The sequence below is a fragment of the Talpa occidentalis genome, unplaced genomic scaffold (genome assembly GCF_014898055.3).
Source record: "Talpa occidentalis isolate TD23 unplaced genomic scaffold, MPIMG_talOcc4v2.1 talOcc4.9, whole genome shotgun sequence".
In the NCBI taxonomy this organism is placed as follows: domain Eukaryota; kingdom Metazoa; phylum Chordata; class Mammalia; order Eulipotyphla; family Talpidae; genus Talpa; species Talpa occidentalis.
This window is the reverse complement of record NW_023605305.1, coordinates 99921238-99993326: the sequence shown is the minus strand read 5'-3', so window position 1 is coordinate 99993326 and position 72089 is coordinate 99921238. Positions and strand designations below refer to the sequence as shown.

The 72089-nt window shown below is 37.2% G+C and overlaps 1 protein-coding gene across 1 annotated transcript; it reads right to left on the bottom strand.

The window, feature by feature from the left end:
• Positions 1-16520: 16520 nt before the first annotated feature.
• On the bottom strand, positions 16521-56973 carry PLPPR4 (phospholipid phosphatase related 4). The gene is made up of 7 exons (XM_037500174.2): positions 56603-56973; positions 35627-35812; positions 29073-29202; positions 26684-26879; positions 25007-25064; positions 24111-24284; positions 16521-20406 (listed from the first exon to the last, which is right to left on the bottom strand). Exons 1-7 carry the CDS (start codon positions 56678-56680, stop codon positions 19081-19083), a joined length of 2148 nt encoding a protein of 715 aa, XP_037356071.2. The 5' UTR covers positions 56681-56973; the 3' UTR covers positions 16521-19080.
• Between the last annotated feature and the right edge of the window lie 15116 nt (positions 56974-72089).

Genomic DNA, 72089 nt, shown 5'->3' with positions numbered 1-72089 from the left:
AAGGGACAATACCAAACACGTTTTATGAAGCCAACATTACACTAATACCAAAACCGAACAAGGACAACACAAAAAAGGAAAACTACAGGCCAATCTCCCTAATGAACACTGATGCAAAAATCCTCAATAAAATTTTAGCTATCAGAATCCAACAATGTATCCATAAGATAATTCACCACGACCAAGTTGGATTCATTCCAGGGGCACAAGGATGGTTTAACATCCGAAAATCAATCAACGTTATCCAACACATCAACAAAAAGAAATATAAAAACCATATGATAATATCAATAGATGCTGAGAAAGCTTTCGACAAAGTGCAACACCCATTCATGATAAAAGCCCTTGAAATTCTGGGGATACAAGGAACATACCTCAACATCATAAAGGCCATCTATGACAAGCCAACAGCCAGTATCATTCTCAATGGTGAAAAGCTGAAAGCAATTCCATTAAGATCTGGAACAAGACAAGGATGTCCACTCTCACCATTGCTTTTCAATATAATACTGGAAGTCCTAGCCAGGGCAATAAGACAAGAGAAAGACATCCAAGGAATCCAAATAGGAAAAGAAGAAGTCAAACTATCACTATTTGCAGACGATATGATATTATACATAGAGAACCCCAAAAACTCCACAGAAAAGCTAATTCAACTCATCAATCAGTTCAGTAAAGTGGCAGGATACAAAATCAACACGCAAAAGTCAGTAGTCTTCCTATACACAAACAATAAATCTGAAGAAGAAGAAATCAAAAAGACCATCCCTTTTGTTATTGAAACAAAAAAAATCAAATATTTGGGAATAAATCTAACAAAAGAGGTAAAGGACCTATACAAAGAAAACTATAAAACACTGGTAAAAGAAATAGAAGAAGACACAAAGAAATGGAGAGACATCCCCTGCTCATGGATTGGAAGAATAAACATTATTAAAATGGCCATCCTACCAAAAGCAATATACAGATTCAATGCTATTCCAATCAAAATTTCAATGTCATTCTTCAAAGAAATAGAACAATTATTGATGAAATTCATATGGAATCACCAAAAACCCGAATAGCCAAAGCTCTCCTGAAAAAAAAAGAAGGGAATGGAGGCATCAGACTCCCAGACTTCAAACTATACTACAAAGCCATAATCATCAAAACTGCATGGTATTGGAACAAGAACAGACATACAGACCAATGGAATCGAATAGAAAATCCAGAAATAAACCCACAGATTTATGGTCAACTAATCTTTGACAAAGGAGCAAAGAATATGCATTGGAGCAAAGAAAGTTTGTTCAATAAATGGTGCTGGGAAAACTGGGTCGCTACATGCAAAAGAATGAAGCTTGACCACCACCTCACACCATACACAAAAATCAACTCAAAATGGATTAAAGAACTAGACATAAGACCTGAAACCATAAAATATATAGAAGGAAATATAGGCGAAACACTACGTGATTTGCACATCAAAGACATCTTTACAGACACATCACCCAAAGCAGTGATAGTGAAGGCAAACATAAACAGCTGGGACTACATCAAATTAAAGAGCTTTTGCACAGCAAAAGAGACAATAACAAAAACAAAGAGAAACCCCACCAACTGGGAGAACATTTTTGCACCCAACACTAATGATAAAGGACTGATCACAAAAATATGCAAAGAGCTGATGAGACTCAACAACAACAAAGAAAATAATCCAGTCAAAAAATGGGCAGAAGAGCTTAAAAGAAACTTCTCTGAAGAGGAAATGCAAATGGCCAACAGGCATATGAAAAAATGTTCAACATCACTTGTCATCAGGGAAATGCAAATCAAAACTACCATGAGATACCATCTTACACCAGTGAGAATGGCACATATTAAAAAAACTAGCAACAACAAATGTTGGCGAGGGTGTGGAGAAAAAGGAACTCTTCTGCACTGTTGGTGGGAGTGCAAACTGGTCCAACCACTGTGGAAAGCTGTATGGAGATTTCTGGACCTACTAAACATAGAGCTTCCATATGATCCAGCAATTCCACTCCTAGGTATTTACCCAAGGACACAGAAACATCAATTCCAAAGAACACCTGCACCCCTATGTTTATAGCAGCACTGTTTACAATAGCTAAGCTTTGGAAACAACCCAAATGCCCAAAAATAGATGACTGGATCAAGAAGATGTGGTACATATATACCATGGAATATTACTCAGCATTCAAAAAAGATAAACACATGCAATTTGCAGCAACATGGATGGCGCTGGAAGGGATCATGCTCAGCGAAATAAGCCAAAAAGAAAAAGAAAAATACCGGATGGTCTCACTCATAGCAGGAATCTAGAAAACTTAAATAAGGGACCAGGAAAATGAATAACTATAAGAAAGTGAAAATCAAAATCAACAAAAAACTATGAACCAGAGACACTTTTAAGGGGTTGGGAGGGGAGGGATTGGGGTCAGAATGGGGGTGCTGCAATTGTATGGGGAATATAACAATAAAATTTATTAAAAAAAAAAAAAAGAAATTTCATGAGGTTTCAAACCTTTTTTTTTTTTTAAGATTTATTTATGCAAGCACTGGGTACAGTCAGATGCGCGGGAGGGTGTGAGAATTCACCAGAGACAGAGTGGGGAACAGAACAGGCAGAAGGACTGAAATACACTGCTGAGGGGAGCAGCGGGCAGCAGGAGAGGTCTGCAGCGCCAATGTGGGTCCCTCCCCGGTGGCCGGGGATCAAACCAGCACTGCAGAGGCTGCGGGCAGCTTCGCAGCCCATGACTCAACCACTGTGCCACCAGGGGAGGCCCAGGTTTCAAAACTTTTAACACTTACTGGGGGTAAATAGTATAACATTAAATAAAATAGTACATATATTGTTTTAAAAATTTCTTACAAATTATATACTTTTGTGTGAATGAGAATGCTCTTATTTTTATTGAGAATTTAATATTCATATTTTAAAGCTTTCAAAAAGATTAAAGATTGGACCATATTTAAAGGAGAGTGTGTTTACTTTTAAAAGAAGTACAAGCAATTCACAATGTTGTGGGGAAAACTATTTTTTTAAGGAGACAAGGTAAAAATTTAATCACAAATGTATAGAGAATGTACATGACTGTAAATTCTAAAGTAAGATGGAGCAGATCAGGGATATATAACCTGTGTTTAAAGAACTGGAGAATTAGGCCCCCTGGTGGTGCAAGGGGTTAAGTCTCAGCACAGTGAAGCAGTCTGCAGCCACTGCAGCATGAATTCAATCCCTGGCTAGGGAGGTGACCCACATGACGCAGCAGACCTCTTCTGTCTTGCCTGCTGTTCCCCTCAGCAGTGTATTTCAGTGGATCCATCTGTTCTGCTTCGCACTCTGTCTCTGGTGAATCTTTTCACCCCTGCACCTCTGGCCTGTATCCCAGTTCTTATATGCATAAAATAAATAAATATTTAAAAAATAAAAAAAGAACTGGAGAATCAAAGAAAAAGAAACATTGAAATTTCATGTGACAATGAAAAGATGACTTCATCTTTTTGCGCTTAGAGTGATATGATGAGGGGAAAACTATCCTTACTAGCATTGCATATATATGGAGTGGGGCACAGCCAATCAGAAAGTGAACAGGAGAAATAAAATGGGAGACTTTTGATCTACATAGAACATGACAATATTGCAAATATAGCATCAGAAATAATATTTACATAAATGCAGGGACTAACAATAGTCTAATTTACAATGGTGATGTGATTTAATGATTTCTAGTTTCTAGACCTAGCCATTTCCTTTAGATGTTAAAGTCTGCTTTTCAGCATAGCAACACATTCTTTCAATCATTGTTTTTCCAACAATTTATTCAAAAGAAATGCTATTTACATGGGTTAAATGGAATAAGCTCTGTTCTAGATACACACCATTTATCTGAACCAAGATCAACAAATGGAAGGCATTGCTGTTATTTGATATTTTAAACTGTTTTCTTTCTCAAAAAACAATTATTACAGTCATATTTGAAAAGTTTTGTTTGTGTAGTTGTACCAAATGTAACTGTTTGAAGAAATAATTGGGTTTGTTTAGCACCAAAAATATGTATTTAATCATAAGCTAGTTATTGAACATTAGAAATAATAGCTTCATGATGTAACCGGATTTAATTTTTGTTATAATAAAAGCTATTCCGATTAGTAAAAGATACCATTACTTCACTTATTAGACATTTGATAAGGTCAACTTATGCTTCTAAATACAAAGCAGCATAAATGTCTATCATACATTTAATTACATAGTCTCCCCTGAAATTAAAGCAAAAATGCCTTCATTAAAAGAACATTTTATTGAATGCAATAAAATCAAGTTGTTTTCTTGCATCATCTTTATGCTATTATAATCATTCTCTGAAGAAACCTCAAAAGGGGTGATTAATGTGAATCTGACGTGTTGGGAGTAATTTATATTTGACTATGCCAACACATTGTAAAGAATACATAAGTTGGGCCTCCCTGATGGCGCAGGGGGTTGAATGCAGCACTGTGAGGCTGTCTGTGGCCTTTGTAACATAAGTTACATTCCTTATAGTAAAAGGCATTGGGAATATAATTTATTTGTTTGTGTCATGAATCTACCCAGAAAATATAATGCTAATAACAGTTAAAGTCAAATTTCAAAGGAAAATAAAAACTTGGGGGCCTTCCTGGTGGCTCAGTGGATTAAGTCTTAGCACAGCACTATAAAGCTATCAGCAGCTACTGCAGCAGAATTCAATCCCCAGCCAGGTTGCTGACCAACATGGCGCAGCAGATCTCACTGTCTTGCCTGCTACTTCCCTCAGCAGTGTATTTTAGTAGATCTGCCTGTTCTGCTCCCCACTCTGTCTCTGGTGAATCCTCTAACTCTATCCCCACCTCTGGCCTGTACCCCAGCTCTCATATGCATAAGTAAATAAAATAAATCTTTAAAAAAAGGAAAGGAAAACTCGGCTTGATGTTTACATTTTGTTTCATATTTATTTTCTAGAAAAACCTCATTTTTTTTACCAGTCATTGTTGGTCTTCTGTTCCCTTATGTATGAGATCCCTATAGGCCACCCTCTGATTAGAGTGAAAAACCCCATCATCATTTGAAAGCACAATCTTCTTGTATCTGAAAAACACTTTAGAAATAAGATCAAATGTGGCATAGAAAGGCAATTTTTTCAAAGCAGTAAAATTTCATAGGCTTCCATCAAACTGCAGGTTTTCTTTGCTAATTGAAGGTAATTAGTGTGGTAAGGGTTAATTGATTTTTCCAACACTCGAAGAATTCACCACATGGGTGACCCAATGATGGATCCAATGATGGAATAAGATGGATCCATGGACTTTAAAGAATATACAATTCAGTTGTGATTATATTATATGAAACTTGTGATACATAATAACAATAGGGAAAATTTGAAGCCAATAATTTTTATAAAAATAGCAATATAACTCATTTGGTAGAATTGAAGTCCTGACTTTGTCTTAGATATTTAAGTGTTAATTAGGACCAATCATATAGACTCATACACTTTGTACATGTGCTTTTATTTTCCCCCAATATTTTGGTACATATTAGATTATTATCAAAAGTTTACAAAAAACTTTCAGTACTCTGGGGGGAAAAAGCTGTATATTATTTATAAGAATATATATATTTTTTTTTTTAAAGATTTATTTATTTATTTATACAAGCACTGGGTACAGTCAGAAGCGCGGGAGGGTGAGAGAATTCACCAGAGCCAGAGCGGGGAGCAGAACAGGCAGACTGACGAAGTACACTGCTGAGGGGAGCAGCGGGCGGCAGGAGAGGTCTGCGTGCCATGTGGGACCCTCGCTCGGCGGCCGGGGATCGAACCGGTGCTGCAGAGGCTGCGGGCAGCTTCGCAGCCCAGCGCTCAACCACTGCACCACCAGGGAGGCCCAAGAATATATTTTTAAAAGTGAAAAGTCAATAGGCTCATAAGAGGGTGCAGCTAGGTGGTAAAATAGAAGATAAACATACTACAATTAGTAACAGTAAGCAAATAGAAAAATAACTGGAACATATTCTGTGTATAATAAGCAGGGAATAAAATGTTATTTTACTGCTGTATGTAAAACTGAACAGGATACATGGAGATACTACCCATATTTCTGAATGGGAATTCTCAGTATTATGTAGATGTAAATTGTTTCTCAATAAACAATAAACTAAATTCAAACAGTAAGTGCAATTTAGTGGAATGTTAAGTTGATTCTACAGTTCATATAAAAGAGTGTATAAATAGGTTATCAACAAATATTTAAAATACTGCCTTTATTAACATATGCCAGTTAATAGATATCAGTGTAGAAATAGAAAAATAAGTGAAGGTACCATAACAAAGTGTCCAAAAATAGATCAGTAAACATTTGAAATTTAATATATGCTAAATAGGGCATTTAAAATTATTAGGGAAAGGACAAATGATTATAATCCATCTGACTTTAAAAAATAAGGTTCCTACCTTAAAGGAAACAGAAAAATATATTTCAGATAGATTAGCACCATAATATAATTTGATGATTGTTTTAAAATGAAAAAAGAGGGCCTCCTCTGTTGGTGCAGCTGTTGAGCGTTGGGCTGCAAAGCTGCCCACAACCTCTGCTGTCCTAGTTCGATCCCCAGCTGCTGGCGAGGGTCCCACATGGCACACAGACCTCTCCTGCCATGCCCACTGCTCCCCTCAGCAGTGTATTTCGCTGGTCTGCCTGTTGTGTTCCCTGCTCTGGCTCTGATGAATCCTCTCACCCTTCTGCGCTTCTGACTGTACCCAGTGCTTGTATAAATAAATAAATAAAATCTAAAAAATGAAATAAAATGAAAAAAGAAACATAGAGAAATTTTTTTTAATATAAAGAATCTCAAAATAAGATTTAAATTAAATTCCATTGAGAATTACTTAAATGTACAGGGATCTTGTAGTAAAAAATGCTCCCTAAATGAAGACACAGACTCAGAACTCACAGAAGGAAATGTACATATTTGACTACATAAATTAACACGTCCATGTGGCAAATGAAACCTTAATACAAGAGTTAGTTAAATAATAGATTGAAAGATAGATCTATCTATCCATCTATGCACCCACCCACCCAAAATGGATAATATCCATACATGAGTTTCTATATTACCATGTTGATGAGTAGTATAATATGCTAGTGAAAGAAAATCATTTGGAGTTTGTATGTTGTTAGTAAATGCTATTTTAAAAGATATGAAATTGTCAATGGGGGCTAAAATTGAAAGTGTATCACACTGTACATTTTTTTAAAAAATTCAAATATTCTTTCTTCTCCATGTACTTGCCTGCATGCCTCTATACATAAATTTTCAACTTAGTTTATATTTTTACACCTGACAGGTATAAGATAGCTGTTTCTTTAATCCTTAATTCATATGTTATTTTTCTAGCAATACTTCTTATTGCAGAAGAGTATTCAAAAATTGAACTTTCATAAGCCTGCCATTATAAAATATCTATTTATAGTTAGGCAACTGGCAGAGTTACCATAGAAACTAAAGCAGTAATCAATTCAGAAACTATGCAAGTGTAAGTAAAGATATGAATATTATGAATAGAAAGCAATAAAACATACCATTCCTTCATAATTATTAGAAAGAAATGAAAAATAGAATTTTTTCAAAGGATGGTAAGAGAAGGAAAGATAGTTTACAGTTATGGTAATGAAGCTAGGTATGCTCTCATTTTAAGATGCTGTCCAAAAATTAGTTATTTTAAGAAATCTGGATAAATATAAAACTTTAATATGCTTTGGCAGGTTTATATGTAAAAGCAAACTATTATTCCTCTCTTTAAATTGCCAGCATTAGAGTTATCTCAAATGCAACGCAAATCATCTTGACTTGACTGATAGATATTCTGACACAATCTCACACCTTCTACAATTATGACTTCCCAAAATTTGTGTTAAATTGACTGGATTTAACTCAACTGAAGGAGAAGGCTAGGAATCATAATATACGACCATCAACGTGAGAAAAACCTTGACATTCATTGCATAGGTATTTAAGTGGGAATATTTTGTATATTAAGGCAATCATTCCTGAATGTATGATTGTGACTCACTGAAAAGACTGCAGTAAGAATTATAGGTAATTCTGGTGGGAATGAAATTTAATATTCTTTTAAAAATATGTTTAGAGCCTGGAATATTAGTGGTAGAGTGAAGATGTGTGATTTACATCCTCCACATATTCAAAATCAAATTACCACAAAACAATGACAACAGCCTCTAAAAGATAAGTGGATTATTATACACATCAGGAACAATGATACAATGGGATGGGAGACAAAAAATTGTAATTCAGTTGTTTAGAGCAATATCAGGGCAGTACAACCCATGAGAGGGAGAGACTGGAGCCTCTGCTGTTATTAACTCAAGGACACATTCCCACATACCCAGTAAAAACTGGGCTATATTGTAAAAGGTGGTACACAGAATTGGTATGCAGGGCAAAAGGGGCACTGCTGGAGGACTCTAAGAATAAAGGTTCAGAATGGTGATAATTGGCTTTAACAAAAGGTTCCCAAACTAGAACAGTTGAAACCTGAACAGAACCATCTCAATCTGAGAAATGAAGCAGATTTCTGATCCAAGAGCCCCAGAGTTTCAAATAATATAATGCCAGACCAACACATTCCAAAACAATATAACTAACTGTTGAAAGCCAAGAGCACAATATTAAAAACATTAGAGAGACAAGAGTGATGGATGAGGGAATATCTCTGTGGATTTTTTTGTAGAAACACTTATAATCAAGAAAGGAATGGTAGGAGATATTTAAAGTACTGAAAGGAAATGATTTTCATCCTGGAATACTTTGGCCTACAAAATTCTCTTTCAAGATAGAAGGAAGTGTAAGAAGCTTCACTTAAAAGCAAAAATGAAAAGAATATATCAAAACCAAGCAGAAAGAAATACTAGAAGGGCTGTTATAAAGAAAAAAAATAAACATGGAGATAATAGATACATAAATTGTACAACATGGCGGAGAAGTTATCTCTGCATTTTGGTTGCTGTCGCTTTTCCTGTATAGATCCCTTTTACTATAAACTGAAAGACCAGCAACTGTTCTTGAATATATAAGAAGGAAGGACACAGTGCCAACCACTGTACCCATGATTGGAGAAATAGGTAAGTGAATACAGAGAGTCATCACTTAGTAGAGCAGAGGCTCACAAGTGGAAACTATAGGGAACCAGTGGTAGAAAGGGAAACACTGAGCTGTAATTGATGGATTGCTGGAGTTTCAGTGTAGACAACCCCTAGCTAAAAACTCCAGGAGGAGTGGAGGGGTCATGACAATATTGAGAGAATTAACCCAAGGAACTATACCAGTTTCATATAGTAAATATCAGGGAAAACAATGCCTCCTGATTCCAGTTAAGGGGAGGGGAAAGGAATCCTTCCAAAATAAGCCACAGAATTCTGATTTCAGCAATTCCAAGTGAGCCCTCAGGGGAAACTAGTTTGCCAGAGCCGAATCTTCTGGATACTATCAGAGGCTAACTCACTAGGCCAATAGTAGCCCAGGTCTGGCAATCAGTGGGGGAGCTTTGTGAAGAGTTTCACTTCCTAGATCCTGCATGTTACCATCCTTAATTGGTATCCTCAGCTCTGATCACACCTCTCTAAATAATCCCTTCATACACAATCTCTACAACTAAACTTTAAGAATGTCACCTATTTTTTGCAGACACACTGACTGATAGGTATAACTCTCTAGTTAATACGTCTAACTTCTATTGTTCTCGGTTTCTTTTAGGTTGAGGGAATTTGAGGATATTCCTATTACTATTCATCAACAGAGTATTTATATGAGCTCTGAGGGGGTTTATATTAAGTACAGGAACTCATTTCTGAAGTTGAATTTTCAGCAATTCCAAGACATTCAACTAACTCTGCTTTTCACAGTAGTGACCAGATTTATAACAGTGATTAGAATTTTCTATTTTTTCTTAGTGTTTGCCTTAATACTGTGTATGTCTAGCAGCAGTAAAAAGCCTTCCCTAATTAATTGACCATATTCATTGTAATAAGGGGGCAGTTTATAATGAATTTTTTTCCAAGACAAGAAAATCATTAGCCTTGCAGTTTCAGAGAAAGTCACATATGAATAATTATGATGATAATGCCTGGATTCTGAATTTGTTACTCACAGATGACCTTATTTTAGATAAGAATCCTGTATCATGGTTTCTAATAGTTAAAAGAATCTAAAAGCTTAGTTACTACTTTCATCCCAATTGTACACTGGGACTTACCATATCAATTGCCTTTTTTTGTTTGTTTATTCTTCTCTTCCTCATTTATCTGTGAGCTCCTCAAATACAGAAACAGTTATTCACAGTTATAACCTTGCGGTTATAATGCTTATTGGAAATGCTTATTTGCTTATTTGGAAATTTCTAGTGGAGAGGTAAAAATAGAGTTCAAATAGTACCCTATGAGACTTTGCTCTCCTGTGGCATGCAGACAACAGACATTCCTAAATTTACCCCATAGGAAAATAGAATAGAACTAAATTGAGGATCAGTGCATCTGCCATGGGCTTTCATGGAAAGGAATGAGGAAGATCACTCTATAGTGGCATAATCATGCCTAAAGTGAGATAAAAGGTATGACTGAGACTCAAAGAATCTGGAAATCTAGTGATTAGAGATGTGGGTGCCAAGTCAGTGGAGGACAACCAAGAGGGGAAATATAGTAGAAGAATAGACCCCAAATTTACTAGCGGCCCATTTCAGCAAAGGAGCTAGCTGGTAAAGAAAATTGCCTTGGAAGCTTTTGAGGGCTAGAAACAAAACACAAGTTTAACCTAAGGACTAGTCATTACTAACTCTACCACCTGGCTTTGCCCTGTCCCCAGAATTCATCTTAGCTGTCCTACTGGATAGAGGGGAGGGAAGGAAACTTAAAATATTAAATCTTTACTCAAGAGACTATTTTACTGGAAAAGTGGTGGATAAATCTTTAATTGGCGATTCTAATATTTACCATGCCCCATTCCCACTAAAAATGAATGTTTCGATGAAAGCTGAGAATAACCATGGGGTAAAAAGTTATTCTGTCCTGTCTTGTACAATTATATGTAGGGTGCAAATTTTTACCTTGCCAAATATATTAGATAATGGAGAGTTTTATATTAATAATCCTAGGTCTTTGGTATATGTTGAGAGGTTTTTATTTAATTCTTAAGAAAGTAGATGGCAGTTAATGAAATTATGTTCTGGAATACAGGGGTTCTAAAACATACATGATCTTGTTTGTCCTTTCAAATAAAACTATAGAACTTTTTGATCTCTGAAAGCCTATTGCTCATTAATGATGAGATATCAAAAGATTTAAATCTAGCCGGATGTCTGGAATATTAGACACGTTGAATGTGAAAAAAATAAGTACTTTATCAATAGAATAGCTAAAGAAATAACTTTGGTGTATTAATAATACTTGGGGTAAATTCAAGTCACTGCATATTAAACTTACTGACACTGTTAAAGTGAACTTAACAAGTACAGTGTTTTTTCAGTAGGTCATCCATTCAGACTGAGTTCACTTTACATTCTTTATTTCACAAATAAAATCACTGAAGCTTAGAAAACCTTCATCAGGAAACTCCTATTTGCCAAGAAAGGGGGCTGGGTACCCATGCCTGAAGTGTTCGTGTTTTTAGAAACTGAATTTCCACAAGACGGAGAATTTTAAGAGAAGATCTAATTTGACTTTCTTTTTAAGAAATTTACTCTGGTTGACATGTGAAGAATGGACAGCAAAAATGGAAGGCCAACAGTACGGTAGTCTAGCTAAAGGTAGACATTGAAGATGGCAGAAAGAGAGCATAGTTTGAAAATACATTGTATAAAGATATGATGGGTCTTGGGTTAGAAGTGAATAGTAAGGGGGAAATGATGCATTAAAGAAATAGTTTAGATTTTCTACTTTAGTAACTGTTGCAAGAGAGAGGATAGTTTGCTATTAATAAAAATGGAAGAATGTGTTTAGGAATATGAATCAAGAAATGTATTTTGAAAATGCTAAATTTGATATAATTATAAGTATTTATGTAGAGATATAAATCAAGTAGACAATGGAATCCTTAGTTCCAGAGTTCAAGGAAGAGGTGAGGATTATAGATAAAAAAGTCACACAACACTACCCAAGAATAAGAAATAAAACTTATGTATATCCACATAGTATTTTAAATGATTTCTTTATCCTCATTCATTTAATTCCTCAAGCATCTTAAGTTATTTCCCCTATTTTACAGAAAAAACAGTGAGGTATTCAGTGTATAGAGTTAGAATTTGAATGCTTGTCTGTTTGACTACAAAGACTTTCATTACTCCATAATTCTGTAATAATTGTGATTTCAAAGTTGTAGTTTGGGTAGTTGGGTGATATCCAGTGGATATGGCAGATATAAAGAAATCGCTGTTATTCCTGGAGTTTAATAACTGGTTTTGAATTTGAAAAGTCACCTGGACTATTGACTATAAAGAGGGCTTTCTGTTTTGTGTTGTTCTTTAATAATAGAACAAATAAGTACTCTTTATTGGCAGTTGCCTCCACGGAGATTACTGCGGAGGTAGGAACATTTGAACAAACAAGTATTGCAAAATCATATCTGTTGTGAGGAGACAGCTTGTTCTGAGAAATTTGGCTTATACCATGACAACATTTAAAAAACATTAAAACATCTCACGTACTTCAAATGAGAAAAAGAAGAAAATATACATCACATAAATTTGGTTTCAGAATCTTGGAGAAGGTGCCTGAGAACTGTGTATTTCAGGACATAATCAAATCAATAATCATATTTTTCCTCCTTTAAATCTCTTCATACTTTCCTTTCTGTAATAACTTCTATTATTTACTTTTTTAACTCATGCACTTATGATATTTGTTAAGCACTTATTGTGCTAAGAGCTGCTTATAAAAAATTTACAACTTAGTGTGTAGTAAATATTCATTGTTAACCACACTAATAGTGTCAGTTGCATGATTAAATTAATACATTGGTCATACAGAACAGAGAGCTATATTTACCAAAGACAGAGATTAGTTAGCAACTTTGGAAAATGTACTGACTCTGATGTCAGAATATTTCACACATTTCAAATGTCTACTGAGTGTCCAATCCACATGGTAGGAAATGTGCTTAACATTAGGGATGAAGAAATAATGGAAAATAGTTGCTCCTTCCCTTTAGTGACCTCCCAACACCCCCCAGTTACATGAGTGAATACCACAACACTTCTCCTGGGTTCTAACTTTTTTTATGTATGAGACATAGATAATTATAGTGATTATATCTAAAAGGAATCTAAAACCTCTTCCAACTTAAATTTATATAAAGGAGGATTGAGATTTAGTCTTTAGGGACAAAAGAGTTTTAAAAAGGGAAACAAAGGCTTTCAGAGAAAGAGTTAAAAATAAACTACACAAATCCATGCACACACACAGAGTAAACTAACAAAGAAGCCAAGCCTTTTGTGGCAATAGATTTGTTCAGAGAAGTAATGGCATACAAGAGAGTCTGTAGGTCATGTTGTAAAGGTTCTTGAAGCTGGTTGTGACAGAAACTGAGTTATCACCCCCCAGAAGCCATTGTTATCCTTTTAAATCTACTTAGAGAAGACATAAAATTTTAGCTCTACCCAGGCCCTCTCAAACTAGAAATTGCTTCCTCCAGCCTCTCTTGCAGCAGTGAGTGCTAATTTTCACCAATTGGGTGGATTATACACAACAGATGCAACTTCTATGCCGTAAGGAAAATAGGTTAAATCAGGCTCTTTTTTGCCTTCCAAACAACAGACAGCCCTTAACCCTGAAATGTATCATTTATATCTTCCTCCTTTGGGACATCCAGCAAGCAAGAGATGATGGCTCATAACTTTGAGAGTGCCTTGCATGTGTAACAATATATCCTCTTTGTGACTATGGATACATAATAATATAACGGTGGCTAGGAGGCTCAGTTGCTATGGGATGGTTTGATCTTTCTGTCTCCCTAACTGCCAGTGTATCTGGTCCTCTGCTTCAGCATTAAAGGAATGTCCAATATGCACCAAGATTTTTTTTTTTAGATTTATTTATTTATGCATACAAGAGCAGGGGCACAGGCCAGAGATGAGGGTGTCGAGAGGACCCACCAGAGACAGAGCAGGGAGCAGAACAGGCAGATTGAATGAAATACACTGCTGAGGGGAGCAACGGACAAGTCAGGAGAGGTCTGCTGCACCCTGCGGGCTGCTCCCTGTCCAGCCAGGTATCGAACCCCTGCTGCAGAGACTGTGGACGGCCCCACAGTGCAGTGCTCAACACCTTGCGCCACCAGGGAGGCTCATCAAGATTCTTTTTTCCATCTGCCTAATCAACAGTGAACCTCCCTGGCCTGGGATGTTTCCACAACACATTCCATCTTCATAAAGACAAATCTGCTTATCCTTGACATCCTCTTTCTCATTTCAATTTCTTTGTTTCTTGGAAGGACATCACAGGCTAGGAAGTATAAGCCATAATGTGGGAGGTGCAAGGGGGGAAAAGAATTTCTGGCATAGGAAAAATCCAGCTTTCTTTCTAGAATGTAGTTGCTGGGTATAAAGTGTCTGAGGTGATTACAAGAAGGGAATTTTATATGAATACAGATTTCATATTTTTCTTCTTCAAACTCATTTACTTGGTAATTGTACTATGTTTGAAAGCTAACATTAGAGTTTAGATGGGCTTTTCTCATAGGTAATGACTGAGAATCTTAAAGGTGAAGGGACTAAAGAAAATAAATAGACAAGTTTGTTAAATAGAGCTGGTGGTAGAACAATAGTTTTGATCAATTCACCCCCTATCTCTTATCATTGATTACAGGGCACAAACACACAATTAGGGGTTTTCATTGAGGAACAATTGTATGCACAGTGAAATAAAGTCATTTCTGTAGCAAATGGGTTATTTAGATATTCTCTTGCAATGAGAAAGCATGGTTGGTCACTGGAAATTTCTTACACATTCCTAAAATTGTAATACCATAAACTATTACTGTAATCTGTATTTTCTTCATACTGTAGCATTTGATCTTAGAGTGTTTTAGAAGTTTTCAAGAGTAGGAGTCAGATATAATAAGCAGAAGAAATGAAATACCTATTTACAAACACACCATTATCCATTTTCTAGGTCACATTTTCCTTTTAGATGAAGTCATTTTAATTCTCTTAGATTTCTTTCAGTTATATTATTTTCATTAAATTATCATCTGAATCATGCATAAATTTACATATTCTCTTTGAATCTTTGAGTAAAGATTTGACCTGTACAAAACAGAAACGATATCATCTCTTATCATAGTTTCGTCATAGTATAGTATCCAAAATCCACTCACCTAATTATTCATGAAGTAAGTCCTAGAATCAGAGGTCCGTGTATACAAATCACCTATTTTGACATATTCGGTAATAAAATGGTTAAATGTAGGCTCTTAGTAACCCTATTTGACTTATATTAACCTTGTGTTCAAGGATGACACTACTCATTAGTCGTCTTGAACCAACTGTTTCCTATTTCCTGGTCAGTTGTTATTGTTTGGATAAAACACATAATACCATTCCATAAAAACTTAGAGAAGTACAAGAAGAGATCCTTCAGAAGGGACTATATTGTCCCATTTTAGAGATGCAAAAAATCAAGTTCCAGAGAGGTTTCATATTGTATTTCCACCATCACAAGGTATACATGATTTTTTTCATATGTTAAATGTTTTCTATAAAACATTTAACAATACCAGCATGTTTTCTACAATAAGTAGAATTTAGCAATAGCTAGTGGCCTGGCAGTAATCATGATACAGTTGCCTGGTATGCATAAACTCAGTTGCTGTTAGACAATTGCATGAGCCTAGTGACATTACTGGACAGCTGTCACTTCATGTTTCTATGAGTCCCTTATGCATCACTTGAGTAAAACACAAGTGCTGGTTATAGTTTAAAAAGTTGTGTTAGCATCTTCTAACAAGATGTACAAAGTGGCAGCAATAATATCCATATAGCAGGGGTTGATGGCTTTGACAACAATCCTGAAGTTAGAGATGAAACTTTTTTTTTAAAAAAAAAAAAAAGCAAAGCTGGCACAGAGAGTAATATTTGGGAAAATATACCATCATTGACTCAGCCAAAAATTCATTTAGAACAATTGACCATTACTCTTTCATATTCTATTTTTTTACCACATAACACTGATATATGAAAACAAATCTAGTCTAAATAAATCTAAAATAGCTTTAGTAAATTTAAATAAAAATTATAAATGGTAAAGAAACATTATGTCACAGTTTAACAAACTTTTCTTTAGTGCAGCACTTGAAAACAATTAGGTCTTTGATTCATTCTTATTTCTTCATTTGTTTTTCTACAAGTTCTGATTCATTCTTATTTCTTCATTTGTTATTCTACAAGTCATCTGTCCACTCATGCTCTCAAGTAAAGCACCGAAACGTTCCATTTTTGATGAAGAAATCTAATCTTTATTTCTATGATGTTAGCACAATATACTCACACAATAGCTTTGATCTGTACTTAACAAAATACATTATAGCACTTTACAAACTTTATCAGTTTGGAAAACATTGCATAACATTTTATTAAACACGATACTTTTATATATATTCTATATATTCATAATTTTATTTACTTTAAAAAGATAATTAACTCTCTTTATTCATACTTGGTTTTATCCATAAAGCACAGCCTAACAAAGGATGAAGTACTCTCAGTAGCAAATAAGATAAATAGAACAACACTAAGAAGAGATACCACCTGTTAGTCTCATTTATTTTAAATTAAGGTACCAGTGGAATGTAAACAAATTTTTTTTGTAATTTTTTTTTTACAAAAGATGTGTTATCAAATATACATGCAGAGGTCTGAGTTCTAGCGACTATCTTTATATTTCCTTAGCATTGTGGTACAATTCATTAAGTCATTAAAAACTGTAGCCTTTGGCACTTGAGTAGAAAAAGAATATATCAATATTTATGTAAAGAAAAAAAACTTTAATGATTAGAGAAGTACTTTAAAATCTTTTGTTAAGAAATAGGAAAGATTAGGAAATATCTCACTGCACCGAAATGGCGCAGCTTCGTGTTCTCCAGAGTACTAAAGCCAGTCCACCTTTCCCTCTAGAAACTGGAACAAGCCAGCTGGAGTGTCATGTGGTGGCGGCGGTGGTGAGAAGTGGGGAAGGCAACATTTTACTCCCACTCCCCTCTCTGAGAAGGAAATTGCCAGAAGGGATATAGTTGAGTTTGTATTTATTGCCAGACTTTTCAATTCTGCTGGTTTCAGCTAAATCCCTAATGCTTTGGGAGGTTGGCTACTCTAGAAAGCTCTGCCCTTTTCCTGTAGAAACTGATAATGATGTGGTACTAAACAAATTTCTGCTCTCACTGAAAATGAAACAGAGAACAGATGAACCAGCTTTGTTGTTTTCTTTTATGCCCTTGGCAATCATCAAGTGTTCTAGCAGAATTCTTAAGAAATGGTGTAAAAAAGGTTTAATACTAAATACCAAGAACCAATATTTCTTTGTACTTAAACTTTCAAATTGGAAAACACACTTCAAAATGTTTTGTTTTTATCTTCTTTTTTTGGTAATACTGGTTTCCTTTTATTTAGGTTGAAGGCTTTATTGAGGATAGGTAGCACAGATTGTTGCTTGTATGTGAAACACCAAAACTGCCTATTTAGATATTTTGGAGAAATACATTCTCAATTTATGCTATTGATATATTTTTTATCAAGCTGCATGTTTTCAAATTCTACCTACTGGTATCCAATTAACAAAATATATTGTAGGGAAGAAGGTAAAATCCAACTATAGTGGTTCTAATTTACTGGTTACCAGGATATCAAAAATGTTAATAATCTAGAACCAAATAGAATTTTGGGATTATTTGTCAAGATAGCAACCCAAGTCAGCTGGTTGGAGACAAGTGAGGGTAGATTTGACCAATATTGCTGATCCCTTTACCCACAATATCATGATTTGGTTCAGAATTCTTGTAAATTCATAGCAGTATATTTTGCTCAAGGAATGTCAACTGTTATTTTTGATTTAAAAATAAACAAGCATATCTATACCATCAAAAAATCTTAAACTTAAGAAAGCCATAAAATGCAAAATAGAATCACAACAATTTCAAAGGATTCTCTTAAAACAACATGTTTGTTTAATTATGCAAATGTACTCACTAAAAAAACACTCTTCATCAGCAAGATTAATGATTAACCTATACTTAAATAAAAACTAAGCCAAAAAAAAAAACCTATGCAGAAAAGTACTAGTAATTCCCTTTCACTGAAAATAATCCTACACCATTTTTGTTATTGAAGAATGCATCATTTTGAGGAATGCACACACCTTTCATTTTTTGACTGTGACAGAGCCACTACAGAGAAGCTGTGGGATGTCCTATTCTAACACAAAGCAGCCAGCATCTTCTTAAAACAGTAGCATTTCTCTGACAAGGAATTGCACACCACTATTTCACAGCTAAGTAGAATCTGAGAGTTAACATGGTATATATACTATAATAATCAGCACCACCCATACTGAGCTGTAGGTGCAGATTCTGCAAAATGAATATATAATACTGCATGGCCTTTGCTGTGGGGAAATCGTGTTTTCTGGATTCCCACAGCCAATAATAAAGAAAAATCCCTAAAGTTGGCACATTCAGGAAGTAAAATAGTTTACATTGAAGGAAACCACTTTCTTTTGCTGTTGTCCTCTGCAAATCTTTGAGTTTGAAGATAGGTCTTAAAAAGAGTCTTCACACGATCACATTGATTAGGTTCTTGCATTGTGCTTTTCCCTTCCCTTGATGTGAAATCTACAAGCTTGAAAGTAGAATTTCTCGAGAGTCATTGAGTTCCGGGGTGATGGTGGAGAATCGAGTTTGTGGGTGGCTTCCCAATCTCTGGAACAGAGCACAGGTAGAATCAACATGTGGTATTTGGGGGTGGGGGGCGGGGGTCGTCCGAGTTATTGAATGACCTTCACTCAATCTTTATAAGCCCGAGTAGGAGAGGTTCCTTTGTAGAAGATATTTCTGGTGTTTTCAGGGCTGTTGCTTCTTTCGGGGATCAAGATGATGTTGCCCTTTCTCCGCAGGGTAGAGTCGCGGGAAGAAGAAACCGACAGGGTCTCGGAACCCATTTCACTGCCTTCTACTGGCGTGACGCGGATGGTGGTAATTCCATGGTGGTGATGCTCGTTGCTATCAATGTTGCTTCTCTTGCGATCTCCAGAACCAAAACTGTCTTTCAGGGATTCACAGCTTTCTGAGTCTCTGTTGAGATCGTTGAGCTCATAAGTTTGGCGCAGGCTGCCCTTGTCAGGGGCTTTCCATTTCCAGGAGCCACTGCCTTCGCCTTCCGTGGACGGGATCTGGATGATGGGCCTGTTGTTTTCTGGGTGAGCTTCTACCCTTACGATCCCGCTGGGTTCGTGGTCTGTCAGGGTTTTGTAGCGGATGGAGCCTGTGCAGGAGACGGTGCTGCCTTCTGTATTCTTAGGACTGCTCTGCAGGACACCCTGCTGCTTGGACATGGCGATGACTTGCATGATTCGGGGCTGACTGTTGCTTCTATTACAAGCCACAGTTTTCTCCGCAGCTTTCAACCACTTAGCCCTAGCGGAGCTGCTTTTGGGGGAGGTGTTTATGTTTTCTTGTGTTTCTTCTGGGATGTGCACTAACTGTGAGGACCCAGGGCGGGACTGAATGGACACTCGGGGTCCCCCAGTCATGGTGTTGTTGCACACGGGGACAGCGCCAGGCTGGATCTTGAGGTACTGGTTGCCAGGAGGGTGGTGGTCTCCATTGACACCCACCCTCGATGGCTCTGAACTTGACCTCATTTCTATGGATCTTGGGGGTGACTGCCCTGGCTCAGTCTCTATAACTTGCAGGGACAACTTCCGACTCTCGTTCTTGTTCTTCCATTGGGTGAGCAGCTGCTTTGACCTGGCAGAATCCATGGAAGCATGAATGGAGGTGTTTCTTCTCACAGGGTCTTCCACCGATGGGGTGTTGGCTCTCGGCAGGGTATTGCTAAAGGTGACCATGTTTTCCTTCCCCATGGGGCTCCGAGGAGTGATGATTTCTACATCAGCATTTGCCCTTTTGAGGTTTGTCAAGGAGCTAGCATCTCTGTGGTTTCGGTTGAGGATGCCTTCTGTGTGCGCAATTCCATCACTGCTGCTACCATTTTTAGCAGATAAAACTCGGCTGGGGTCTTGATTAAGGTCTGTCAGAGACCTGAGGGCTTCTCTGTGCTGAAACATACTCTCTTCACTAGGCAGAAAATTGCCCACAGCATACAAGCCCTAATGTTGAAGAGAAACAGTATCAAATACCAGAAGGAATGGTTACTAAGAGTTTATCCTCCAGGACCCACTGAAGCATGTAAACCAAGTCTATGCTCTCTCTATACCATCGATGGACACAAATAACACAAAACTAAAAAGTAGAATTTTTTAAATATATTATTTTTTATTTTTATTAATTAATTTTTTTCTTACACTGTTGCAGTCCCCATAGTTCCCCTGCCACCATATCACCTGTGAACCTAGTCTGTAAGTTATATCACAAGTCACTAAACTAATTGTTCAGAAATGTGAAGCCCATTATTTTTTATTAGTAGTTGGATTGTCTCTCCTTTCTCCACCCCACTGGAGGTTTTTTGAGTATTTTATTTTGTGTATATATATATATTTTTTTAATTTTTTTTTAAAGATTTATTTATAGAAGAACCAGAGTATAGGCCAGATGTGCAGGAGGGTGAGAGGATTCACCAGAGACAGAGTGGGGAACAGAACAGGCAGACAGACGAAGTACACTGCTGAGGGGAGCAGATGGCAAGACAGGAGAGGTCTGTCACACAATGTGGGTTGCGCCGCAGCTGGTGGGGATTGAACCAGCACTGCAGAAGCTGCAGACAGCTTCACAGCACGGCGCTCAACCACCTGCACCACCAGGGAGGCCCTTATTTTGTGTATATTTTGAAAAGAAAAGTCAGAAAACAAGAAAAATAAGGACAAACTGCTTTTCATCATAATTCCCTTTTTTCCCCTGGATTTAGGAACTTCTGTTGAGTGACACCTCAAATAGCTTAAATTATTTATTTTAACTTCCATTTTCAATCACACCTCATGATGGAAAGCAGAGTCCTGGGAAATAAAGAGCAACACATCATCCATAAAACAGGATATAAATTTTGCTGTGAACTCAGAGATGCATATTGTTATAACTCACATTAAGCACAGCCCTGTGTATTCAGCACCGTGCCCAGTACCCTCGCAAAGGACAGCAGAATCTCTCACTAGCTTGGGGCTCTCAAGCCTTTCCTGATTTGAACTTTATAAGTAATATTTGATCAAATCTGTGCCAGTACACTTAAATTTGAACCAATTTTTAAATTTTTTTTTCTTCATACTCAATCTATGAAATTTAAGTTTAGATTTGGGGTCTGAAAATTTGGAAAAGGCTAAAGTTCCATTTCAGAAATTTTTACCCTTTGTACACATAAAAATCATTTAATTCCTGTTGAATTTTCAGTTTTTGAAATGCTTAGTTTAGAGATAAAAACAGCAGCAGATATTCATTTGCATGCTGGTTTCTTTCTTTTTTTTTTTTAAGATTTATTTATTTATACAAGTACTGGGTACAGTCAGAAGCACAGGAGGGTGAGAGAATCCACCAGAGCCAGAGCGGGGAGCAGAGCAGGCAGAAGGACCGAAGTACACTGCTGAGGGGAGCAGCGGGCGGCAGGAGAGGTCTGCGCGCCATGTGGGACCCTCGCCTGCTGGCTGGGGATGGAACCGGCACTGCACAGGCTGCGGGCAGCTTCGCAGCCCATGGCTCAACTGCTGCACCACCAGGGAGGTGCTGCATGCTAGTTTCAATAAAGATGACCACAATCAATTTTTCTGATCAAAGCAAAGGAATCCCATAGAATTAATATTTTACAGTGCTTAGCAATGAATGGCAGCATTAGCTTAGAACTATTAACATCCCGCTTCAGCGCACAGAATACAAACAGGAATAAAGCCATGCATCTGATTCTCTAATTACTTTTATTCCCAGTTCAAATTTTCTAAGTATCTTTCTATGCTCTCACTGCCAGCATTCCAGGATGATCAAACCCTCCCTGACGTCCTATTAAAAATTGTATTTAAATGTTTATATTTAGGAAAATCCTCACTCCACTACAAGTAACCTCTACTTACATTGTTCAACATTCAGTGTTGAGTACTGGGTTTAATAAATATATCAATAGTTGCTTATTTCTTGGTGTAATATAAGATAGAGAGTTATTATTGTTTTTAGGTGAAGAAATAAGTTTTTGATAGGCTATGTAACTTGGCCAGGCAGCAGGAGATTGGGCATTCAAGACCACATCTTTCAGACAACGAAGCTCCCTGCTAACTCCAGGACACCATAAATAACACACACACACACACACACAATACAAGAACCAGAAGCAAGATTCTCAGTCTTCCTTATTTATTCTATAACACACAGTACCAATCAACAATCTCATGAGTACCCAGATTCACACATGATTCCTGGCACACTAACTTTAATTTGATCACGTTTTCTTTTGCTGAAGATCAGTCAAAAGCATTAAGATCAATCTTGACTGTGCCAGTTTATAAAATTGAAAAAAAATCATTGTTCATTTCAATATTTTTACTATTTTTGGGAGAATCATTTTCTTGTAAGACTATTCACATGTGCACTAGAGCCACATGATTGAGAAATGCTGCTATAATTTTTTTTTTAGAATTTTTTATTTCTCTGTTAGCTCCTGTCATTTTCCTGCATTATTGCTTCCTCCATATGCCACTTGCATGCTGGCTCCTTTTTTATTCTGATGACCGGGCAACTTTATATACCCCATAACCATAGTCATAACTGGACTAATTATGTTCATGATTTCCAAAACTTTTTTTCTACCTCTGATTGCTCTTTTGAGCTCCATTTGCAACTATTGACTGTTTACACTGAGTCTGTCAACCCCCCTTCCGTCTATCAACCTACTCCTTTATCTTTTACCTGGAATGCTAGTGAGGTCACCACCTACCAGGTCTTCCAAGTTAGAAACCTGGCCATTAGTTCTCATTCTTTAGTTCCCTCACCTTTCACTTCTTCTTGTTCATTCACTTGTCCATATTTTTTGCCTGTCTAGTGTTCTATGTTTGAATGCCTTTCCTCTTTTCCTCATCCTAAGAAACTCTCATATAAAAAAAAAAACACTTCTATGAAGTTTTCCCTAATTGCACTTATTTTTCCCAGAGCACTTTGTTCATATCCTATTTATCAATCAGCACATTGTAACCATTTATATTTTTACTACTATTGGCATTATAACCTCTGTAAGGACATGTATTACTCTTACTGTTCGGATGGCTCCTTTTTATTCTTATGGTAGTACTCTGACAGTACTGTCACAGATTGGATATTGAATAAATGTGAAAAGAATGAACAAATGAATGAAAGAATGAGCTATGAGTGAATGAAATGGACACTCTCAGTTTCCTTTTGCTGAGGTGATTTACCTTGAAAGAAGATCAAGCTTGAGAGTAGATTACTGCTAAAGAATTCAATACCTAGATATGGATCACAGCTATATCTAGGTAATGTATTTGAGTTGGGCAAGCTACATAATTAATCTTCCACTAAACCTTCAATTTCATTAACCTTATCTGATTAATATTTATTTTTCATTTATAAAATTATACTAGTAAAAAATAATCCCTGACTTTTTTTTTTTGTGGGCATAAGGACAAAATGCAATACTCCTTCTAAAATCATAATTTTTTAGCCCATGGTAAGAGTTCAGTACACTGTTTTTCTGAAAGTGGGATATGAGTTTTGGCTTAGAATGGAGATGCAGTCAGAGATTTTCTCATGAATATGAAGTATATTGCAAGTGAATTGTAATAATACAAAATAGTCCAGGCATTTTTCTAAGTGGTGATTTATCAAATAATAATAGCAGTAATAATAATAATAATAAATCATTTACCAAGTACAGAGCAATTCCTCCTCCTATTAAAAAGCCACAATAGACATCAACTGGGTGGTTCTTATACTGAGTTATCCGTGTTAGCCCACAGATGATTCCACAGATGATAAATGTGAAGACCAAGAGAGGTTTCAGTAGCTTAGAGGAATCCGTTAATGTGGAATTGAAGTACATCTTACAAATGAAAGAAATAGGTTAAGTATGTTAGAAAGGTCACTATTATATTATAATCGAATAAGAAGTTAAATTCAAAAGTCTAATGATACACTTGACATCAATTTTTTTGTTCCGTTCCCCCTGCTAGCACTATGTTCCACAACTGCAAAGAAAGGAAATTGGTGAAAAAGAAATAACAGATCTCTCATCAAGTTAAGTGAAAGATTGAGAAAAAAGTGAAGTAACAGAGTTATAACTGTTTAGTCTCTGAGTTATTTGTCGCATAACTCCAGTCCTTTTTTCTCACATAAACCTCATGGACTATTGTATTAATCAGATACAATGAAGAACATTGTTTAGCATTAATCAAATTTACATTAACTTAGAACTCACTGTCATTAATCCTGAAGGTAAAGTATGTGTATGCTTAATGACTTTTTTCATTTATAACATTCACATAGTTCTTATACTCACCCATGAAATGCAATGATACATTCAGTAGGGGCTACCAGACTTTAGCTAAATACTTAAGACTGTAGAAAAATTATTTTACTTTTATGAAAATTATTTTACTATAATGTATTTTTACTGTTTATAGTAGCAATCTGCTTTCCATGCCATTGTATTGAAGGACCTCCACACTGTTTATGTTAAAGCATGCCTAGATAACGTTGACTAGAGGCAATATTTCTCTGATTTTCTGTAGGGTACAGCTTGATAGCAAAGATCCAGTTACTTACCGAAACATACACAGCTGCAAAGGCGGCCAGGGTAGCATGTTGAGAAGGAAATGACTTTCTGCCGAAGGAAGACAGGCCAATTATGCTCACTCGTTCAGAGACACTGCTAACAATCATCTCAAGAACACTGGGTGGTTAAAATGTTCAACTTGAAAACCACCAGGCAATAAGCAATCACTTTAATTTCTGTTTAGTTTTCTGGAGAAAGATCTTCGTGATAAATACTGCTAATCAGCACTGATATTAAAGAACAGTAGTGAATCGTTTCCTAAAATAAAGTGCTAACTGCAAGGAATCACTTCATTATACCACTGGAATGATGCTCAAAGCAGAGGTGGATTGGAAAAATTATAATTGTTCTTTGGGACTAGACTCATGTAATTTTAAGGTGGAAGTTTAGCTTTTTTTGGGGGGAGGCAATTTATTATTTGCTTTAATTTTTTTTTATTTTATACATTTTTTACATAATTTTTCATTTTGCCAGGAAGTTTAACCTTTAAAATTCTGTGCTTCTCAATATGGGGCTTATTTTCATAAATTGTTTAAAAACAAATTTATTTTCTCAAAGTAGTGGTTTGGAAGGTTTTATACTCTAGAAAGCATAAGAAAAGCCTAAATGTAGCAAAGTGTTTCTCTTTTAAATAATTACCATCTCAAGAATCACAGAGCATCTTATTTAAGTAAAATAGTTTAAGGAGCAATATGAGAAAGGTGGAACACAGAACAATGGAAGAAAGGAAGAACAGAATCTTGTTTAATGGATAAAAGTGTTGGGGGAAAAGTCAGTTATATTAATGTCCTTCTAATTATTTGATACCTAATAAAATAGGTTACCATTCAATACAGACAAGATGATATAGGAAGATTGAGAAACAATTGAGAAATGGGCCTTAAATATAGGTTCAAAATTAGTGAATGATATGAGAAGTTTTGAATTGTGTAATTATATAGTATCAGGCTCTGATTCTTCCAGTGTACCTATTAACTTACTTTTGACTTTTAAATTGATCTTTGCAAATGCAGAGAATGACAAATGCAATTTTTATAAAAATCACTGATTGCTACTCTTCCTTCTGTAATTTGTTTCTTTTAAACTTCTAAGATACTATCTCTTGCCATACAAGTGTTTTATTTTACTTATTGGCTGAGAAAAGATTCATGTATTGGTAGCTTCCTGAGTTTTGTCCCTTATTTTCAGTTCATTAAAAAATACGCAGTCGCAGATATTATCCCTTGTAAAACTCTATTAAGAGGAAAATTCACATGATTTTCTGATCAACATATAATAGAGATATAAATAGCAAAGCTACCTAGTGTTCCACTTAAATCAATACAGGACAAATATGGCTTGTTAGTCATGATGACTATAAACACATTAAAATAAAACAATTCTGGTAACCAAAGCCATAACAAGCATAGGGTAGATCACAATACATGAACAGTATTTAATGATATAAATATTAATAGCAACAAAGAGGCTGAAATTTGGAGACAGAGAGGAAAATTTGGAATGAGTCACCAATAGGTTTCTATGGTACAGTTGCAAAAGACATCACTGAATTGAAAAGAAAAAATAAAAGCAGTGATGACTGAAAAAGGAAACCTTCAGATGATTTGCCATGCTATTAAGAACAAGAAAATGCTGACATAGAATGTTTTAAAATCTCAGTTTCTAACCTGCCACTATTGATAACTGTAAGGTCTGATCCTGAGCAAATATCTTCCACAATGTAGGAATTTTCTTTGCAAGATACATTCAGAGAAGTATAGTTTGGCTTGCACACAGTGAGAAAGTATGGTGCCTGATATCCTGTGGACAGCTGTATGATATCTGTAATAAGAGCTGTAGAGCACAATCCAAATATATGAACCCCTATAAACAAAAGAAAAGAAATTATTACCAAGTTGGTGCTTACTGCTGATGTGTTGTCGTCATAATCATCATTATCAACCATGTTCATTACACATTATTATGACAACCTTGAAATCTGTCGTGATCATTTGTCTGATATTAGTTTGAAAAGATGATGTAGAAAATTTCTAAACTTCTAAACAGAAACTTAAAGCCAAAAAACAGGCAATCGGTATATCCAAAGTTGTACAGTGAGGTATTCATCTCAGTTTGATTAAACAGGGACAATTCTTATTATTAGTAACCACAGGTCATCTGTTAAATGCCTGGATCATGTTAAAGTGACCAGCTGTGTGATCTTAGTTGGACTACAAGTAGAGAATGAAGCAAGATTCAAAATAATTTTAAAATTGCTTAGAATGTTTGCTCTCTCTATGGTCCCTAACTGCAGCTACAGTTGCAAATCCTACATAATTGGTTCTAACCCTCAAAACTGTTGTCATATCAAAAATGCTAAATAAAACAGATAAGGGTAAGCAGGTCCTATCATGGAAATGATCAGACCCTGGGTTCTGGACTGTGGGAGATTTTGTACTTCAGAGATGAAGTTCTTCCACTTCTTGGTCCCTGTTTTACCTATTTTTGTCTTTAGCCACAAAATCACAAATGCTAATGCATGCTGGTGCACCCAAATTCCATTCCTGCTTCAAGTCCCTTGCCTGACTTTATTCTCAGAAATCTAACTCTGCTCACTTACACATGCTCTGGAAGGTGTGTGTTTCCTTTACATTATTTTGACATCCTGGATTCACTCTGACTTAATGTGTAGATTCTGATTCATGACTTGCTCATAGAAATAATTATGAGAGGTGTCTCAGGAATTTTTTAGCAAATGCCTAGGTCAAGATCACTGGCCAGTACATTGTTACTCTGTTTTGCATTTTCCTTCTCCCCTTTATCATCATATAACTACCAGACTCCCAGTTCCTTGTCCACCCACTCATCTGGGATTCAAGACTCAGGATCTTTATTCCTAATTTCCAGTATTTTGCAAGATCTCAGAGAACAGTATGAATAAGTGGGGGAAACCCTCCTTTTACCTATGCAGAAAGAGAACCTCCAGGGTCCTGAAGGGTGGGACTGTCAACTCTGTTCTCTAGAGGAAGATAGACTATCTTCACAGTTATGAGGCATTTCAGAGAGATCTTATGCCCCTTTGTCCACAGCATTTTGTCATATTAGGGAAAATTTTCACTGAGATCAGCTATTTGCCCTGAAGTCTTATTTCTTTGCCTGAATTTGTGGTCCATCTAAGTGACATATTCTTGTATTACTATTTCAGTGTGCCTTGTTTAGAGTAGCAAAGTCTAGGGCATGATTTAGATTTTTCCTCTATTTGGAGGAGAGATTGAATTTAGTTATCCACTAGATATCAGATAAAGTACCTACTCCTCTGAGTTAAGAGGCTGCAGGTAAAATAACTTTTTACTGACTTATTGGAAATGAATGTGAAATTTTCAAGTTGGTGTAATGTGCTGTTGACTTTACTACTCAACTCAGTGGGGAAAAAAGGTTTGTGACTCGAGCAACATGAATATGGTCTCATGCTAATCAGAAGATATGAAAGTATAGATCCTGCTTTGGTTTAGATGCTGGTCAGTGGGGCTTATAGATTTTCTGTAGGTCTCATAAAAATTGGAGGCAAAGCCAGAGGATATAACCAAGGGAAAAGATCATCCTTCATGATTACTTTAATCTAGACTTGGAGACACGGAGTGGTTGGTGGTGACATTTTCAAGTGCAGTATCTTCAGGGTGAGAACACTCCAGAACACTGAAATGGAATCACTGATGGGACTGAAGTAATTTCTGAATTGTTATCCATTCATACCAGCCTGCTGACATTCATTCTCCGCTTTGGAAGATAAACACAGTGAAACTATTTTAAAGTAAGTTTTTGTTTCAACCAGAGCTAAAAAAATATACTGAAATGCATTGCATGCAAACTCTCCAAACAAGGACTATAACTATAAATTACACATTTCAGATACAAAATCCAATTTTTGTTGTTTTAAGTTTTTGTGTTATGTAAAGCTCATCATGTACCCCAATTATGCATCTAAATTATAGCTTTAAAGACTTACTATCTGTAATTAAATATAACAGTTACATTTGGGAAAAAAAAAACTTCCTTCTTTGTGGTCCCTATACCCACCAACGAATCTGACGGCTCTCCTAAGGAAAGAGTTGAAGTTGCAGCCTCCAGCGTTGATGTTGGGCTCCAGTCCAACTCCATTTCTTCTTTTGGACAGGCAGCAGTAAAGAATTCCTTCCCCTACCATAATCTGCAAAGAAGACAACAGAGTATCTTCTTCAGAATGAACATAGTAGGTACAAATGAATTATGTTTTCTCTTAATGCATCATTGATTCAACAGGGTCAAGATAATTTTTTTTTGTAGAAGTGAGCAATTTCTCTAAGGATTTAAGGAAACAGTGAGTACTTAGCAATCAGACCACTGTAAAGAGCTGTTCATTGGAGCTTCCATGCTCCCATTGATGGGTCAAGGGTCATATAGCATCCCAACACTTTTTTTTTTTGGCCTAAAAGAACTGGAATGTAGGCCAGAGGTGTGGGGGGTGAGAGGATTCATCAGAGACAGACTGGGGAGAAGAGCAGGTGGATTTTTGAAACACACTGCTAAGGGGAGCAGCAGGCAAAAAGGAGAGGTCTGCTGCACCATATGTGGGTCAGCAACCTGTCCAGGGCTCAAACTAAGCCTTAGCAGTGATAATGCTGAGACTCAACCCTTAGGACACCAAGGAAGTCCAGCGGCATCCCAATACTTTAATGTGGCCACAGCACTCCTTTGCCCAGTGACACCTGATTAACCACATGGTGACTGATTCTGACCTAATTCTTAAGAGTCTTTGCATTTCATTCCTAAAATCACAAAACCAGATGTTCAGGTGAAGGTAAGAATATAGTAAGTGCCAGAGTTAGGATCAGAAACATTTTACCACCAGATTATTTCAATAAACCAATTTTGTATTAAGCAGAAGACAAATCCATAGAAAGTATGCCTGAGGATAGAAAGGTGCTACCTAAAGCGGAGTTATTCAATAAAAAAAAATTCTTTGATGATGGAGGTATTTGTTTTCACTGTTCATTTCCATAGCCAGTATCCATGTGTGGCTATTAAGTATTTGAAATTCAGCTGCTGCAATTGAGGAGCTGACTTTTAAATTTAATTTCCTTGTATTGAATTATGTAAAATATAAATCATTCCAGCTTTAAAATGAAATATCCACATGTGGCTAGGACCTCTCTTAATGGAGAATGTAGATTATGAGATACTCTAATTAATCACGGTAGTATTTCCCAGGCATTTGACATTTAGAAACTGTTTTCACAATGGATGGAAAACCATGCTGTAGTATTGGAAAGACGACCAGGATAAAAAAAAAAAGAGTGCACCTGCTGTAGGATGCTAGGACATAAGATATCAGGGATGGAACTCAATATACTTGTCATTTCCTTCTCAAAGTTATACTAGAAATGCATTAGGGTATCCTACATTGAATTGCGTTCCCTTCTATGTGACTTCTGTAGCATCCTTCCTTCTAGCATAGCCTGATTGAAGTGCACTTTGGTTGTTCATTTGACAATCTCTCAGTTAGAGAAGGACTAGAATTGGAAGAGAGAAGAGCCATTACTTCTTTCTCTTTTATCCTCACTGTCTAGTACAGTTGATTGGCATTGTAAGATTTGCATTTGTACTATTCACTGTAAGATCTCCCTAGCTAAATGTTCTGATCATTTGGGTTATTACTAATCCTATCTAGGAGAAGCAAATTTGAAGTTGAGTTTTATTCCCATAAAAATTCAAATATTTGGTATTACAATGCCTAAGATAGTATTGTGAAATTAGATGTTAATTTGTATAAATGAGTAGCACTGAGTAAAGTAGAATTGCGTGAGATATTGGCAATCCCTCAGCTATAAATGATTGTGCCACTTTAAAGATTATAACTAAGATTAGGGAGAAACAGATTTTGCAGGAGGAAATCCCAGTTCCCTTTAGTATTAAGATTCATTTTATCAAATATTTAAAATTATATGTTTCCTTAAAAAACTGACAGTAGGACTGTGGCTTTCTATTTTAAATGTTCTGTAGTGGGGACTCCTCTGGTGGTGCAGGTGGTTGAGCGCAGCACTGTGAAGCTGTCCACAGCCTCTGCAGCGCCGGTTCGATCCCCACTGGCTGGTGAGGGTCCCACATGGCGCACAGACCTCTCCTGTCTCGCCCGCTTCTCCCCTCAGCAGTGTATTTCATCCGTCCGCCTGTTCTGTTCCCTGCTCTGTCTCTGGTGAATCCTCTCACCCTCCTATGCATCTGGCCTGTACCCCAGTTCTTGTATAAATAAATGAATAAATAAAAATGTTCTATAGTGGATACGGTATATATGTATAATTATGAAGTATCTTAATTTGTGTAAAAATAATTTTCTAGTGGAACTTTACCAATAATCAAATGTGTAGAAATATCATGGTATCCATGATAAACTCTTGTGAGATCAATTATATTTAAAAAAATCAAAAGGAACTTTTTTCAAGTTATTGAACATTGAGTTAATTATGCATGCTTCCTGAAAAATATCATTCTACATGATAACTTTAAGTTAGATGTGGAAACACAATCAGTTCTCAATTCTGTATAGACAGATATGACGTAATACACCACACACTGAGAATAATATAATGGTTATCTCAAATTCATCATTTCAAGAAAATTAACCATTCACTCCTGAAATGTATTGTTGTATGGCTAACAAAGATTGATTTCATCTTTACCTCTTCAGTAACAATTCTGTGAATAGCATTTTCCTCTCAGTTATATAAGAAATGACTCACATTCGTCCATGAATGCTAAATTCCATAAGAATTTGTTTGTACGGTGCCATTAGAGGAATGTGTCTTATTATACAACTCAAGAACAGTCATTATCTTAAATGACCTTGAAATTTTAGATTATTCTAATTGTTTAATATGTTCAAAACAGATATGCCAATGGATTCTTTTCACACCATTTGGTTTGATTATACATCATGAATAGAGATTTCTTGTCAGTAGTTTGACATCACCCACTGATGGTCTCTTTCAGAAGCACATCAGTTTTCTCCTCGCATTTCTAATCATTTAACTTTCATCTATATGTCATTACATGAATTTTCAAAGTGGTTCAATTTGATGTAAAGATAGAATTCTCCTCAGGGGAAGGGGAGCTGTTTCCTAATATACTTCCAAATATTCCTGCTTGTTTCCTCTTTCTGAATGGCAGGCTGTTGTGCCGTGACATGGCTTTGCAGAGTTTGGGCTTTGACAATAAAATTATCCGTTGCTGTTGTCATGTGTAAATACAAAACTGTGTAAGACAAGCATCTTTTCAAAATATTCCATTTATGCATATAAAAGCTTGGAAAGAAACATTACAATATCTTTTTTTTTAAGATTTATTTATTCATTTACGCAAGAACTGGGGTACAGGTGAGATGCATGGGAGGGTGAGAGGATTCACCAGAGACAGAGCGGGGAACAGAACAGGCAGACTGATGAAATACACTGCTGAGGGGAGCAGCGGGTGAGAGAGGAGAGGTCTGCCACGCCATGTGGGACCCACGCTGGCTGGCCGGGATTGAACCGGCGCTGCAGAGGCTGGGGACAGCTTCACAGCAAGGTGCTCTACCGCCTGCGCCACCAGGGAAGGCCCCAATACAATATCTATCTTATATATAAAATACCATGGACAGGATTTTGGAAGAGATTCTGAATTGTTCTGCTCAGGGGAGGTATAGAGAAGAAATAGATGACTTATTATCATATGGGTTCTGTCCCTGAGACAGCCCTTTAGGGAGAACTCACAATTGGAAAAGCCTTTCTTGCAAAGACAACAAAACAATAGAAACAAGTAATACTCAGCATAGTATCTTTAGGGTTTAAACTTTCAATGAAAGTTGGAAAGCCTTTTGGAAAGCCTATTATATTTAAATGCATATTTAAATATTCTCTACTTTGGTAGTATAATCTTCTAAAATTAAGGTTATCTTCAGGAAACTATAATCAAACTGATAGAATTCTTCTATAAAATTAGATGCACTAATCCTTTAATGACACATAATAAAATCTGAATTCCAAGGAAGAGAAAGAGTACTATTCTTCTATTAATGTGGATTTCACAAAGATTTATGATAAGCCCAGATATTCTATGTTGTTTTCTTTGAAAAATAATCTCCAAAGAACTAAACAAATGCTTGTTTCATGATCACTCTAAATAAATGAAAATTGAACGTTAAAGATGAAATTTTTCAGTTTTAGAGAAATAAGAATATACATTTTACAGACAATTTTTTTTTTACTCTTTCACGTACAACATCATGAAGACAAGTTATTTTTAAAACATCACTCAAATCATTAAAAAAAATGTGTGAAGCAAGCACTAGCTGGTTTATATTTTAAAACCTATATAAAAATCAGTTGATCTTCCTTTTATTGCCTCAATTAAAAAATTTAAAAAGGAAGAATCTGGGTATAAGTTTGGAGAGAAAGATGTAAAAACTAATCCTGGTACCCACAGGTTATCTTGGTGGAAGGGAGCCACAGCAGATGTGAATTTTCATATCTCAGGGCTCAAGAAAGCAATCTTCAACCAGGAACCCCCCAGTAAATATCCCCATGTTGCATACTAAGTATTATGGGAGCATGAGCGTCAGAGAAATAGGAATACAATGATGGGGCCAAGGACACTGCCCCAGGACATTAAAAGGGTCAGCAAAAGGATCATTGTGCAATATATGGTGCTTGAAGGGATGCCATGACTAGATGTGCTATCCTGGTGACTTAATAAAAAACCCTAGCTAGGGAAGAAAGATTTCTGGGACTAAAATAAGCAAGTTGTTTAAATGATGAAATATTAACATAGTCATTCAACAGTCGGTAATGCTGTACAGTCTTTTATTTATATTATTTCACATATATCCATTGTAATAAATTTAGGCATTACATCATAACTAGGAGAAATGATATTTGGTGAAACAGATTTAAAGCATTTATTCTTTCTGTTCTTGTCAAAACACTATGTGACATGGGTTTTGTTATGTCTTTAAAGAAATGATAGGAAAATACTGTTATTCTAAACAATATTGCATTTTAAGTATGTTATTATTAGTCTGAATCTTCGCTACTTCCAAATACATTATTAATAGTTGCAATCACTCAGGAATTACTCCAGTTTAAATAACTAATTAATTTGCAAGGTATTTGAGATCTTTTAAGTATGATAAAGCTCTATGGAAATTAAGTTCTAATTGTATATTCTGAGAACATTTTATAGAATTATCTATAGTGTAAATAGCATGATTATTTGATATAGGGATAATATAAAAAATAAATCCATAGTTACATAAAAATACAGTGTTTAGAAGGTCTATGCAGAGACTTTTCTTAAGCTGTTGATATACTGAACCAGAATAGACCAATTCATTAGAGAAGCTTATAAAAGCTCAAATCAAATACAGTTTTTTATTTAATAGCCACTTCCTCTGACATTCATGAGCATGATAAAGACAAAGTAAGAGTTCCCACTGGTAGAAATAAAACTCTTAATCTTGAAACATTTTTACTTATACTTTAGGTAGAATCCTTGTGGCAAAGAGATGGAGGAAAAGTTTGGCCAGTTCTATTATTATTGAATTTATCTAAAAGTGTGTTATTCACAATGTGTATTTTAGAAAACTAAAAATAACAAAGTTTTTAGTTCAATTCTAGTAGGTTAGGGCATTTCTTTGCTACATATTTTAAATTGCGAGTGTCTCATGAATCCAACGTATTTGTGTGTGCATGTATGTGTGTTCATGTGTCCATGTGTGTGTGCGCATTTCAGGAATGTAAATATGCCCTTTTTACATAGTGCTCATAATCAATAAAAGGTGTTAACTTAGTAAACAATTTAAACTGTAAGTGATGTCAGTATGCACTTTTGAGAAGAAAGACTGTTGGCTATATAATATTTAGTTTATCCCTCCAGTTTTCCAGATTTCAGATATCCAATAAACATGAAAAAATATATTAATTACAAAGTGTATCAGAAAGATCATGTTAGCCATTCAAGTAGAATTATGCAGCTACATACCTTTTTATTTCCAGAATGATTTATCAAAGTATGCATTAAGGATCCATCATTTTTGCAACTTTATTATCTTCTCTAACTTTTTTTTAATATATATATTTTTTAAGATTTATTTATTTATTTGTTTGTTTATTTATTTATACAAGCACTGGTACAGTCAGAAGCGCGGGAGGGTGAGAGGATTCACCAGAGCCAGAGCGGGGAGCAGAGCAGGCAGAAGGACCAAAGCACACTGCTGAGGGGAGCAGCGGGCGGCAGAAGAGGTCTGAGTGCTATGTGGGACCCTCCTCCGGTGGCCAGGGAGCAGCCGGGGATCGAACCGGCGCTGCAGAGGCTGTGGGCAGCTTCGCAACCCAGCACTCAACCACTGCGCCACCGGAGAGGCTTTCTTCTCTAACATTTAATACCAGTAATTTTCAAGTTATAAGTATTCCACATGTCACTGGCAAGATATCTTAAAGATATAGGCTTTCTGGGCTATGACTTAGCATTCACTTTTTGTTTGCTTTTACCGAACTTATTACACAAATGTGGTCATTTTTAGTTTATTGGACTGACAGAAACAACTTGGGGGCAATTCTTACCGTAATTGCAGGTCCAGCAAAAGCCAAGCTAAGCAACATGAGGAACGGAATTGCTTCCTGGGTGGGTTCAATGTAGGGCATGCTAAGACTCCGGTCATAGCAGCTAAATCCAGAGTGCACAGGTTTGAACACATCCGTGAGTTCAAGGAAATACAGGCTAACCACCGATGATGCCAATATAGGCAGCTGAGAATGAAGGACACAGAAGATGAATTTATTTTTGTATATGTGTTTTACATAGTATCAGTATATCAGTATCAGGAGGAAATAGTGGGTGTTTCCCCCTTCTCTCACCACTCCTCTTTGATCTAAGAGCTAAAATCATTCATACTGTTCTTTTTTTTAGATTTATTTATTTTTTAAATTTTATTTTTATATTCCCCATACAATTGCATCCTCCTTATTTTGACCCCAATCCCTCCTTTCCCCACCTCCCCCCATAGTGGTTCATAGTTGTTAGTTGATTTTGATTTTTTTCTTTCTTATAGTTACTCTTTTTTTTTTTTTTTTAAAGATTTATTTATTTATTTATACAAGCACTGGGTATAGTCAGAAGTGTGGGAGGGTGAGAGAATTCACCAGAGCCAGAGCGGGGAGCAGAACAGGTAGAATGACAAAGTACACTGCTGAGGGGAGCAGTGGGCAGCAGGAGAGGTCTGCACACCATGTGGGACCCTTGCCCGGTGGCTGGGGATCAAACCAGCGCTGCATAGGCTGTGGGCAGCTTCGCAGCCCATGGCTCAACCGCTGCACCACTGGGGAGGCCCTCTTATAGTTACTCTTTTTCCTGGTCCCTTATTTAGGTTTTCTAGATTCCTGCTATGAGTGAGACAATCCGGTATTTTTCTTTTTCTTTCTAGCTTATTTCGAGATTCCTCAACCTACCAATTCCACTCCTAGGTATTTACCCAAAGGACACAGAAACATCCATTCCAAAGAGCACCTGCACCCCTATGTTTATAGCAGCACTATTTACAATAGCTAAGCTTTGGAAATAACCCAAATGCCCAAAAATAGATGACTGGATCAAGAAGATGTGGTACATATACACAATGGAATATTACTCAGCAATCAAAAAAGATAAACACATGCAATTTGCAGCAACATAGATGGACCTGGAAGGGATCATGCTCATGAAATAAGCCATTCATACTATTCTTTTTTTTTTTAAGATTTATTTTTATTTATTTATACAAGCACTGGGTACAGTAAGAAGCCGGGAGGGTGAGAGAATTCACCAGAGCCAGAGCGAGGAGCAGAGCAGGCAGAAGGACCAAAGTACACTGCTGAGGGGAGCAGTGGGCGACAGGAGAGGTCTGTGTGCCATGTGGGACCCTCCTCTGGGGCCGAGGAGAAGCCGGGGATCGAACCAGGGCTGCAGAGGCTGCAGGCAGCTTCGCAACCCAGACCTCAACCTCTGCGCCACCTGAGAGGCCCCATTCATACTATTCTTTATGCTTTCAAATTTGATCTTTATTTCATCTACCCGTCTGGTAGGAGCCCATGTCATCTTTTACTTTTGCTCTTGGGGTTACTTTCTAACTGGTGTTCTGCTTTCACTTTTATCCTCTCATACCACACATCCTTCTCCACTCAGGATCCCAAAGGGTCTTTGAAAATTATATTGGATCATATCTCAATTGCTCTAGTTGAGGATGGGGTTCCTTTGCTCCACATCCTCATCAACACTTTTTTAAAATTTCCCTACTATCAGCTATAAGGTGATATTGCTTTAGGGATTTGATTTCCATGCTCCTGAAGATTAGTGATGTTGAGCACCTCTTGATGTTTCATGCACCTGTTGGCCATCTCTATATCCTCTGGGGGGAAAAATATCTTTTTGAGTCTTTGTTTATTACATACTTTGTTTTGTTTTTGGCTATTGAGTTGCATTAGTTCTTGATGTTTTGTATATTATCGCCTTCTTCAATCTAGGATTTGCAAATATTTGTACCATTTGGTAAGCCGTCTTTTTATTTTGTTGATGTTTTCCTTTGTTGTATAGAAGTTCTTTAGTTTTATGTACTCATGATATTCTTTATTTTCTATAACAGTCAAATTCATTTCTATGTATGGTCCTTTATGTTTGCTGCCTTTTCTTTCTCTTGTGGTCTTCCTCTGGTTCTTTGTATGACCACTTCTTGTCATCTTTTAATGATGATTTCATATACTCTAAGGTAATCCTTAATTCATTCTTCTCTCTCTACCCTTAAAATGTTCAACCTGTCACTCATCATTAACTGAAATTACCGTGTCAACTTAATACCTCACTTATTTATTTTTTATTTTTCCCCAGCTCCTGTTGAAATATATGCTCCATGAAGTTAAGAGTCTGCCAATGTTATTTATTGCTGAATTCCAGGACATAGAATTGTTCCTGGCATATGCAATCCATCACTTAATAATTTAATGAAGCAGTAAATGTTGTTGATAAATGACTAATTAAATTAATGAGTAAATCTTTATCACAATAACTAGAGTGACCAGATTTAACAAATGCCAGGTCACCTAGTCAGATTAGAATTTCAGAAAAGTAATGAATAATATTTAGTATAAGTGTATACTATGCAATATACTTGGGATATACTTATACTAAAAATCATTTATTGTTTATCTCAAATTCTAATTATACTGGATTTCCTCTAATTTTTCTGGTAGACCTAACCTAGACATATTTCAGTTTCTAGATAATGTGTTATATATTAAATTATTCATTTCTCCAGACTACAATATGCCAGGTAATATTTACTAGCTACAACAGGATAACCAAGGCTTGGTCACCAAGGATTATAAACTTAGTGAGAGATCTGCTCTCAGGTAAAAGAAAATATTGCAAATATATTGTGTGAGACTAAGCATTTCAGAATCTAAAAATGTAGACTTAAAACACTGAAAAAAAAATTTCAGTTTAAGGCTTTGTTACTTGTGGAGAATAAACACTTGCTCAAATAGGACAGCTTTTTGTTGAAGACATCATTGACCATCCATGATTTCTGGTTGCTTGGTTTGAAAAAAGTTTAGAAGACAGCATTAAGTTTTCTATTCCCAAGAGATCTTTATGTGATGAGATGAGAATAAGGTTTATTGGGAAAATTAATAATGTATGAAGATTATTCTGGCATTGTCTTCATATGGATACTTTTGAATAGAGAGAACAAATAGTATATCAGGACAGTTATATTTCTCTAATTCAAATCAATGATCATTAGATTACTCCAAATATCTGATTCTCTCCCTTTACCAGTCCCATCCCTATTCATGTAGGAAGAGAAGCTTTCAGTCTTAACCAATATATCAACACCTCAAGGTGCATGACAGATATTCCACTTAAAAATGTTTTCATTTTAACATTTGCTTCATGTGGTACTTACTGTGTTCTAGGCATTTTTATGTTTTAGAAATTCGAATTAATTTTATTAATTTTATTCATTTAGTTTAAACCTTTCTATTAGGTAGGTGCTGTTATTGCTCTAATTTTGTAGGTGGATAAGCTCAGTCTCCTTTAATAGTGCCAGAGGTAGATTTTGAACCCATGAATTACAGTTTTGAAGTCTAATTTCTTAACCTTAATCTATGCATCCTTTCCAAAATGGGAAGAGAATTTGAGGATAATGAAATGCAACTAGGGTCAATTAATGGAAGTGCTATTGAGTTTAAAGTTCCATTTAAGAGTTTCTATTTGCAAATCCTCGTTAAAAAATATGTATTACTTAGCATATGGAAACATTATCCTAAAAGTTGGTTTGCACAAATTCAGAAAGTTTTTCCTTCATTAATTTGAAAGTTAAATATTTCATTTTAAAACAAGATTTGATTACTCACCTTCTTTTCTCTTTTTTTGATGTCTTTTGTTTATTTTTGTAAATGGGAATCCTATCTAAGAACGTTGACACCCAAATTACATCCAATTATCTCATGTTTAAATGCTTGTGTATAAGTAGATTTGATTTATTCTGCAGAAAAGTGAACAAAACTTTATTAACATGACCAATCAGAAAATTAAGTAAATTTTCCCTAGTAGACACATATTCACCAATAAATATTTTGGTTTTTTTTTTTTTTTAAAGATTTATTTATTTCTTGTTTATACAAGCACTGGGTACAGTCAGAAGCGTGGGAAGGTGAGAGAATTCACCAGAGCCAGAGCGGGGAGCAGAGCAGACAGAAGGACCGAAGTACACTGCTGAGGGGAGCAGCGGGCGGCAGGAGAGGTCTGTGCGCCATGTGGGACCCTCCTCTGGTGGCCGGGGAGCAGCCGGGGATCGAACCGGCGCCGCAGAGGCTGCGGGCAGCTTCGCAACCCAGCGTTCAACCGCTGCGCCACCGGGGAGGCCCAATATTTTGGGTTTTTTTTAACTTTTTTTTTTTTTAATAGAGGCATTTTTTTTTTATTTATTTGTTTGTTTGTTTGTTTTGTTTATACATGCACTGGGTACAGTCAGAAGCGCGGGAGAGTGAGAGAATTCACCAGAGCCAGAGCGGGGAGCACAGCAGGCAGAAGGACCCAAGTACACTGCTGAGGGGAGCAGCGGGCGGCAGGAGAGGTCTGCGCGCCATGTGGGACCCTCCTCCGGCTGCCGGGGAGCAGCCGGGGATCGAACCGGCGCCGCAGAGGCTGCAGGCAGCTTCGCAACCCAGTGCTCAACCGCGGCGCCACCGGGGAGGCCCACCAATAAATATTTTGGATGATTACTTCAGAATCTGTTCAACTGTGTCAGTGAAGATATAGCCTTGGAGTAAGGTGCTATTCCTGGGGGGTGTGTGTGTGTATGGGGAAGGACACTCATAATGTCACATAATTTTTTTTAAAAAATTTATGTGTACAAGACCTGGGGTGTAGGCCAGAGGTGTGGGGGGTGAGAGGATTCACTAGAGACAGAGTAGGGAACAGAACAGGCAGATCCATTGGAATACACTGCTGAGGTGAGCAGTGATGAGACAGAAGAGGTCTGCTGCACCATGTGGATTAACTCACTGACCAGATTTCGAACTCATGCCACAGTGGCTGGCGATTGTTGCTAGTGCTGAGACTTTAACCCCTGTGCCACGAGGGAGGCCCAGAATGTCACATACTTTACTAAAACCAGTGGGGTTATATGATTTTTGAGGCACCTAGGAGGTTCTAATGTCAGCTCTTCCACTTACTACCATCAGGGTGTCCTTGGAAATTTTTACCTTAAATCTTAGCTTCCTTATCTGTGAACTAGGCTCATTGATAGTACCCATCATCATATATAGCTAAAAGGATTAAATGAAGTATTAAAAGTAATATTCAACAATATCCGGGATGAGCACTAGTTTATAAACGTTGGTATTATTTATGGTTGTTATAACTATTAATGATATGCCCATCAAATGTCACCTTTCACATAATGCCTTACATGAGAATCTTTTTTGAAAGTAATTTCCTTACTCTTATTTCTGAGATTCTATTTTGAAAATACAAAGTTGAGGTGGTTTCTATTGTTATCAAAATATAGCATTCCAGAAGAGAGTAAAATGCTAATTTGAAGCAAAAGGGAGAGTCCAAGGCAGCAGGTAGAAAGATACAGAATGGGGTCTCCCTGGTGGCGCAAGGGGTAGGACACAACCAATGAAGTTATCTGCAGCCACTGCAGCGCAAGTTCAATTCCAATTCCCGGCCAGGGAGCTACCCCCATGGTGCAGCAGACCTTTCTTTTCTCACCTGCTGTTCCCTCATCAGTGTATTTCAGTCAATCTGCCTGTCCTGTTTCCCTTTCTGTCTTTGGTGAATTCTCTTACCCCACACCTCTGGCCTGTACCCCAGTTTCTATATACATAAATAAATAAATCTTTAAAAAAAGATACTGGATGATTTAAATAGCATCATCCTCACTTTTGAGAACAACAATAGCAAAATTAAATTATCTTGGTTTTGATATGAATAATATTATAAGCAGTAACAGACTATAGTTGTGTATATTCAAACCACTCCTAAGCAAGAGATAATCAAAAAAGAAAAAGAATAGTTTTATGTTAACAACAAGTTTAAAATAGGAGTTTGGGGCCCAATCTTGACATATAAATCATATTAATGTTAAATTTAAAGCATTAAGATAATATATTAAAATGAAATTCAAACTGGAATAAATATTAGCAGATCAAAGTAATTTTATTAAAGTTGTGGCCCTAAGGAGGTTGTATGTAATAGGTCAACACAAAGACGATGGAATTTTTCATTTTCTACAGTGCAACCTTTAATAATCTTCCTTATTATTTTTTGCCTTGTAGCTAACACAGATAAATGTTTCCTTCAAATATTGACAATAATAATAACTAGCATAGGGCATTCTGATTTATAAAACTATCTTCACCTTTATTATAACATATTCAGATAAACTCAGTAAAGCTCAAAAATACAGATTATAAAAACACACTAACACTTGTGTCATTGAGGGAAAGAATAAATCAGAAGGCATCTAATATTATTAAAGCTCTAAATTAGTTTTCTCAGATAGATGTGGCTTGTGTGATATGCATAAATATATTTTTAAAAGAACAGTGTGATGTGGAAAACCAGTGTTGGTTTCCGAACAAGGAAAATCCATTTTCTCTTGCCTCATTTATTCCATGGCTTCAGGAATTTGGAGAAAGTCCTTAACTGTTCTGGGTCTCATTTGGCATGGGTGTTATAAAGGTTTTCCTACATTACCATATCGTTTTAAAATTCTCCACGTGCTGTCATTGTTTAAGAAACATTGCTCATTCCTTTCACACCATCATTGCCCTGAATAGTGGGTATGTTTTCTACCTCTAGTCTCTTCACAATGTGTTGTATCTTCCAAAATTCTAATTTTACCAGAATTCACACCTGATTATGCTTTCAAGAGTGCGCTGTTAATAACAAAGCAAGATTTATTTTGAATGGCATTTATGGTCTTTTATTATATAGTTTTCACCTGCCTTTCTTGTTTATTTTTACTCCATACCTAACTTTCTGCTTTCCCAACCTACAGAGAGACTTTGTCCATTACACTTATTCCCCAAAGACATGCTTTAGTCTCTGCTTTCCATTTTCACCTTTGTTTTCCGCAAGAGTTGTCCTTGTACAGGTTGAGAGTACATAAATTTTTCTTCCTGAAACCTTCACATGCTGTCCTTTCAGAACTACAGACTCTGCCTCAGGAACTCCAGATGGATTTCACTGTGGGGCTGTGGATTTCACCATGGATTTCACTATGGATTTCTGCCTCGGGTTGTAGTTGTTTGTATATTACCATATTTTGTTTTAAATCAGGTACTTAAAAGTGAGATATTTGCAGTCCACACCTATTTTGAATGTTTTAGGTATTTAGAAATGTTGGCTGAATTGCATTGAATGAAATCAGGACATTACTATTAAAGAAACATAATATGAACAATTTCATAACAATGCATAACATATGTGAAGAGATTTAGGTGCTTCATATTGTTTGATTCTATATATAAAGATTTCTGCATCCACATTTTATCAAGTATCTGTTAGTATCCCCAATTTACAGATGAGAAAACTGAGGCAAAGATAGGTAACTAAATTGCCGAAGGGTCACAAAGCTGGGGAGTTGGATGACCCTCTTACCCAGCTACCTCTGTCTGGGAAACATGCTTTAAACTGATTTCCTCAGGGTCTCATCTGTCTCCCCCTCAACCCTGCTACAATGGTTGCAATTCCCAAATGGAACTGGGTGTTTGAAAAAAGCTACTCATTTGCTCTTAACTCTTACAGTTTCTCTGCTGTTTCATCCTTATCACTCAAATATGAAAATTGCTTCTTTTGTTCAAATTCTAATATCTATGTTTTCATTTTACTTTCAGTTACTGAAAGTAGAATTTATTGAGCAAATACGCATACCTAATAAAAAGAGAACATGTGTTGAGTTTTTATTTAGATATTTCCCTATAAATTATCTAATTTAAAACTCGCAATCTCCTTGGGAATTTTAAAATAAACTCCATGTTCCAGATAAGTGAACAGCATGCTTGCCTTCTAAGTACAAGGCTAGTATTTGAAACCTGAACTGTTTAGTTCCTGGAAGCAGGAATCCTGCTGCCTCTCTGGCACATGTCACTATCTGGCACTAGACAGGGACTTTTCAGGAAAGAAGAGCCCCAGGCATCACTGGACCATCAGCTTCAGGGACAGAAGCGAGAGTGGCACTAAAAAAGGGGGCAGCAGGTCCTGTCAAATCACACTCTCAGTGATTGGATATTCCGAGATCTTGAATGTTCTATCCTGTGCAGCTCTTAAATATAACCCAAACATTTTAGTAGTATCTCAAGAACTTTTAATATTTCTTGGGTGTTGTCTGATTTTATCACTTCTGTCTTCCCTAGTGAGTGATTTCTAATATAATGTATCAGGACTTGGGCACATTTCAAACCCAGATGCTTTCCTGTGTTTCCTCTGGCTCCATTTCTCTGACTACACAGAGAGAGCCTCTGTCACAGCAATTGTCATGTGGGATGGTGGTTGTTCCTTTATTGTTCTCTTCTATTCAATGACAAGATCCTTGAGAAAAACTGTCTCATTCTTCTCTATCCTAGGTGCCAAGTGTGGGGATGAAGCCAGCACTGGATTTCTAGAATTCTGTTGATTTCCTTTTAATATCGAAGTACACAAGAAACTCACATTGAGTCTTCTAAATTGTAATGTTAACTAATAAGGAAGAGTGACAGACCTCATATATATGATTTGTGGGAAAAATCTATTCTTTCTCCACAAGCTACACGTTTACAGCTCTAAAGAGTCTTACTACAATCACTCAATGATCTAACAGTCAAGTCTAAAATTATAATTCCTGGCTGTTTTGTTACCTGAATATTGATCTAGTATTAGGTTTGGGGTGTAAGCTTTGTAATCACCAACTTGAATGTCAGGTCCTGAAGATATGCACATTTTACATAATTGGACACTGAAGTATGTGCATTGTCTTGGAAAGTATTTTGTTCTTTAAACCAAATTAGTGACTAAGGCCTGAGATTGGGGAACTGTATTTCAATTGTTAAAAGGTAATTGCTTTTAAACCTTTTCTTCCAGTGGTAATTTATTTTCCCTTAGAGCATATACCTGACTTTAAAAAATATGGGTACTGATAGTTTAATTCTACTAAAATTGGTCAGGTACTATTTAAAGTGCTTTGTATGTCTGAGTGCATGCAATCCTCACAACACCCCTCCGATAAGTACTATTAAGATCCCCATTGTAAAAAAAAAAAAACTATCCCCATCTTAAAGATGAAGGAACTGAGGCACAAAGATTCACATGATTAGTACAAGATTATACTGTTGTTAGCTATATTAGAAAGTTAAGTGATCTAGCTCTCTAGATCATGTTTATAATCAATGAACTGATTATAAGCCTATACAGCAGGCATCTTGTGAGGGTATCTGCAGTTGTTCTTAGATATGTTGAAACAACATCTGGGCTCAGAAGTCTTACCAATTTCTTCTATTTCTGCCCAGGCTGAAAAGACCACAGCATCAGCCAGAGGGCACTGAGGCCAAGATCAAGGTCAAAGCTGAGGGTAAGTAGAGGCTCCATTTCCTCATTTTCATTAATTAAGTTGCTATATTTCTTGACCAACACAAAAATTAGTGGAACATTAATTATTGAGAGCCTCTGGCCTGTTTCCTGCTATTTCCATTGCTCTACAGACTAAAATTAAAAGATGAAAAATAAGACAAACTCCTCTTAATTATCTCATAGTCTAACCACCTGAAATTTCTCTAGAATCAATATTATTGATGACTTAACCCAAATATATCTGAGAATTAAATACTGAAGACTCCTGTATAATCAAATAAGTTTTCTTTATACCTGGAATATTCTACTGCAAGCTAGAAACCTAATGAGAATTTAGGGTAGAAGAGTTTCAAAAGTTTCATCTATCTAGTATATACTTTACAACAGATTGCCGCCTAACTCTGTATCATTTTTTCCGTGAAGACTTATGACTCACACCAAAATCTTTACAATTATAAGTACTTGATGTTTCAGTCACTCAGATCTCAGTTGCTACAATACAAGCATCTCTAGATCATCACCCAAGGGTCAAAACTCTCTTAATTTTCTAGAGTATATTTAACTACCTTAAAGAAAAGATTCCAGTGAGTCTCACCCTAATAGCTTAAATGAGGTCACTTGTTCCCAAAGATTAGATTATCCTTTGACTTATCCATCACTTTTTTGAGAACATAATTTTCCTTCTTTCATAGATGGCTAAACTCAGACATGTAAAGAGATGTTATATGTACTGGAAAGCTTCTGCTGAATACAAGTTCATATATGGTGTCATAAAACTCTAAAAAGATAAGAATAGAAGCTTCTTATAGCATATGGGTTAATGTCCTTGGAGCAAGACTTGCCATAGAGTATTACATTAGCATATAGAAGATGCTAAATAAATGTGAATTCCTTCCCATTGTCAAGGTCAATTATGGTTACTAAAGGCAAGTGTTCTCCAATTTGTGAGGTATGGTGTGTGTGTGTGTGTATGTATGGGCGTGCATGGGAGTGTGTATGCCTCTCACAATAAAATGAGCAGGGATTCTAATAAGAATTTGTTTTTGTGTATTCATACATCATAATTAATTACTTTGTATGCACACTGTAAAACACACCTAAATGTGTGATATCTCCTCCCCACCTCCCAATCAGGAAAACAAATTCCTCTGCAGGAAATGTAGTAGTATCTGATGTTACATAGAAAGTTTACTTTAGACAAGATGTGGTGGGTGTAATGAGTGTTGGTAATTAGGAAAGAGAAACCCATTTACTAGCACTGAGCTTGCATCCAAAACTGTTAGATATATTATATAATTTGTATATAATTAAAGGTTCTCAAAAACTAAGATTCCCACAATATTTTCACCATTTTTCAAATGAGGAAACTGAGATTTGGAGGAACTGAATTCCTTGCCCAGAATTACAAAGCCATTAAGTAAATCAAATTTTTAAAAAACTGCATTCTTTTATAAGAGCAAAAAAACTGCATTCTTTTATAAGAGCTTAGGTGCAGAAAATTGTCTTTGCTTCTACGCATGCCTTATGCAACTAAAAAGTTTTCCATGAAAATTAAAACTGTAACTGTAAGTTTTGTTTACATAATTGCTCTCTTTGACGTCTTAGATCTCAAATAATCTCTAATAATCCATGCCCTGAATCATAAAATAAATACAATTAAGAAATAACGACATGTTCAGATGTTGGAGATTGATTTAACTTCAATTGTTCAAAAATCCACAAGGCAGAGTCGCATCTTTGTTGGAACACTCATCACTCACCTTACAGATAAAAATATCTCCACTGGTTAAAAAAAAGAAGGAAAGTTTATATTCATAATTATTAATCCTGTTTTATTCCATCCATTTAGAGAAAATTTATTGAAATTCTTCTATGCAGTAGGAAGTATGCCAATCACAGTTCCATATTATTTCCATTATGTAGCCATAAGGTTCAAGATAAGCAATGAATAAATATTTATTCAATGAATAAATGAATTATTCTGAAGATAGAAAACAAATTATGCCCTGATTTTTCATTTTAGTGCCATTTTTTGGAGAGTACTTAATATAAAATTGGTCTCTTTGGATGTAATCCATGAGAAACCAATTTCTGAAGCATGATTAGGACTTTATTAGATGCAGCTTTACCAACACACAATCTTTTTTGTGAACATTAAATCATAGACAACATATCTACACATATTTCCATTGTTCCCACAGAAACAACAGTGTGTCAAACATACTAATACCTTGCTGGCATTTTCCTCAAAATACATTGATTTCCATTACCTGTGTTTCTCTGTTTAATTTATACCTACATGGTCTAATGTCAGTTTTAGAAGAGTGGGCAGAAGCCATTTTGGTACAACAAATAAAAAAGCAATTATCCTCCTTATGTTCATGAACATAAATGTTTTGTGATTAAAAACAACCAAATAGTAGTGGATATAAGGGGCAATTGATTCAGTGTCTAATTACAGGAAAACATCTCAACATTAATTGTGTCAAAATTAGCATTTCTGTCATTAGTGATCACATTCCAAAATGCTCCTGACCATCAGGAAATTGCTCCAATCCATAGTTTCTAGAAGCATGTTTCTCAGCTAACTAATTCAAGACAACCATACGCACTTGAGCACCAGTGGTCATAATTAGACATTGCACAGTTTAAATATAAACTATTTTTTTTGTAACCAAATGGGAGAATTAGCACTACTTGAGTTTGCAAAAATTCTTGCAACTCCATGAATCTCAGTTTCTTAATTTGTAAATATTTACTCCTCAATTATATTTTGAATGGTTCACATGAGATCATGCATGTGAAATGTTACATTCATGTATATATTGGAAATTTTAGTGATTTTGTTATTGGTGGTGTATAAATTATATTCTTACTTCTTTCAATATTTCCTCTCTCTTTAGTCTGTCAGAGAACTTACGTCAAGGGAAGTAACTGTAAAATTATAGATGGCCAATTAGGTAAGAAAAAAGAAAAAAACATCACTTCTGATCTTCTGATCTTTAGCTATAACCATGCTTTACAAAGAGTCTAACAATTTGGAAAAGTAGAAGCTCCATTCATAATTGTTTTAACATGTTGTTTAATACAATGTGGTAGTGTCAAGTAATATGTACCCTAGATATTTACACATAACTTTTAAAAAGCTAGCACAATTTGTTCACATGCACAAGTAGAATGACCTCCATTCGAAGTGTTATAATCCAGGGGGAAACTTTCTAATATAAGGAATTCTAGAAATAGTAATAATTAGGAGCGAGCACTAGAACAGGAGTCAGGAGATTTAGGTCCTATTACTGATCTGATATTAACCACAGTGTGTATTTACACAACTCAGTTAACCTTTTCAAGTTACAGTTTCTCTTTTGTCATAGAAGATAGAATTAAACCAGATGTTCTTGAAGTACATGATTTTATCAGACAATTCTATAATTGTATAATTTTTCCTGAGAGTTTGCTTGAGAAATAGCCTGTGTATGGAGAAAATCATACATATATGTATATATATATATATATATATATATATATATATATATATATGGAGAAAATCTGAGAGTAATATTAGTAATATACTCCCAACATAAATGTAATAATTGTGCTTCCAATCCTTTTTATTAAACAACCAATTTAGGTAACCTAAATGCCCAAGAGTCTCTTGGTTTGCTCACAGATTAGATACCTGTTACCCTCACATGCATTCACTCATACTTTCTATTTTCTTTTTTTTTTTAAGATTTTATTTATTTATTTTTGTGTGGAAGAACTGGGGTATAGGCCAGAGGCATGAGGGATGGGGCTTAGAGGATTCACCAGAGCCAGAGTGGGGAGCAGAAAGGCAGATCTGCTGAAATACACTGCTGAGGGGAATAGTGGGCAAGACAGGAGAGGTCTGCTGCACAAAAGGTGGATGGCTCCCTGGCTGGGACCTAATACATACCACTGGGAGGGCCATCATGGTGGTAGCACTGAGACAACCCCTAGGCCACCAGGGAGGCTCCCTACCTTCTATTTTCTAGCCCTTTCTCTTCTAATCTGACCTGGCCTGGACTCTCTGCTTCTGTTATCTTTGAAATTCTTTCCTCCAGCTCTATCATTCTCAGAGCCCTCCACGTTATTTCAGTTCTATCTCTTCTCTTTTACTCCAACTTCGTTCAGTCTCCACAGGACACTCCTGTGTGGCTGTGGGCTTTCGCAACACAAGTCCCCAAGGTAGACAGTCATTGTGTCCTGACACTATTATCTTCTCTATTTCCTCTTTCTTTTTCATCAAAAGACTTTGCATTGTGACTTTGGAAGAGGAAAAAAGATCTGCCAGCTCATCTCTCATTTAATCCATGTCAGAATTAAATCATTTATTGTATCTCAGAAATGGATAGCACTAACACAGCCAAGTTCAGTAGCTGAATGAACAGAAAAACTATTTTACAATTCAGATGGAGCCCCTACCAGACATCTTCCAAGTGTGTGCCTTCAGATACCACGAAGCAGCCAAGTTACAGCAGAGGAGGTCTTTGCATTCCATTTCCCATTAAGGGTTACTATAAGTACATATGAGGACCTCCCTGGTGGTGCAAGGAGTTAGGTCTCAGCACTATCAAGCTATCAGCAACCACTGCAGCAAGAGGTCGATCTCCAGCCAGCAACTGACCCACAGGGTGCAGCAGACATCTACTGTCTCGCCTGCTGGTCCCCTCAGGAGTGTATTTCAGTCAATCCACCTCTTCTGCTCCCCACTCTGTCCCTGGTGAATCCTCTCACTGCCCCACCCCCACACTTCTGGGTCCTACACCCCACCTCTTGTATGCATAAATAAATAAATAAATCTTAGAAGCTCACTTGATCTAGAGTGTTCTATTAACACAAGAGCATAATGGAAAAACACACAAATCCCGACACCTTCACCTAATTGCTGTTGTTCGCAGAAAGAGTTACTATTTGCTGATTTGAAAAATAAAGATAATAATACCTTCTTGGGTACTGAATTAATACAATCAATATTACACTTCTAGATTATCCTTAGAATTAAAGTAAATGTATGCACAGGATCTGTCACATAAAGATTTAAGATGGACTATTTTTTTTAATTACTATTTTTTAAAGATTTATTTATTTATGCATACAAGAACTGGGATACAGGCCAGAGGTACGGGGGGTGAGAGGATTCACCAAGGACAAAGCGAAGAACAGAACAGGCAGACTGACTGAAATACACTTCTGAGGGGAGCAGCGGGCAAGGCAGGAGAGATCTGCTGTGCCATGTGAGTAGCTGCCTGGCCAGCCGGGTATCGAACTCATGCTGCAGAGGCTGCAGATAGCTTCACAGTGCTATGCTTAACCCCTTGCGCCACCAGGGAGGCCCTTTATTATTATTATTTTATTATTTACAATAGTAATAGTATCCCTTTGAGGGTAGTAGAAGGCACATATTTTTTCCCTGTTAGAGAAAAGTAGGACAAAGAATATTTTGAGCAACTTGGCCATGGAGGTACTATAATGATGACACCTAACAATGGTAGAGAATTCCCTAATAGCAGGTTCTGTGTTCAGTACTTGTCTTGGTATTTGTGAAAATATCCTTACTTAATCTCTTTAAAACATAGAGTTCCATTATCTTTTCGGTTTCCTTTTTTTTTCTTTTTCATCAAAAGACTTTGTGCACTGTGACTCTAAAAAAAGAGGAATTATTTGTCAGCTCATCTCTGTTGGCAGGATTTAGAGAACTTCTTAGAGCAAACTCTCTGCCATCTACAAAAGGGAAAACATCAACAGCCACATTTTGGTACATGTAATGTGAAAATGTTAAAATTCTGTGCTGCCTACTGATGCTAAAGTTTACGTAGAAGAAAATAAACTAGCTATATTTCTTGATGAAGACATCAAATGAGTTATATTATTTTCACAGGAACATGAGATCAAATACAATCTTATGAATGAATCTTTGCTATGATTAAGCATCTATGGACACTATCCAGTAGGAAGAAAACAAAAATTGAATGTTGAAACTGAAATAACTAGGGCATCTTTACTCAGACAAAGGCTTTTTGAATTACTGTGCAGAGGAGGGCAGCAGAAACACCTTCTACTCCTGAACACACTGCCTATTATTGACTCTATAACATTTAACCTGCATTAACAAAATCCTGAAACACATCCATTATTAAGTAAAACAGTTTGAGTAAGTGAAAAGTTTCCATATACTTTCTAATATTTTGAATCTGTGGTGCTTCAGATACTGTTATTGTGTATTTACTGGAGGAAGAGATGATATTATCACTCCCCCTTGTGATTGTGCAGGCGTGTGTGTGTGTGTGTGTGTGTACGCGCGCGTGCTTGTGAAATAAGAAATTTCAATCTGTATCAGTAGTCCTATAAAAATATCTTTGTACATAGATCAAACATAGCTCTTCTACTTCATAATTAAGCATTGCGTTAATAATGTCAGTGTATGTTATAAAAGGATGTTTACATGAAAATAATTTCTAGGGGCCTCCCTGGTAGTTTAGGGGTTAAGTCTCTGTGCTATCACCCTATGGCCTGAGTATGATCCAGGCCAGGAAGCTAACCCACATATGGTGTGGCTGTTTCCCTTAGCAGTATATTTCAGTGGATTCCCCTATTCGGCTCCCTAATCTGTGGTGAATTCTCTCACCCCCTGCATCTCTGGCCTACTCCCCTGTTCTTCTATGCATAAATAAATAAATAAATCTTTTTTTTTAAAAAAAAATAGAAAATTATTTCTTTCCCTTTTATTAAGAATTGGTCTTTTTAGCTTAAAAGGTAAATTATCATTTTGCTTATATTACATACTGTATTGATGTGAACCTTATATCTTTTGACTATTGAGTACAAAATGGTGATTTTAAGCACAGATGGAAACATAATGCTTTGGAAAGGCATTAGACACCCTGACAACCACACTTTTCATACATGATATTGGGTTATTAAGCTTGAAAGACCTTTTCTAATTGTAGATGACTTACTGGCAGCAGCTGCCACTGTAAGTGATATATTCATTGCTTGGGGAGAGCTTTGGAACTTTAAAGGCAAGAGAAACATTTTCTTGGATGGAACATTCCTTTTATCTGCTTTTATGCTTAACCTGATAGACCTTGGACTTGCTTGTTGGAGTGTTCTAGTCACAGCTTGACCTGTCTTTTCCCATGTAGAATATTGCAAAACTGAATTTTTAAAGTTGTTCTTAAAGTAAGGTAGTATTGAAAGTAATCATGTATTTCTCAAATCACCATATAATACCGCTATATTTAATTACTGTCCACCAGCAGCCCTTTCATCAGCAGACAACTGGCAGCATAAATCAAAGATGAAAAAATAATTCTATCCATAAATTAATGTTTGCTTAACATTAAAGTTGGTGGTGAACTGGGATGAGATTATTTGATTTTAGTGGCCAAATACCTCAGTCTGGTGCCTGCGCATATAATTAGAGATACCTGATACTCTGCACCTGGGTTGCCCAACTCTTTCCCAACATTGATTCATGGGAGCTGGTTGAGGAGACATTTTCTGATAACTAGTGAATCCATGTGGGATAGTACGGTCCGCCAACTCTTTGTGTCTGAGGAGGAACTCAGCTGAGAAAGCTGGCCTGCTGACAGGAAAATCTGTTTCATCTTTTGTCAATATGCCCTTACCTTAGGTTACAGTAGCAAACAAGAGGAAGTTACTCTGCCAACGTGAATATTCTTTCAACAAGCTGAGAGAGACAGTTATTGCAGTGTAAGAGCTTCTGCTCTGAGTTAACACCTGCTTCTTATCTTGCTTTGTAAACTTGGGAAAGTTGTTTAACTTCTTTCAGTTCAGCCTTTGAAACATGGATAATAACGCCTTCTTTCTTAACAAGAATCTTTGCAAATAGATGAGATGATTTGTGTAAAGCATTTTGTTTTATTTTTAGTACCTATTAAGTGCTTCAGACTATATTCTCTTCCTTTTGACTATATTCTCTTCCTTTTCAGGACAGTTCAATAGAACTCAAGACACTTCTGGAATTAGGAAGAGGTGCTTCTTCTGAACAATGGGAACTCTCAAGCTAGATCTTATAGGACTTGATCCCTTAAGACTAACCCAGAAGTAAAATAAATCAATTTAGGTCGAGGACAGTTATAAGAGAGAAGAGGAACTAACATATCTCAGGTATTTTCTAAGGCATGATTCTTGGTGTCTTCTATGCTTTAACCTCATAATATATTCTAAGATATATGTGCTATAATTTTTATTATATATGAATGTATATGAAATTATGTTTACATGTATCTAAATTATTATGTATCTAATTTCTACTATATATGGAGGAGAAAATTATCCAAGTAGAGGATGGCAAAGGTGGTATTTGAACCAGGTCAATCTGAGTGTTGGGCCCATGTTTTCCCCATAGATTGTGCTGCCATTTTTCTGCTATAATTCAGTCTGACTTCATTTCAGTCCCTCTGATCTTAATGAAAGCTGCTTCCCCTTCAGTTTGCCAGTTAAAATTTCTTCATATCTCATGCCTCTCATGAATAGCAATTTAAATCAGAATGCATTCCTTGAAGAAAGGCAGTTTAAGTTACTGACTTTAGAAGTGTCACTGACCTGATGACCAAAGACTGTTTTCTCCTCAAGATCTGTTCTTTTCTATTCTTTTTTTTTTTTTTTTTTTAATAGAGGCATGTTTTTTTCTTTATTTATTTGTTGCTTGTTTGTTTTGTTTATACATGCACTGGGTACAGTCAGAAGCGCGGGAGGGTGAGAGAATTCACAGCCAGAGCCAGAGCGAGGGCAGAGCAGGCAGAAGGACCGAAGTACACTGCTGAGGGAGCAGCGGGCGGCAGGAGAGGTCTGCGCGCATGTGGGACCCTCCTCCAGTGGCCGGGAGCAGCCGGGATTGAACGGCACCGCAGAGGCCGCGGGCAGCTTCGCAACCCAGCGCTCTACCGCTGCGCCACCGGGGAGGCCCCTCTTTCTATTTCTTTTTGTTACTTAAATTATTGTCTGAAGTCACAGAGGAGGCTTGAAATATGTGCTTTGACTGATATGTGATGGAAGGAGATTCACTCATGCTCCACCTTTCCATATTAATTACTAAGGTCTTGGGAATCTATGTTGCAAAGCAAAATGTCATTACTCTAAAGTACTTTACTGACATAAATTCATGTTATATTTAATCATCTATCATAGGAGATGAAACTTCATTCTCACCAGCAACAAAATTAGTCATTCCAAAGGAAATCAGTAGAGCATTCTGTCAACAATGTAAATAATTGTGTACTAATGTCTTCTCCCATTTTCAGAGGCTCTTTAGTGGTTTATCAGGCATTTACATCTCATAGAGATAATTTGCAGTCCAATTCTGTGTCCCTTTCAAGTCCGTTACCCCCAAGACATAATATCATAAATGTTCATTCAAACTCCATGAATTGTCTTCAAGTAATTGTTCTTTAGCTTGCCCTGCTAAGGAGTTGGTAGAGTGCATCTAAGTGGGTCAAATTGAATGTAATGAATTGGGTTATTTTCTTTCATGGAAATAAGTAGCATATGTCTTGTGTTTTTTCCTAGAGACACATTTCAAATGTATTATGAGGTCTTTTTACTTTTAAAATGCTAGGTTAAGGGGCATGCACTCCTGCTAAAGGTACCTCAAAAGTGTACACAGATTCCTTATGGGAATGTCCTTAATTCTCTGGTTTGCTTCCTCTTTCATGAAAGTATTTTCCTTGAAGTCATAGAGCTGCAATCCCTATGTATTCATTTCTAGCTGACCTCAAGTTGCTCCTTCCTGGAGGTGAATCCCAGCAATTAACTGATTTCTCCTTAAGAGGTGTAATAGATCTAGACATGAAGGAAAATGCTTCTGTTCAAAGCCAAGGTGCGACAAGTAGCTGATCGGATTTAACTTGAAGTCCTATATCCCATCTTACTTTTCCTTTACCCTTTTCATCACAGAATCTTTTGCTACCCACATTTTTTTAATAAACTCTTTATAATCTGGCAACAAAATTACCTAAACATGATTTCAACATCTTTATAAAATAAGGGCAAAAATATGATAATCAATTAATTGCTCTAAATAAACAGGACTTTTTTTCCTTTTCTATGGGCCATGGGAGTTGCCCATCATTTCTCTGTGTCACATACATCTTTCTTAAAGCTGAAACCATTTAAAAAAATCTGTAACACCTAAGAGAAACTTACACATGTACTGTTATCTACAAGAGCAATCTGACAATGTCCCTTCCCCCAGATTAAGGCGGTGACTATCCCTCCACACAGATAAGCCTCACAGTTATCAAATACAGAATCTGCTATCTGTACTTGGAAGTGCTTAACCTCCATATTTGACTGAAAAGACAGCCAAGGAAGGATATTTATAATTTAGCAACAGTCTTATAATTCTTTATGTAACCAAGCTCTAATTAAAAAGAACACAGTTTCATGCCTAAAACCATATGGTTTCACAAAACCTTTCCAAAACATCTCTTCTCTACCTATGATTTAATAAACCTCTTGCTTAAAAATGTCTTCCTAATGCAATGGCCCACAGTGCATGGAATCATTGTACCTGTCAATCTTTATAACCCTCCCATAAACTGTTCCTCCCTTACATACTGCATTTCAGTAAGTTGGAGGGTCATTATGAATAATCTGCATGTTAATTGCTTATCTGTAACACCATTCGGCATAGAATAAGTGTACTTGTACAAATCATGTAAAATCAGATGATGTCACTAATGTTGAAAGTATTATATATTCCATATTATAAATACATACATAAGCATATATGTATGTATGTATGTACTTATGTATATGGATATATAGGTGTAGATCGATAATTTTTGTTAACTATGGAAAAGGACTGATAAATCCATGCCTAGATGTGCAGAGCTAATTTTAGAAGCAGATGTGAGCACCATAGTAATTATAATAGGGCAAGGTTTTTGTTGTTATTGTATGGTCTTGCATGGTCAGCTGGCTTTTGGGTTTCTTTAGTGAGAGAAGGAATCGATAATTCTAATACGATGTAAACATCCCCCATTCCTCACCAAAATCTTACAGAGTTCTAAATATGCACTCCAAGACTGAAGACACCAATTCTGAAATAGAGGCATCATGGCCCCTCTGGGGCACAGACACTGCACACAAGCACAACAGGAGGGCCTGGGATCTAGCCCCCCACACACACTCACACAGGTACCTCTTTCCCCGCAGGCCACCCCGAGCAACACCTCTAGTGATCATCGCCCTGGGTTGGCAGGCACTCACAGTCACACTCGGGGGCGGGGGTGAGGGGGTTCTGAAAAACCTGGGCAGAGAAGGGGGGAGCTGGGAGAGGCCGGGCATTTGGGGACAGCAGCGGGAACCCTCCTGGTAAAGTCCCCGCGCCTCCAAGAGACCCAAATCCTCTCCAGAGGTGCCCCGGCGGATCTGCATTATGCCAAGGCGCTGGGCCAACTCACCTCGACGAAATAAAAGCAGGGCAGGAGGGTGACGCTGTCCTTGATCACTTTACCCTTTGGCCTCTCTTTCGCCGACATCCCTGCCGCCTGCCCAGGGCTGCGTCCTAGCCCGGGCGAGGTGTGCACCGCGCGGCGGAGGCGAGCTGCTTCCTCCAGCCGCAAGCGCGGGCGCAGCTGCTGTCACATTCCCGCGGGCACCGCTGGAGCCAGCGCGCTGCATGCAGCGCCCCCGTCTCTCCCCGCCCCTCTTTGCAGTAACCTGCGCCTCCCCGGCTGGCGGGTCCTCCGCCTCCCCAACTCTGCCTCCCGCTCTCTGGTTTTCTCCTGGAGAGACGTCCAGCTCTCCTCCAAGTTGCTGCTGCAATGGCTTCCCCTCCCTGCCACTCGCCTTCTGCTCTCCACCGCCCTTGCGAATCTTCGCGGGTGTCACAGACTGACGTCAAGAATCGGAAAAGGGGACGCACCCCTGGATTCTGCAGCAGTGAGCCTGAGGAGCTAGACACTACTACCGCCTGGGATGCTGCTTGGGTCAGTCTGAGATCGCAGCTCCGAATTGCTGGAGAGCAGATGCTCAGCTCCTGCGCTCTGACCCACGGCACGAAAACCCATCTCTACCTGCGAGAATGAAAACTTGGAGACTATACTGAAAAGTAGGCCAGGGTGGCACTCATGGGGAGTTGATTGCTCCAGCATTCACCCTTCTGAGGATTCTCCGCCTAGGGGACTCCCTGGCTCCATATGCCACTGACTCACTCACCATCAGCTGTCTGGGAGCAGTGAGGGTTCCCTGCTCCAAGGGAGACAGACAGATGCTTGAGCATCTTCCTTTTCTTCCTTTTGCTCAAAGACCAGGGATGTGTGCTAATAACCTCATGGGGACAGGCTGGGAACTAGGCAGCAACTAGTCTTAACTGTAGAAGGAAGCGCTTCTTCAGGCTTTAACCAGCTGAAGTCCCCCCTGTTTGGGGGGATGTGTATCCTTGGTCTCAACAAAAGTGTCAAGTGATAGGAAGTCTGTAGCCTTTTCTGAGAGTTCTTTGGCAGCAAAATCCACTTCATTGCCCTCACTTTCTTCTACCAGGCTTGGATTCCAAACCCCAAATTAAATTCCCTCACATTCCCTCCCCATTCACCACATTTACTTGGAAAAATCCCAGCCCTGGTTAAACCTAAATCTCTGTCCTTACCAGAACAACTGAAAGTATCTGGAGAAAAGCACACAACCGTGTGATCTTGTCTCCTGCTAAAGACTCCACAATCTAGTACTTTCCACAGTCTTCATTTCTCACTCTCTGAGGACCAGCTCACAGATTTTCAGATCTCTTCAATTCTTACCTAAGTTCTGAAGACCTGAGTTCAAGTCCGGGATTTACATTTTAAATCTACTCTTGAACAAATCACTCAGTGTCTTTAAATTTCAGTTTTCTAACAAATAAAATGGGAATAGGACTAGCTCATCTTACAGCAATCCTCTCAAATGTGACAACAGTTGTGAAAGCATTTGGTAAATTTAAAAATTGGCCCATTCATTCATCTGTCCATCTATTCAACTACAAATGTTGCTTGATCCTCCACTATGTGAGAGGCACTTTCTTCACTGGATACTCATTGGGGAGAGACTAGATGGGGTTCCCGCACTCATAGAACTCCTAGTTTAATGCAGAGGAGAGAAAATTGACATAGACAGTACATTAATCATAACTATAAAAAACACAAAATTTTCACCATGACAAAGCACCTCTGGAAATGTTTTGCAAACGTTATCTCAATTTATTCTCACAACATCTGTATCACCTGGGTCACACTGTTGTACATTTTACAATTAAAGAAACTTAGACTCAGGGAGGTTAGGTATTTTTTTTAAGATTTATTTATTTATGCATACAAGAACTGTGGTGTAAGCCAGAGGTTCAAGGTGGTGAGAGGATTCACCAGAGAGACTGAGGAGCAGAACAGGCAGATCTACTGGAATGCATTTCTGAGGGGAGCAGCAGGCAAAGCAGGAGAGGTCTGCTGTGCCATGTGGGTTGCTCCCTGGCCCAGGGTCAGAATGGTGCTACAGTGGCTAGCATTACTTGATAGTGCTGTCTTTAACTCCTGCACCACCAGGAAGGCCCAGATTAGGTATTTGTATGCAAAGGCAACAAGTACAAATAGTGGAACTAAGATTTTGAACCTAGTCCAAGCTTTGATCACCTACTGCCTCTCTTAACAAACTTATAATTACATTTTGTCATATATGCTACTAAAAAAACAATCAAAATACAGTGGTAAGTACTGTGAGAAACTTCAGGGTGGTGGCCAAGAAAAGACTTGGGACATTTCACATTCAAGCCACTTGTAGCATTGAGGTGGCCAGAGGATATTCCTGAACTAAAAGTGTGCTCTATTCCACCCTCACCATGTAAATCTAAATCAGTTCAAGGACGGAACTTGAACATGGCTTCAGGTATGCTGGTTGCAGGTCTTCACAATAATAGTAATGTTAAAAACAATTTAATGTGCCTTGCTGAACTTGAACATTTTCAGCAGAACATTTACACTGTTCCAGTGCAGCCAAATGAAAAATGGCAACCACTGAAAGGCAGTACTCTGACATTTTCACAAGACAGAGCACTTCACAGCACAAATAACCTAGGGGAAAAAAAAATATGCCCAAAAATGCATTTGACATCATCATTAAAACTGTCAGAAGCCCGAGATAAGAGGTAGCTTTCCTTTGTATTGGTTTTGGTTGTCCACAGGTGAATACAAAGGCTTTTTCAGCATTGTGGCAACTATTCATCCTCAGGATATTTGTGTGACATTTATCTTTATGGTCATAAAGAAGAGCATGTAACTTATTAATTTATTTCTCTGACATCAGCCCATTTACTGCATTTTGAGGAGACATGTAAACCCTCATTTTATTACACTGAAAGAGGGGTTTAAAAGGGACTGGATACTCAGATGTGGAGAGGAAGAAATAATGAAAGTCCTAGCAGATCGGAAAGTGATGTTCTATTTCTGGTCTTATCATTAACTACGTGTCTGTGAAGAACAAACTATGACCTCAGGCGCTCAATTTCCTGGTAGAGTGGGAGATTGTTGTTTCTGTTTGTTCGAGATCCATGGCTCCTTCTTGTGAAGGTTTCTTGAATTTGTATCATAATTGTCACATTCCTACAAATCTAGGCCTGCAGTGAAGGGGTTCCCAACCCTAGACAGCCCAGGTGATGGGAGAGGAAGCGAAATGTAAACAATTGAAGCCTATTCCTCAAGGATTTCAGTGTTGACATGAATGATACTGAGACAGAAAATTTGGGGTGTTGATTCACGGCAGAAGCTGAATGACTAGAACTTTAAAATATTTGCCAGTTTACAAAACTACACAATTTGGCGAGAACAACTTCATACCTCCATACCTGCACATGCTCCACCAAACCTCCAGTGACATTAGCCTGTTTCCTTCTTTTTTTTTTTTTAAATCTTTTTTTATTTTATTTTATTTATTTATTTATTTATACAAGCATTGGGTATAGTCAGAAGCGCGGGAGGGTGAGAGAATTCACCAGAGCCAGAGCGGGGAGTAGAGCAGGCAGAAGGACCGAAGTACACTGCTGAGGGGAGCAGCGGGCGGCAGGAGAGGTCTGCGCGCCATGTGGGACCCTCCTCCGGTGGCCGGGGAGCAGCCGGGGATCGACCCGATGCTGCAGAGGCTGCGGGCAGCCTCGTAACCCAGCGCTCAACCGCTACGCCACCGGGGAGACCCCAGCCTGTTTCCTTCTTTCGCCTCCCACAGTCCCATCTTCGCAGGTAACCAGTGCATTTTTGAGTCTGAATTATTCTTGCTTTCCATTGTCAATTTGTTTTCTTTGGTTATTTAAATTCCTCAAATGAATGAAACTGTCTGGCATCTGTCTTTCACTTTCTGACTTATTTCACTTAGTATAATCAACTCAAAATCTATCCATTTTGTCCCCCAAAAGTGCAATATTGCCATTTTTAATAGCTGAGTAGTATTCCATTAAATATATATTTCACAATTCTTTATCCAGTTGCCTATTATGGGGCATTTAGGTTGGTTCCATGATTTGGATATTTTATAATTTTTTATTTTTTTAAAGATATATTTATTTATGCATACAAGAGCTGGGGTACAGGCCAGAGCCGTGGGAGGTGAGAGAATTCACCAGAGACAGAGTGGGGAACAGAACAGGCAGATTGATTGAAGTACACTGCGGAGGGGAGCAGCGGACGAATTAGGAGAGGTCTGCTGCGCCATGTGGGTTGCTCCCTGGCCTGCTGGGGATCGAACTCGTGCTTCAGAGGCTGCGGATTGTTTCATAGGTTGTGTCCTAACCCCCTGTGCCACCAGGGAGGTCCTTTGGATATTTTAAATAATCAATCTCACTTATTACAAGAGAAATGGGTATTTAAGCTACAATGACACTTGACCTCACCCCTGTGAGAATGGCCTCCATCAAAAAGAAGAAACAACAAATGTTGCTGAAGATATGGAGAAAAAGAAATACCCATCCACTCACTATTGGTGGCAATGTGAACTGGTTAGACTCCACGGGAAATGATATGGAGCATCCTTAAAAATATAAAAATGGAAATACCATATGACCCAGCAATACCACTACTAGGTATTTTAATTATGAAAGAATATGGAAACACTAATACAAAAAAATTCACACACTCCTATGTTCATCTCAGTATTATTCACAATACCCAAGTTAAAGAAAATAGCAATTAATTTTTCAAGTCTCAGAAATGCCCTTTTTCCTTTCCTTTCAGAAGTCTGATTTTCTCCTTTCTTTTTTGTCTTTGCACATCTCCATATTCTTTCAAGTAAATATTTCCCTCTGTCCTCTTCCTTTTCCTCTCATTTACCCAGAATGCACTTCTGTGACTGCAAAAACAAACCAACAAGAACCCCCAATACAAAAGGATCTCAAAATACTCATTGCCTACAAGATTAACTTAAAACGTTTTTAAAAAATCAAACACCCAACAGGTGGCAGAACATGATTTTTAATCTAATTTTATGTTTTCCTACTATCAAAGGTTTTTGCCCACCATAGATAGATTTCACATAATTCTATGAGCTATATTCCACAGCGACGCCTTAACTGTAGTAGTGGCTAGCTTAAGAAATCCCACAGTGACACAGGTAAAAGGACAAAAAATGCTGGGGACCTCCCTGGTGGCCTAGGGGTTAAGTCTCATTGCTACCACTGTGAAGGCCTGAATTCAATCCCTGGCCAGGGAGCTGACCCACATGGCTCAGCAGACCTCTCCTGTTTCACTTGCTGCTCCCCTCTGCAATGTATTTCAGTAGATCCACCTATTCTGCTCCCCACTCCATCTCTGGTGAATCCTTTTACACCCCGCACCTCTGGCCTACACCCCAGCTCTTGTATGCACAAATAAATAAATTTTTTTAAAAAATGCTATGGGTGTGCATTAGTGTACTGATGTGTTAGAAATGGGTTACAACTGTACCACAAAATTAGAAATCTCTTCAGGGATGTGGCAGGGTGTGTGCATGAACTTGAGTGCAGGCTGAACCTGGCTGCAAGCCTCCTGTTTGGAGTGGAACATTGCCTGGCAGCGTGTCCACAGGGCTGCAATCCAGAGGAACAAAAGAATGGCATCGGAGCTTGCCCCTCCAGTCCAGTCCACCAAACATAGCCAAGAAGCAACCCCACCACCCGAAACCCACTGAGCAAACCATCTGGCAGCAGCAGCAGAGCCTGTTACCATGTTACCCTAGGAGGAGCACAGGGCATAACCAGGTGAGGCCCGCTTGGAAGAAGAAAGAGTGCAGAGACCCAACCGTGCTCCCTATGGGTACCACTAAATGCAGTGACCATACGTATGTTAATATGTGACCAATGGGTCTTTTATGCGATGCCCTCGCTATCCGCCCAGGAACTGCTCTGAAAATGCATGTACATTCTGAAAATAAGAGCATCCCTTTTGTTTTGAAGGATTTGATATAAAGATGTCGAATTGGATTTTAAAATATCCAAGTTATCAACAGAAATTTAAATATCACTTTTGCCACTGAAAGTGGAACTGTTAAATTCCTTCACTGTAATTTCAAGGGTTGCTGTATATTCAGTGATTGTGAGGAAATAATTTTAGGATTTTATTGTTTACTTGTACAAAATTTCTCTTCCATAGTGATTTTTAAGAATTTAAAGAAATCAAAATTAAAATTTTGATTAGAAAATGTATATAACCATTCCTGGTACAAAATATATTCATGGAAGTAAGCTCAAGATTCTCACAAAAATATTAAAAATATTTTATTTGGAAGTTTTATATTAATGTATTTACCTAAAAATTGATTTGCCATTAATGTTTACATGCTGTAAAAGTATAACTATTTTTTTTCCACCAAACTGTGTATAGTGGCCCTAGATTTCCTCTTAGTATGCTGTATTAGTATACTATTTTATGTGTAAAAAAGTTGAGAAATACATGGATATAAATTAGAAATTCCTTTTCCTCCAGCATCACATGGTGCAAATGATTTCTCTACTACCTTACTGATAACAAGCAACACCTAATTAGAGTATAAGAATGTCCCAATCACTTGTTCTAAAAATCTTATCATCATCTTGGTTTTATTCTTTTTTTTTTTTTTTTTTTTTTTTTTTTATAGAGGCATGTTTTATTTATTTATTTTGTTTGTTTGTTTATTTTGTCTATACATGCACTGGGTACAGTCAGAAGCGCGGGAGGGTGAGAGAATTCACCAGAGCCAGAGCGGGGAGCAGAGCAGGCAGAAGGACCGAAGTACACTGCTGAGGGGAGCAGCGGGCGGCAGGAGAGGTCTGCGCGCCATGTGGGATCCTCCGCCGGTGGCAGGGGAGCAGCCGGGGATCGAACCGGCGCCGCAGAGGCCGCGGGCAGCTTCGCAACCCAGCGCTCAACCGCTGCGCCACCGGGGAGGCCCCATCTTGGTTTTATTCTTGCCTTTCATCCTTTATGTTTAGTCTCCAAAGCCTTTGAAATTTCCTGTGAAAATTTATTCTTTCATATTTGTCTGCTTTCTATTCCCATTGGAATCAATTAGTGGCTGGTTTCCTGCGAAAGTCTACTGTGGGCTCCAAACCCCTCTGCCATGCAACACCCTTCAGGACCAGTGACCCAAGACATCCCTTGTCTTCCAAAGAGCCATGGATCCCCCTCTGTGGGCTGTATCCTCTCCTGGAATGAGCCTGCAGGAGCTGCCCTTGCGCTGTGTTCATACTGTCTCTTTGCCTTTGCTCATGAGATTTTTCTCTCCTGGGATGCTCCACATCTCACTTTTCTGAATTTTATCCACGTTATTCCAATTCTCTAGACCTCTCTCTGAACACCCAGGGTCCTGATTTTGCAGTGCACAATAGTTCATGAACTGTTTTGTTTTGTTTGTTTTTCTATAGTCTAGGTTGTCTTGCCAGCCATAGGACTGAACTGGGGCAATGCCATCTATTTCTCTTAAATGTATACCCTCCTTTGCATCTGTCCCCTAAGTAATCCTCCATTGTCTCGCTGATGTTGTCAAAGCCTCTTGACTAACTTCCTTGACTTCAAACCTTCCTTTTCTTTAATGCTTTAATTTTTCACCAGGATAATTCTCCTAAGGAACAGTTTTGATCTGGCTATTGCTTTGCACAAAATCACTGTATGGTTGGCCAGTGCCTAGAAAATTGGATTCATTCATTAATCTGGCACTTCAGGGCTTCATGTTCTGGTCACCAGTTTTTCTGTGTCACCTCGCATTCCCCTCTGTGCCGCTGCTACATTCAAGTAAACCCCAATCTACATAATATTGCACAAACCATGCTCTCCCACACTGAAGACTTTCCTATTGTCTTCCTGTACTCATTCTCAAGGTTTCAAATAAAACACAGCTTTCTTTCTCTGCTGACTTATTTCACTAAGCACTACACCCTCTAGATCCCTAGATCCAGCCATGTTGTTGCACATGGCAAGATTTTATCTTTTTTTTTTTTAAGTACAGCGAGTCATATTCCATTGTGTGTGCATATTGCAGAGAAGAACCATTGATTTTTACTTATATGTGATGGACAGAGAAAATAAACAGATGAACTAAAGAAAACAAAAATAAATATCTGGACTTGCAGATCAAGTTAGTGGTTGCCAGCATGGAGCAGAGAAGGATGGTGGGTAAATAAGTCAATAGAGTCAATGATATGGTGAATGACGGAATTGGACTTTTAGTGATGAATATAATATAGATGCTTATTTATAATAATGTGCACCTAAAACTGTGTGGAAAGATTATGTAATGTTATAATGTAATGTTACTTCCATAAAAGATTATTTTAAAAAGTGCAACTTTCTGACAAGCTTCCCCAGGTTCTTCCCCCTGTGTGATCCTTTAGGACTTTCTTTCAGCACAGCTTACAGATCATGTCACATTCCTCCTTGATTATCATATTTTTGCTCAAAGACTGTTTGCCTCTTGGAAGTATAAACTAGATCTTACTCATCTTTTTTATTTTTCCTTTTAACCCTCAGCATATTATTTTGTACATAGCAAGAGTTGAGTGAATATTTATCAAAAAAATAAATTCCATTAATTTCTACCCTCCCCTACAGTAGTTAGTATAGCTCTGAAACAACATAGAGATTCTGTCTTCATATTAATTGATTAATTTATGATTTTTATGATTTATGATTCTGTTGGGATTAATAGTCTGTCTACCACACTCTTTTCTTTTTCTCTCCCAACACTTCGAAGACACTGTCAACTTTCATAAAAAGTGTGAAAGGAGTCTAGCACACAAATGAGTGCCTATTTTAACTAGTCAGGTGACTCCTTTTCTCTCAGTCCTTCCTTAATTATCCATTGCTTGCAAGGAGTTTGTAGGATAATTATCTCACCATGAAAATTCTGAGCATCTCTCTGTTGTTACTGAGAAATGTGCCGAGAAATCTCCAATACATTTTTTTCTCTTTTCTTCCCATCATCTAACCACATGTCTTCTCAACTGTTGTGTCTCAGATTCTCCTACACTCTACTAAAGACTCATTTCTTATGAAGCTTTCCAGATTTGTCCCCAGGTCCCAACAACTTCAAGGTTTTTCCATAATCCATTTGAGAGTTGTCTGGTTTGTGCACCTGTTCACTGATACGGCTTTTATACCCATCTTTTTCTCTCCCCTGAGATCCTTAGCAACTGCATACTGGGCAGGAACTTGTATTTTATCAGTCACACTAAACTATAATTTCTCTATGTGTCCTCTTAATTTGACTGCCATGATGATAACCATTGTATTTTATAACAATTACAACAAAAATTAAAACACGAGTCCAAATTATTCTAGAAGGATTATTATAAGGAAACATCTTCGTATACATGGAAAACAATTACAATTATGTGAAGCAATGGTTCTTAGCCTTTGCCACCAATCACACCATTTTTGTCCTTGCATTTTTGTTGTGAAAGCACCTCTGAAATGAGCTAAAACAAGGCAGTTCTTAAAATGAAGGTATCATAAATTTAAAATAAAATAGAACTATAGTTTACTTTATTCACAGTAATGCATAAAGAATGTGAAAATTATACACTTAACACTTTTTACCCCTTTTGTTAATCCTTTGATATAGATTTATTCATTGATATTAAAAAGTAGCTATATTCATGCTGGACTTTTATTTTGATGTTAAATCAATACAAACTTGACTTCACACAAGTATGGAGTCAGAAATGACAGAGAATCTCCAAGTTCTGTTTTGGCAAATGTTTAGATGGTGCTCATTTAAATTCTAGAATTCTCGTATTCATTGACTCACCCTTTATATGGAATTGTAGGTCATTGATTTGTAATTTAGTAAAACTTACTTCATCAGACTTTATGTTTTATATATTCCAGGCACAGGAAACTTCTATTGCTTTGGTTGGCATCCACTTTCTTCTGAGACAGGACCTCATTTTCAAATATAAGTGAATATGTGTTCTAAGGCACAGAAGTGACCCTCCTGCTCTCACAAGGGTAAGCACCTAGTTGAGGTGAGACCTCATCTGTGTCTTCTGGCCTGGAAATTTGTCTAGAGATGATCATAAAACCAACAGGAACAAGACAGGTGTCTTCTCACTAGAGTCTGGAGGGAAGAGAGCCCTAAACTTTTGGTGGCAAGATTGTTTAAGTGTAAGTCACAAGTCTGGTTATGCTTCCTGTGCCAAATGAAGAAAATCTTATAGTGGTAGAAGAGAACAAAGATGGCATCAAGAAAGGAGAAGATATGAAGGCTATAGGGACATTTTTGAGTTTATGAAAAAAAATAAAAGACCCTTGAAAGCAACACAATCTTCCCTGGGATTCAGTTATATGACTCAGTTATCACCTCCTTCCCCCAAACATTTTACTTGCGTTTCCTCAGCAACACAAGTTTTACTTACTCATGTCAAAAAAATAAAATATCTGGATAAAAGTAAGACTTTGTTCTTACTTTTATAAAGTAAACAATAAAAGCTTACTTTTATTCAGTTACATGGGTTAGTTATCAACTCCTTCCCCAGTCATTTTCATCTGGTAGTTTTCTTTGAGTTTCTGACACTTATAACTAAAAAATCTCCATGTAATCTATGCTCTATAAGAATGGTATTAACAAGGTTGGAAGAGTTCTCTGGGAGTGCAGTATGAGGTGTTAACAGTTAGTGTCTGATTTCACCTTGCAATCTCACCACACTGTTATACTCAAATGAACCACAATAGGCTACAAATTAAGCCTCAACACAAGTTCTTCCCTACTATATAATTTGCTGGCACCCAGCTTGCAGGAAAGGGTAATAACTAGGGTGTCCGTGAATCCCTCTTAATGCAGTGTTGCTAGACCTACACTTGCAGGCACACTCGTTTGCACAACTCACTGGCGTTAACTGAGGCAGGCAGATGTTGATTGGCAAATTGTACAAGTTGTGTGATGAGTCAGCACTTGTGAGGTGATGCCAGAAGAAAGAGAAGTGATTTAAAAGAACCCAGATATGCAGTGTTGGTTTAATTTGCATTTGGATAATTTAGCTTCTATTCAATTCAGAAAGTCTAGGCCTTCCAGAAAGAGCTTCTTGCATTTTAAGAAAATGACCTCACACCTGAATAAGAGCTTCTTTTAAGAGGGGCTATATTTTCTTTTTATGATGACAAACTGCACATTCTTTCTACAGGCAAAGAGAAAATTGACCGTGGAACTAGCAGATCTATTCTTGGAATAAGGTTGGTAGACTTGTAATTTGAACAGCACCCACTATTCTTGTTATCTCACAATTTTTGTGGCCAAGTAAGTTGTTTTTCTGTTGTGGTTTTTTTTTTTTTTTTTTTTGAGGGGGGATTGTTTTTTGGTATGTTGAAAGAGAAATCAGTTTTATAAGAAACTAGCATCTTTATGAAAAAATAAAAGACCTAGACTCTGACCCCTATTTTACTGAATAAAAAAGTTAAGGGAGATGCTCAAGGTGGCTTAGAGGGACACTAAGCAAGCGGTCTCCTCCAGGGAGGAGATAGAAAGACTTGCAAAAGGAGCTCACCAGAAGGTAAGAGTTCCTGGCTCGGTGACCCCAATCCATGATAACAGGGCTGAGGAGTCGTTAATGAAGAACTAGTTCTGGAGGAATACAGAAAGTCTCTCTGAACTTGACATTCTCATAGTGTTATGCTTGGAGGAGCCACGAATGGGCGTGAACTAGCGAAATGAGGGAGCTTTAACCGGTGGTCCCAAGGTGGGTTCAGTGGCATCCTGCGCAGGGGTTCACTGAGAGAATCTTAGCAGCCTTTGGCTAAAGTTCACTCTGCTCTGCAGAACCAGGTGTGGCTGCAAGCAGAGTCAAACTGCCACAGGAAAAGTCAGGTTTTTAATCCTCTTTCTTCTGGCTTTGGAAGTGAACTGAATCCTTAGAGCAGCAAGTAAATCTCTGGGATCCTTGCGCTCTCGAGTGCAGGGGTTGGTGAACCCCAGCTCCCAGGCCAAATCCCACCATTGATAAATAATATTATTGGAACACAACCACAGCCTTTGCTTTCTGTGTTGTCCACGGCCTCTTTGACAGTATGATGGCAGAGCCAAGCAGCCGTGACAAAGTTTATACAACTCGCAGAACCTAAAATATTTACTTTCAGGCCCTTTATACAAAACTGCTGATCCCTGATATTCAACAACCTTCACAATTTCACTTCACTTCACCTATCCTAATTCTCACTGATCTTGGGGTTTTTGTCTGTGTTTACTCTGAACACATGGAACTGATCTTACTGTGTCTACAGAGAACCAGGACTTTTCTTCAAATACCACTTCTCGTTAATGTCACTCATGGTTGAGTTCTTAAGGAAGGTTTTACCCACCATGATATCTAGTGGCTGACTCTAATTTAAGCCCATTCTAGGGCTGTGAATTCACTGAGCTGAGGCTATCTCACATGACTTCAGACACACAAGAATCACATGAACACAAAAGTAGAGTCTCAAGTTTATTTTCATGAATGATTTGACAGAAATTAAAAATATTTCTTAACGTGCTGTAAAATAAAATAGAATAATATTTTAATATTATATTTAAATTTCAGAAACCCGTGTGCCTTTGCAAATGTTATTCAGAGAAAAATTTGTATCTTCAAATGTCATATAATGGCAAAAGTCACATTATACAAATAGCTTTGATTTGTTCAATCTGTTCTGAGTTCTTTTGAAGTTATTTAAAATGGCATGCAAATTAGAGTAAATCAACCAATATTTTAGAAAAAGCAGATGAAACCTTGCTCTTAATGTCACTTAAATACTGAAACCATATGTTATATTTATTAATTAGAATTAACAGACCCCCCCCAAAAAAAAACCCCTCCAGATTTGGATCTATCTGATACATAGGACTAAATGAACATTTATTCTGTTCCTGGAAATAAAATGCAACTTAAAATTAATTTTTTTTCAAGGGATTTAGGCTTGTACATATGAAGAGGAGCTATCTAAAAATTACATAATGGAAAATTATATAGATTGGCTTAATAATAGGTTTTTAAATGCAGAAGGATGGAAAAACATATAGTCAAAATGATATGTAAGTTAGAAAGAGTCAAATTAGTGCTCTAATATTCTTCTATTTTATTGAAGGAGGGAATAAAAGAGGAAAGAAAAATTTATCATGTGAAGAAAAATTTTTCAGGTGGAACTAAAGAAATCACATAGAAAAATGGTAGATATACATATTATTTACATAATATATTGTTCTTTCATTAAAATACAAGGATTATACCATGCAGTTTAAAGGTTTAATTATTATTTATAGATGCATTTGAAAATCTGAATGTGTAAAGTACTACACCATATAAAACCTAGCCAGATGAAATTGATAATGGCTGTATTAATTTACAATGAATGAAAATTATCAGACAATAGGTATTAATCCAAAGTTTTCCAAACGTAAAACATTTTAATGAGAGAAATTAAAGACCTTCCCAAATGGAGAATTATATCATATTTATAGGACAGGCCATACAATAATACAAAATTGTCAATTCTCCCTGAAGTTATCTGTAAGTTCATGGCAATCCCAATAAATATTCCAAATGTTTCTTAAATGAACTTGACAATCTGATTCTAAAATTTAAACAAAAAGAATTTTTGCTGTCTTGAAAAATGACTTGTTAATTAGACATTATTGTAATTTGTTTCCTCGGTTACTTACAAGTAGGTCAAAATATATTTCCAGGACATAGCAAATGATTCTAAGTTGTACTTTATGCCTTCACTTAGAAGCATTTTGTTTATCAAGTGAAATTTATATGCTATAGAAGAGAAACTCCAAAAAATTAGAAATTATTTCTTTTTGAAGTTTGTGCATTAACTTTGAGTAAAAACTTCTTACATGCTTATGCTGAATCTATTTCACCTGCCACTGAAAATGTTTTAAGTAGTGAAAGGAATAAACAAAAATGTGGACATGAGAATTATTTCACACAAATTAACAATGTTTTCTGTTTCAAAGTCATCCCACTTACAATTATGAACTTGGCCAATGTATCTCCATCTGAGGAGGGTAAACTGATCTTAAGTAATCGAAGTCAGTTGTTTAAATTCAATACATTGAATTAGAGATTGCATTTTGGGATCTGATGCACCACGAGCGTGAATGTGGGTGAATTCTGTATCTGTCTTTTGTAAAGTAAGAGAAGGTTGTTTGTCAATCAGTAGGTGCCCGAGAAAGGAGAGCACAATGCTTATGAACAGGGGTGTTTTAGGAGTTTATGTGCAGCTGATTTGGACAATGATTTTTAAAACCAGTTATGTAATAGAGAAGTGTCACTGTTTGCAACAGGATACCCATTCCTGATTTTAAGTAGCTCAGATAGAGGTGATAAGATAGAAGAGAGTACATAATATTGATAATCAAAAAAGGGCATCACCAAAATTCTTGGCTTCACTCCATGTACTTTGACTAGAGTACCAATACTCTTACTTTTACCAAGACTTTAAATTTTACATAATGCTGCTGATACCCAATCACATCTCTTCAAACTGACAAGTAGCTGCTGGTGAAAATACCACTTGTATATCCCCACCCCCACCCCACTCCCACATATGATTCATTTTCCTAGCAAAATGTTCCTCCTGTATTTTTAATTATTTTCACTCAACCATCCAACACACTTTTTTTTTTTGCATTTTTCTCCATTCTTCCTAAATCCAGCAAATTTCTTGAGATATCTTTCCATTTAAATATGGTACAATTGCCAATACCCTAGTCATCTCTCACAAAGATACAAAATCCTTCCAACTATTAACCCTGCTTCCAGTTTCTCCTGTGCATAGTCATCTCAGTCTACTGCCAAAGTGATTTATCTAAAATGCAAACCTGGGCATGTCACGGACCTGAAGATTAAATTTAATGATGCTCAATTCAGCAGCACTTGTCAACGCTTTCTGTTCTTCTTGAAAGGAGACTATAACTACTAATAAGATACATATCTTTGAAGACTCCAATTTTGTTTTTATTTTTTAAATTCATGAGACTGAAGATGTCATTCTGTGATAAAACTACATACTTTAATTACCACTGAAATCTGTTCACCCTCTTCATAGCGCTCACCTGCTTTCACTGACTCCCTCCTGCTCTCCCAGCCAGGAAAGTTGAAACTGAGTTGTCCCACATGTATTCAGTCTTCTGAGTTATGTTTTATTTACACACTGATGTCTTTGTCACCTCCAACCCAGATATTAAAGAACAGTGAGTCTACAAAGTTAAATTGAAACTTTTACTTATATTTTATTCTACTTTTTAAGGTGTGTAATATAGCACCTATAATAGGAAAATACAGAAGACAGCTATGTCGTTTAATGAGTTATAATGAAACTAACTTCAAAATGACTAAAGGATTGCCAGCACAGCAGAAACTGTCTCTGCTTTTAAGACTTATTTTCAATGAAGTTTTTAAGATTTGTTCAAATATGGTTTGTATAGTTTTTCTGTTACTTTATATTTTTTAAA

Coding starts and splice junctions, on each gene's coding strand:
- PLPPR4 (XM_037500174.2), bottom strand. CDS start 56,680: ATGTCGGCGAAAGAGAGGCCAAAGGGTAAAGTGATCAAGGACAGCGTC. Junction 26,880..29,072: donor GAGAGCCGTCAGATTCGTTG/GTGGGTATAGGG, acceptor TTTTGTTTATAG/GGGTTCATATATTTGGATTG. Junction 20,407..24,110: donor GAGGAATTGCTCTGTACTTG/GTAAATGATTTA, acceptor CTTCAACATTAG/GGCTTGTATGCTGTGGGCAA.